The sequence below is a fragment of the Lotus japonicus genome, chromosome 4 (assembly GCF_012489685.1).
Source record: "Lotus japonicus ecotype B-129 chromosome 4, LjGifu_v1.2".
Lineage (NCBI taxonomy): Eukaryota > Viridiplantae > Streptophyta > Magnoliopsida > Fabales > Fabaceae > Lotus > Lotus japonicus.
This window is the reverse complement of record NC_080044.1, coordinates 68,832,899-68,902,161: the sequence shown is the minus strand read 5'-3', so window position 1 is coordinate 68,902,161 and position 69,263 is coordinate 68,832,899. Positions and strand designations below refer to the sequence as shown.

The following is a 69,263-nucleotide window of genomic DNA, read 5'->3' as shown; positions in this document are numbered from 1 at the left end:
TCTGGGGAACTGCCCTTCGGTCTCTGATTGATGCAGTTGAGCAGGATCTTGTGCCAGATTCTGAGTTTGGGGTGAAGATCCATCACCTTGTAACTCGTCTTGCCCGGTTTGAAGGTGGTGTACAGGGCCTTGTTGACTTTGTCTTTGGTGATGGGTTTCAGCTTGGATTCCGTCAGTTGGAACCGATACCCATAAGCAGTTTCTGCACCTAGCAGATTCACGAATGACTTCTCAGTGATAATGATCTTCCTGCCAAGAATGTGAGAGACCACCTGAGTGTCATCGCAGTCTGCGTGCTTCCAGAATTCCTTTACCAATTTCTCATACACCGGTCCTCGAAGTCGATTGAAATAGTTTCCCCAACCTTGAGCTTGAACTTCAGGACGAAGATCATACCCATTTGCAGCCAAGTTATCGAGGTTGAATCTCCATTCTGCCAGGACTTGGAGTTCCTCAGGAGCAAATACGCAGTGAACGGCACAGCCCCGTTCTGCAATTGGAACAATCTGCTCTTGAACTTGAACTTGTTCTTGTGCCGGGTTCTCAGAGCCCCTTTGACCCGTTGCCAAACCAACTTCCATGTGAGGGAACTGAGGTGCATCTGCAGTAGATCTTCTGGTTTGTCTCACCATTTTGAAGAGGTTGAAGGTTTGAGGTAGAAGATGAAGTTTGAAGGATGAAGAGAGATCGAGAGAGAAATCAAGAAAGAGGCGGTTTTGAAAAGCAGAGAGTGCGAGAGTGAAAACCGGAAGTGAACGAGAACGTGTGTGTATAGTGGGTTTTATCAAATAACCGTTGTTGATTCAAAAAGCACTTTAAGATCAACGGTTGAAAATTAAAGATTGATAGTAACAGTAAAATACACAATCACACACAGGAGATAAGCATATCTACACGCAATCATAACAGACTGTCACACGGGCACAAGGAATTATGCATCAGAAATTCTGACACACGTGTTGTTGTCTCAGCTTCAGAGTCAGTACCAGTGGGCACACACACTCTGATTGAGTTACCTTCTGGACTAGACATCTTCTGATCAAGAAGTATCATAGTCAGAGGTTCTGATCCATCTTCACTCTGGACAAAAGTCCATGTTTAGATTTTTCAGAATAAAATTAAATCTATCCTCTACTAAGGGCTTTGTAAAGATATCTGCCCATTGATGGTCAGTATCAACAAACTTCAGAAGAAGTACGCCCTTCTGCACATAATCTCTAATGAAGTGATACTTTACCTCAATGTGCTTTGCCCTTGAATGCAAGATAGGATTCTTGCTCAACGAGATTGCAGCAGTGTTATCACAATAAATTGGGATATTGCTCTCAAGGATCTGATAATCCTCCAGCTGATGTTTCATCCAGAGCATCTGAGTGCTGCATATTGCTGCTGAGATATATTCTGCCTCTGCAGTTGATAGTGCAATGGTTGATTGCCTCTTGCTTGCCCATGAGACTAGATTGCTTCCCAGAAATTGACAATTTCCAGAAGTACTTTTTCTCTCTGTTCTATCTCCAGCATAATCAGCATCACAATAACCTGAAAGCTTATACTCTGATGTTTTCTTATACATCAAGCCAAGGTTAGTGGTGCCTTTCAGATATCTTAGGATCCTCTTAACAGCAGTTAAGTGGGTTTCCCTTGGATCTGATTGGAAACGAGCACATAAGTGAACACTAAATAATATGTCTGGCCTAGATGCAGTTAAGTATAGAAGTGAACCTATCATTCCACGATAGAGCTTCTGACATACTTTACCATTTTTATCTTCTTTCTCCAAAATGCATGTAGGATGCATTGGAGTCTTGGCCACTGTAGATTCCAGCATATTGAACTTCTTCAGAAGTTCTTTAGTGTACTTGCTCTGATGGATATATGTTCCTTCTGGTGTTTGATCAACTTGTATTCCCAGAAAGTACTTTAATTCTCCCATCATACTCATCTCAAATTCAGCCTGCATCATCTCAGAAAATTCTTTGCATAGAGATTGATTAGCAGAACCAAATATAATATCATCAACATAAATTTGCACAATTAAGATATCATCTTTATAAGTCTTGCAAAAAAGAGTTGTATCTAATTTACCCCTTACAAACTCATTCTCCAGAAGGAATGAGCTAAGTCTCTCATACCATGCTCTGGGAGCTTGCTTCAGACCGTAGAGTGATTTCTTCAATTTGAACACATGGTCTGGTTTCTTTTCATCTTCAAAACCTGGGGGTTGATGAACATAGACTTTCTCTGAGATATAACCATTTAGGAAGGCACTCTTTACGTCCATCTGATGTAGAACTATGTTGTGATTTACTGAGAAGGAGATCAACAGTCTAATTGCCTCCAGTCTTGCTACCGGAGCAAATGTTTCAGTGTAGTCTATTCCTTCCTGCTGGCTGTAGCCTTGAGCAACTAGCCTTTCCTTGTTTCTGACTACTTCTCCTTTCTCATTTAGCTTGTTTCTGAATACCCATTTCGTTCCAATAACATGGACACTCTCAGGCTTCTTCACTAAGCTCCAAACATCGTTCTTGGAGAATTGATTCAGTTCTTCTTCCATGGCCAGAATCCAATCCTTGTCCTGAAGAGCTTCATCTATGGACTTGGGTTCAATTAAGGACACCAATCCTTTCAGACTCAGCAAGGTCTCTTCAGAGGGTCTGAAGGCAGATCTGGTTCTGACTGGTTCATCTTTGTTGCCCAGAATCAATTCCTTAGGGTGAGCTGCAGTGATTCTGCTCTTCTTCAGAATTTGTGAGTTAGAGGGACCAGCTTCTTCCTCTGGTTCATCTTCCTCTGGCTCAACTTCCTCTGGAGCTTTGCCTTTGTCAGAAACATTAATGCTTAAATCTGCAAACTTTTCAACTAGCTTTGACTGGTCAGAGTCAAGCTTATCATCAAATCTAACATGAATAGATTCTTCAATAGTCTTAGCATCAGTATTATAAAATCTAAAACCTTTAGATCTATCAGAATAACCAAGTAATAGACACTTAGAAGACTTAGCATCAAATTTATGCAATCTATCCTTAGTATTGAGAACATAACAAACACAGCCAAAAGGATGAAAATAAGAAATGTTGGGTTTTATGTTCTTCCACAATTCATAAGGAGTCTTATTCAGAATTGGTCTCACAGAGATTCTGTTCTGAATGTAACATGCTGTATTTACTGCCTCTGCCCAAAAGTGCTTAGCCATGCCAGTTTCTTGGAGCATGGTTCTAGCCATCTCCTGAAGAGTTCTGTTCTTCCTCTCAACAACACCATTTTGTTGAGGAGTTCTGGGACAAGAGAAATCATGTGCAATTCCATAGGAATCAAACAGACTCTCAAACTTGTCATTCTCAAACTCTCCACCATGGTCACTTCTGACACGCACAATCCTACAAGCCTTCTCGTTTTGCACTTGAGCAATGAAGGTAGAGAACACAGCATGAGACTCATCCTTGCGGGTTAGAAACTTTACCCATGTCCAGCGGCTATAGTCATCAACGATAACCATCCCATATCTCTTGCCACCTATAGACTCAGTTTTCACTGGTCCAAAAAGGTCGATATGCAGAAGTTCCAACGACCTTGAGGTTGAGACAACATTCTTTGCCTTGAAAGGGACTTTTGTGAATTTGCCTTTCTGACATGCTTCACAAAGAGCGTCTGAAGCGAACTTCAGATTGGGTAAGCCCCTGACAAGGTTTAGCTTGCTCAGCTAAGAAATCTTTCTCATACTGGCATGCCCTAACCGTCTATGCCATACCCACTGCTCTTCATTAACAGACAGAAGGCACTTCACATTCTGAGCCTCCAACTCAGATAATCTGATCTTATAAATGTTGTTCTTCCTCTTGCTGTTAAACAGAACAGAGCCATCGATCTGACTTACAGCCCGGCAGGACTTTTGATTGAATATAACATCATAACCCTTGTCAGCTAATTGACTTATAGACAATAAGTTATGTGTTAAGCCGTCTACCAATAAAACATTATCAATGCATGGACTACTATCTACACAAATAGTACCAGTACCAACAATTTTACCCTTTTCATTTCCTCCGAAGCCAACTTCGCCTCCAGGCTTAAGTTTCAGCTCTCGGAACATACGCTTTTCTCCCGTCATGTGACGCGAGCATCCACTGTCCAGATACCATGATTGGTGTTTCAGTGGAGCTATCAAGGATATCTGCAACATAGATGATCTTGTCCTTAGGTACCCACTTTCTGGGTCCTCTTTTGTTAGTTACCCCAGAGGTTCTGATCACCTTGGGTGTCTCAACATAATATTTTAAAGGAATATTTGCATGATATTTAGTCATAGAGAAAGATCCCTTTTTAAGAGGATGTTTAGCAACTTTAGCAGGTACAGGATCAGGCAATATGGTACCAGAGGGAACAAAGCATTCATACAAGGATTTAGCTTTAGACACAGAAGGCTCATTTCTAATTGGTTTAGAATAGCCAATTCCATGCATTCCATTTCTGCTTACGCCATAGATCATTGAAGCCATTAAGCTTCTATCCACGCTTTTAGCTAGGAATCTTTGAAAAGACTTTTCATACTTAGATTCATTTCTACAATCAGAGGCATCACAGGCAACAATTTCTTCTAACTTAGCAATCTGGTTCTTAAGCACAGAGTTAGAATTTACCAAAGCATGATTTTCATTTTTCAAATCAGAAATAATTTTCTCATGTTCAGAAGGAGTCTTAGAGACAGCAGATAAGTTCTTTTTCAACTTTTTATGCTTAGACAATAAAGAGTTATACTTATCCATGATATCAGACAAAGCATGTTTCAGTTCAGAGGTAGAGAAGGAAGCGAATACCTCATTTTCATCGTCTGAGTTAGGATCTCCTTCTGATTCTGAGTCAGAGTCAACAGCTTCCTTTGACTCTGCTCCTTTGTCTTTGACAATGGCCATGAGTCCTTGGACTTCACCATCAGAGTCAACATCCTCTGACTCTGATTCATCGAATGTCACCATCAGACTCTTCTTGGTCTTGAAGTGCTTCTTTGGCTTCTTGTCTTTCTTCAACTTTGGACAATCACTTTTGTAGTGCCCAGATTCTTTGCACTCAAAACATGTGACTTCCTTGATTGAAGACTTCTTCTGGCCTGAGGACTCATACTTGCCTTTTGCCTTTCCAGAGCCTTTGAACTTGCTCTGCCTGTGCTTCCAGATGCGGTTGAGTCTCTTGGAGATCAGAGTCAGCTCATCTTCATCAGAATCTTCTGATGCTTCTTCAGATTCTTCTTCTTCAGCTTGAAGAGCCTTTGACTTCTCAACCTTAGCCTTTTCAGATTTGGATTTCAAGGCTATGGACTTTTTCCTCAGATCTTGCATCTCTGAGCGTTTCAGCTCATGGCATTTCAAAATGCTGATGAGTTTAGAAGAACTCATATTCTCAACGTCTCTCGTGAGCTCTATTGAAGTCACCAAAGGCATCCAACTTTCAGGAAGACACCTGATGACCCTTATGACATGATCTTTTGTTGTGTAGCTCTTGTTGAGAGGTCGTATGCCAGCTACAAGCAATTGAAATCTGGAGAACATTTCTTCAATGGACTCATTTGGCTCCATGATGAAGGATTCATACTTTTGGATCAAAGACAATGCCTTTGATTCTTTGACTTTCTTGTTTCCTTCATGAGACATCTTCAGAGAATCAAAAATGCCTTTAGCAAACTCACGATCGGTAATCTTCTGGTACTCCTCATAGGAAATAGCACTTAGAAGAATTGCTCTTGCTTTGTGATGTTGTGAGTACAGCTTCTTTTGTTCTGCAGTCATCTCTGACCTTGGGATCTTCTTGCCATCTGCATCAACTGGACGCTCATAGCCATCCACAATAATATCCCAGAGATCTGCATCGAAACCCAGAAAGAAACTTTCCAGTCTATCTTTCCAATATTCGAACCTTTGACCATCGAACATAGGAGGCTTTGCGTTGTAACCATCTCTTTGAGTTTCACTGGTGGTGGCAGCCATTGTTTTTCACACCGGCCCGGATCACTGAACACTGTTAGGTGTGGTAATCAGAACTTGCGCTCTGATACCAATTGAAGGTATGAAAAACGGTAGAAAGGGGGGGTTTGAATAACGTTTTCAGAACAAAACTTCCACCTTAAAGATTTTGACAAATCTTTTGAGAACTTAAGTGCTAAAGATAAGAGATAGAAAAGCACACAAGGATTTTATCCTGGTTCACTTGATAAATCACTCAAGCTACTCCAGTCCACCCGTTAAGGTGATTTCTTCCTTCTTAGAATGAAGGCAATCCACTAATCAGGTAAGAGTTACAACTGCACTTGAAACCTACAAGTGACTAACAATTACACTGACTTAGCTCACACTAAGATTCACTCTCTTAGTCTTCTCTAGGATCCGATCAACCTTGATCTCCTAAAGGCAAACTATACAACTGTATATGAAGTTCTTGTTTACAAAGAAAGTGCTTCTAAAAAGCTTATAGTAAACACAATGAATTTCAAGATGAAAGAAAGCTTAGAATATTTTGAATATGTCTTGCGCGTGTATGTTGCTTCTACTTAGTTTCTTCGCCGCTTCTTTCAATCTTCAGCCTTTATATATACTCCAAGGATTAGGGTTGAGCGTTGCATGGGAAATGCTACCGTTGGAGGGCAGTTCTGGAAAATCCAGCTTCTGCTGTGGCTGAGAACGTTAGGTAGGTCGTCAGGAAGGTACACTTGCTTTTGTACTAGGATAGCGACTTGACCTTTTAACCTAGGAGACTTCTGATCAGGGGAATACTTCATATTGGAACTTGTGAAGCCGGTTGATCAGAGTCAGAGGGAAAGCACAGATCCTCTGACCATTGTATCTTCTGATTCTGAACTCAGAGGGAAGAACATGGCCTTCAGAGTTTCTTGCTTCTGGACTTCAGAGTTTCCACTATTCAGCTTCTGGATCTTCAGAGTCTTCTACACCATCAGAACATCTGAACCTTCAGTGTTTCTTGGTTATCAGAACTTCTGGATCTTCAGAGCTTCTAGCGACTGAGTCCACATCAGAGTTTGTATAGCTTCAGAACTTCTGAAGCTTTTCCACTGTTCATACTGAACATGGTGAATGCGAAAGCGTTGCTTGGGTCACTCTTTATACACAGTGCTTCTGATTTGTGTGAGATTGAGTTGAGGTCAGAGCCTGTAAATAGCACACTCAGAAAAACACGTTAGAGTACCACAATTGTTCATATCAAAAGGTTAACTTGTAATCATCAAAACATAGAGTTGTACTACTAGATCAAAATTTGATCTTACAACCACGCCTCAGTTGGTGAAGATGGAGAATTTGGATCATGTTGTGTTTGTAGCTTACCTTAACGTTGAATGTCTAGATGCAAAGTATTGTCCAAAATTTCAACGTGGCGGTGTGTACTTCACTTGCTACTCTAAAAACTACTTCACTACTAAAGTGAAAGTGCTTTCAATTTCAGATAGAAGTCATAGAACTATGCATAAGATTCCTCTCACAAATCCCTGATGCACTCTCCATCTTCAATTTGGATGATACCCAGGTTTTCATTTGATTGTGATCGATTTGGATGATACCCAGGTTTTCATTTGATTGTGATCGGGAAGTGTTCACATATGCATCATGGTTTAGGCCCAAAAAATTGAGGAAAAGATATATGCAGTATCAAACCTGTGTTGCATGAGTAGTGTTTGGATCTTTCGGAAGAATAAACTTGGCAAAGTAACAATACATTTTACTTGTATATTCTAATTTTCTAGCAGATAATCTTACAATGTGTTATTCATTTATGCATTAGTTTAGTTCATTACATGGTTAAAATTTTAAATATGAATTTGTGATGTTAGCGAAATATTCATATTTCAAGATGCCAATAAAAATTATATGATAAGTACAAATGCCAAATAGATCCATTAACTCAGAATTCATCCAATTAATGCACAACAAATTTCATCTAACTATAAAATAAAAATTAAATGGATAGATAATGACTCATCCACTTAATTTATTGGATCGATAATTACTCCTCCATAATTTTTTGAAATTTATTGGATTCATTTATGGAGGAGTAATTATCGATCCAATAAATTTCAAAAAATTATGGAGGAGTAATTAAATAGGTCACAGATAAATTACTCCTCCATAAATTTTTTGAAACAATGGATAAATATATCTTTTTTTTGGTACAGATAAATATATCTTTGATCATAAACAAATGGGTAAAGTAAATTAAATAGGTCACAAAAGTTTAAAATAATATTCAAGAGAATTTTAAAAATGAAAACTTTATAAAAATTCCCCCTCTCTCCTGTTTCCCTATCTTCTTCCACTCTCTTCCTCATTAGATCCAAGTAGCATCTAGCACAGTGTTTGCACGAAATATATTGTTAGTCAATTGAAGGAAAAGTATTATGATGATTGGTTGGGAAACAAAAAAAAAGTTTAAAATATATTCAATCATTAAATTGTATTGTATTTTATATTTTTAAATATATGCAATAAAAAAATTATTCTTTTATCCGAAATTTTTTTTTTTCTTTTCATTAATCTCCTTTCAAATAATCTTTAAATACTATTCTTCTTCCGATGTACCCAAAAAAATGTATTGGAATTGAAAAATCTTCACATTTTTTCATTACTTAAATGTATTCTATTTTTGTGCAGAAAATTTTACAGATTTTTTCTGAAAATAGCATGAAAGCCATTTTACTTAGATTTTATTACATCCATGGATGTCTGTTCGTGAGTAAATTATTCTATACATAAATCCAATAGTATATTTCCTATGGATTTTGCATAGATTTTTCATGCAACTAATTTTGTGATTTCTAAATAATGTACTTTGATGAAGGGAAACTGAAAAGCTTCTTATTGTGTGGGCTGGAGCACATACATTTTCTTGACGATTTGACCGGTCAAATTGAAGATTCATGTTTTGTGAATAAAACATCAATATTTTTGCTCGATCTGATAGTTAACAAATTCACACAGTACATTCTACAAAAAGAGGTCAAAGTTGTCAACATGAAATTTTGGAAAGCAAAAAGCCAATCAGACACCCAGCGTCTAAGCGCCAGCATTCCCAACGCTCAAACCCCAACAATCTGGAGTTCAACACCTAAGCGTCAACATTCCCAGTGCTCAAGCGCCAATAATCTGGAGGTTCGTGCCTAGGCGCTAGCTTCCCACTGCTTGAGCGCCAGCAACCCTTATAAATAAAACACACGTTTTTGTTATAATAAAAACTGGAGGAAGTGTATTTTCTATTTCTTGAAATTAGAGAATAAATTTCATACGTGCATACACCTTTACTTCCACTAATATTAACATTGTCTCTTTAAAAAAAACATGGCCCTTTTTATAGTGGGTGGACCCCCTTGTAGAAGGCTCAGAGGAATTGAGCCTTACAACCAAGGCCCAATTCCCAACATAAAAGAATACACTAGGCCCTAATCCAACTCATGGGACACGTCATATGTCTCTTAACTTGCTCGCCCAATCATGTGTGGCAGGTCCTGGGGCTTGTGAAGGACCCGCCCAGCCTAGGGAGGATGAAGCGGCGTCGCGCCAGAGGGGGTTGTTGGGGCGAGACAGGCTTACCCTGTTCAATGACGGAATTTCTGAATCGGTGGCTTATTCTCAAATCAGGGACCTCTTCATTCAAATTGGAAGGATCAATATGGTTTTTGTGCAGCGTTATCACAAGGTGAGTAGGAAGTTCAGGTTCGGGTTCGTTCAATTTCTGTCGAGGTCGCATGCTGAAGCGGCGATGGTGTGACTTAATGAAACCAAGGTCGACGGAGCCTTGTTATCAGTGACAGAGGCGAGGTTCCCTCGCAGAAGTGGGGCGCTACCCCTAAACCAAGGTTCGCCGGAGCTGTCATCTCCTAATAAATGTAAGACCCTAGTTTGACAGATTATGGCTGGCAGGGATGGTGGGTCTTTGCTCTCTCCTTTCTCGTGGCCTGATGTTGCTATGGGTAGGGTGGACAAGCGGCGTGAGCGGAGTCTTTTTCAGGCTGAGAGTCTATGTTTCCAAGGTCATACAGATGTTGTGAAGAGGCTTTGAGGCTACATGATATTGATATGTTCCCTGAACTGAGATGGTGGAGGGGTTATTGCCTAGGTATGCTCTTTGTGAGGAAAAGAGACACCCGATTGGTGCTCTGTTTCAAGAGTGTACGTTTGAAGAGCCTAGGCTGGAGGTCTTGTTGGGTTGGGTGCAGGTAGAGAGGAGCTCTGGTGCTCTTTCGTTGTTCTTGATGACTCTGTCGCTTCTTCGGGGCCTCTTGTTTTCTCCCCTCCCTCATTGTGGTGGATGATTCAAGAGAATAAGGTAACTTTTCTGGTGGGGCTTGGGCAACAATTTCTTATAAGGGTCCTTATTCTCCCCAATGGCTTAGTGGGGAGTTGTCTGATCTCGTTTCTTTGGGATAAATTCCAGGAGTGTTTTGGGTCCAAGGTGGTCGGGGCTAAGCCTTGCTCCTCTGCTTTTCCTGGTCTAGAACACCTTTTGGAGGGCGGTCGGTGGCACGATGTTGTTCTACCTGATGTGCATGGAGAGCAGGCACCTTATGTCGTTGTTGAAGTTTCTCCTAGGACTCTCTCGTCGGGGCCGTCCAAAAAAAAACTCCTTCACAACCCTGTTGCTTGTGCGGACGAACCAGGGGCAGGGGTTTCTAGCTGCATGGGCCATACAATGAAGGCTCCTCACCCCGTGGGTGACCCAGGAAAGTGAAATGTTTGGCGGCAGTGGTGGATTTTTACTCCACCTCTGTTTCAGGTTCAAGGGAGGATGTTTCTGATTCCATGAATAACCAATTGGTCCATGTGGAGAAGGAGAGGTCTAGGGGTCCTCCGGGTGTTTGACAAGGAAGAGAGCGGATTTGGTCCTTGGGAAACGACTAGGCTTGGTTTATGATTGCTCTAACAATGTTGCACTTCAAAGCATAGCATATAATATTAGGTCTCGCAGACTTTGGTGAAGAAGAAGAAGAAGGGGTTGGTGGTTATGATTAGGAAATTTTCTTCCCTTCCCCCATTTCAGAAAATTATGACATTTCCTACTATTTTCTCCTCTATCGTTGTTTTGGGTGGTTTTACCCAAATTGATTGGTGATCAGACGGTGAAGCTTGCATCCATAGTCAATGGAAGGAGAAAAGTTTATTTTTGGGGATGATGATGTGATTCATCGTAGGGTTCATTTTTTTTTCATTGCCTTGGTATAATGTGGCATCCCAACAACAATGATACGTTTACACCCCGATTTTTATACACTTTATTTCCACTTATTTTTATTTCTATTTCTCTCCTCTTATCTTCTATCACATCTCATATTTTTTCTCCCTTATCTTTTCTTTTCTTCCTATCTCTCTCCTCCTTCCACATTTTTCCACCCAAAAAGGGTTGTGAAAGCAACATTATTTGCTCACTAACGGACGAAGCTGATTTTCACAAATTGAAAGGTGTGGGAGTAAATGTGCTTCATTTAAACAACAGGGAGACAAATCATCCATAGGTAAAAGATGAGGGAGCAAAACTACAATTAAGCCAAATTTATATTCAGATTTTTTCAAATAAGTTTGAAATTTATGAAATATTTTAGAATAAATATAAAACTATAATATGTAGGTAAATTAAGCAATTCAAATTCAAAAATTAATTTTACATGAAATAATTTTTTAAATATATCAAATATTAAAGTTAAAATCAAATTCCTTTTTTTTTTTAAAGGGAAATGCATTGGAAAAAAAGAGTCTTGAGAACAAACTCTCTCAAGTGAGCAAAACAACAATAAGTCTAACAGAATTAGAAAAAAAAAACAGTAAACACTACAAGACAAAGGAAAAACAGAAAAGAGAGCATCAACACTAACATAAATAACAGCAAGGAACAGAGAAATCCAGATAAGCAACCGCAAAAGCCACGGAGCCAACATGACAGGGGCGAGATCACAACCAAAGCTGCCTCCAGAATATGAAAAACAGCCTCCCAGTAGCAAAGAGGACGAAAAAGTGGCAGAAACCATTAGAATTTACCCCAAACTGGATATGATATTTTTTTTCTAATTTACTGCTATAATTAAAATCTTCCGTTTATTTAGCTTTTAACAATTAATGGCTAGCCAAAAAAAGTGTTCTCAATTTTTCCTATTGATTAAAAAAGAATTATTAACAATAATAATCCCATATATAGGTCAGACCAAAATTAATATTATTTTCATAAATTCAAATTAAAAACAATTTTTAAATTCCAATATAAAATATTAATTTATTTAGACTAAATCATACAAAAAATTGAAATTTACGGAATAAAATAAATTCAATTTAAAAATAATTATAAGTAAAAAAAATTATGCATGAACATTATTTGACATAAAATATGAATTATTTAATGGAGAATTCATAATTTAATTTCTAAATTTAAAATTCAAACATTTATTTATTAATTTAATTAATAATTATAAATATAATGCTCAAAATAGGCAACTGTTATAGTGAGGCAACCAAATACAATCAGATTTCATCAAATATTTTTAATTAATATTTTTAACAAATTTCAAATTATTCCTTGGAAGATAAATACAACAGTATCATTATCAATATATATATGTTGTGTTTCTCTTCTATGACAACAACTACTTAAGCTGACACGCTTGGTGCATTTCTCTTTTTAGTTTTTTTTTTCATTTTCCCTTTTTCTTCATTCATTTCTCCATTTCTCGGTCTCTCTTATTACCGGATCAAGGTTTCCTCTCATTAATCTTAGGTTTGTATTCTAAGTTTATGATCCCCTTCAAACCTTCGAAGTTTTTATTGCGATTCATCTACTCACTACAATATATTATTAGTGTTGTGCAGACTTACATCTCACAGATTCTTCTTTTCAATGGATGCATATTGTCTTCACTAAGGTGACTCTTTAATTAAACTTTTTTTGGTGGTGGAATGTAATCTCTAATGTATTTGTGTTTTCCTTTGTCTATATAATATATATATATATATATATATATATATTATTTGATATCCTTAATTCATTTAATTGATTTATTAAAAATATAAATTGAAAAAAAAACTCTTTTGTGATCTAATTTGATGCTTTCATATTCTTCCATGCTATTTATCATGTAGTAAGATGATATATTATATTTGAGGATGCAAATTCAGGTGTTCCAAATTGGGTTGATGCATAGATGTTGTGTATAGTTCCTTAAAACATTGAAATGCAAACAAAGAGATTATCAAAAGCTACCGTTCGAGATGGACATTGTAGATGGGATAATCCAGTATCCGAAAGAGTCAGAAGCCTTAAACATGGAAAATCAGCGAAAAGGTTTATCATTTTTCTCTCAACTAGAAAAAATTATCTCTCTTGATCAGTAACCATTAGGTGTTTTGTTTTCATTAAGTGACTAAGCTACTTAGACAAGGTTTTGAAATGTAGACTATACCTTACATGCAAAGAGAAAGGTTTTAGTAATTTATTAGCATGATTGAATTTTGATATTAATTTTAAAAAATTAAGGTAATATAAAATTATAATTTAATTTTTTGTTTAAAATAAAATTTTCACTCTACCTTAATTTAAAACAATTAAGAAAAATTATCGCATTACCTATTTTTTGGAATTCCTATACCATGATTGATATAAAAAATTAAAAAAAAAGTATAGAATTTAAATAATTTATAATTTATATTAGTTTAATATTAAATATATTTTATTTGAGATAGAATATATGAAAATCTTCGGTAAATCACTTCCACTCGAATTCTCGAAACCACATTTCAAAAATTATATATTTCTTTTTAAATAATACATTCATATTCAGCTTTCAAGGGAGAGTCTTTTGCCTAGCTACTTCTAGTTTCTTGTTGTCTTGTTTTATGTCTCTGATTTGTATTGTCCTGCTTCTTTTATTATTCTGTACTGATATGAACTTTCTATAACTCACAAGGGAGAGTTTTGTTCCCTTGACCTTTATTTTATTCTATGAGTTTCTCTTTTCTAAAAAAAAATATTCAGCTTTCAAAAAAATCATATCATGCTATATATTCATAGTGAAGGTTTTATTCTTTATTTAATTCATCCTTTTCTTTTCATTGTGTTACCCCCCTCCCCTTTTCCGGTTTTATCTTTACTTTAAAACTTCTTATCTATTGTAGCTATTACAAAGGTAGACATCAAAAATATTTAGTGGTGTCTACACCTGAACTTGAAAGCGGAGAAATATCCTAAAAGGTGGTGATATATGTCATATATGATCAGATTTGATATAAAGACATGAAAAGAAGAAGAAAATGAGATCATTATAGGGTATATGAAGAGTTTAAAATATGAATTATATAAATACATAGACGCATAAGAAAATTTATACTTTCTTCCAGGATGAAAATGAAGAATCATAAGGAAGAAGTATTGCCACTACTACCAGACTGGTCGAAGATGCCAACAGAGATATTGGAGCAGGTTTGCAAGCTTCTAACGATTCCAAATCAGGCTCGATTCATTACCGTTTGCAAGAGCTGGCTTTTTTCTAACACATCCAAGAAATCCAACCATTGGATCCCAGACGCGCCATGGCTTGTTAGTAACGACTGCATTAACACGCAATTTCAGGTAATGAATCTTGATTTTGAAACATCGAAACTACACATACACCACATACATCACATTTTTTCTTTGTACCTCTTCTCACTATATCATATCATATATCAAAAATCAAAATAATATATTTCAACATGCGTCTCATTTCTTTGTTTTCCCAATGAAATAAAGTCATATTAATTTAGTATCCATGTATGTTTATAATTTTCTAATCCATGCTCATTATGTATATTATATTTATTAATTGACATACTATATTTAATTGGTTGACGAGTGAGACAATGTATGATTTATATCTATCACTTACCTCTCTTCTCTTACTTTCGCTATCATTTAATGTTTGTAAAATGGGTGTCTAATAAATATTTTTATTTAGGTCATAAGCACCACAGACGAGCAAGCATACAATATTTACAAACCCTTCAGCGCTTTGGAAAACACCTCAATTGTAGGATCCTCAAAAGGATGGTTGATCCTCAGATCCAATCAAAATCTCTTCACCCTCAACCTTTTCTCGAAGCTTCGCCTTAACCTCCCTCCTATTAGAAAGATGCCATGTTTGCTCTATTCCAATGGTGATGATTGCTTTGGCATTCACACACCCTTAGCTTTCACAATTTCCATGTGTCCCAACATGAACCCAACCTTAGTCGCAGTGGTCACTTACAAGGGCGACCTAGGATGGTGCAAGGTGGGAGACACTACATGGAAAGGCTATCACACAAGTGATAAGTTCTACTCCAACGTGGTTTTTCATGATAACAAGCTTTATGCTGTAGAAAGAGGTGGTTTAAAGGTGAACATGTTCAAGTATGATCAGGGAGTTCTTGTTCAGGTTTGTCAAGAATTTTGCATATTTCATTCAAATATAGTATTAAGTAATAATATATGTGTGTTGAAAATAAGTATGAGGCTGAAATTATTGTATTTAAGACTAGTATCTTTAGCAATACATTTCAACAAGATGAATGAAATGAAGAGAGAAAATGCGTTAAGAGTTTAGAGGACAAGTTGAAGACACATTTTGGAATGAGGTGTGAAGAGACCAATTTATAAGATTTTTTTACGCATATCTTTTCATTACATTAAAATATTTCTGGATTGAGAGATAATGAATATCACCCAATGAATAACTCATTTGATAGGATAATCATTTTGAAGGAATAACACTATAGGGGAAAATTGTTCATTGCAAGATTCTGCTTACTCAGCAATGGTGGATAAGAATTATCCCAATAATCCATGATTTATTAATATTTTTTTCATTTGGTTATTTTATTTATTTATTTAACTATTATGTAAAAAATAGTTTAATGGTATAATTAATTGTATGTGTAAAACTTATCCACAAGTTATTTACATGTATAAGATTATTAAACTTAAAAACTATTATAGGAAATAAATCAAAATAGATAATGATACATCTACGGTTAAAAAGATTATTAAATTAGTCTATAAACGAATTATATTTATACTATAATTTAAAAATGAATAAACCATATTTTTAAGATAATCAATATTTGAAATAAATTAGTCATGTGACATTTTAATTATCTTTCAATCACGACACATCATGATTAGATTTAAAGATAATGATTTATTCCTAATATTTTCATATAAAATAAAATTTCTCTTATGATAAATCCCAATTATGCATATTTTTCTTTTCTCAAGAAATTTTATTTATTGAAATCATAAAAAGTCATGAGAAAAATCCTCACACAAGAAAAGGGAATACTGAAAAACCCACTATAATGCAACACATATAAGTTATGACAATAAAACACTTAACCCACTCACATAAGATAGCTAGGGTTGCTATGGAACAACTCAGTAAAAGTCATAGATTCAAGAAAATGATACAACATCCAACAAGCCTCTAGGTTCAAGACAAGTTAAAATTTGAAAAAAGACAATGCATATATTCCCCATTAAAGCTTCATGTAAAATGTGGTTTAAATATTTTATTCAATTTATTAAATAAAACAACTAATAGTTTGATCATGCATATAATGATAATCAATTTGTATAATAAAGAAAACTATCTTGTGAATATTATATTTTATAAATATTATATACAATACAACTAATTAGCGCATTCGAATCTTGGGAATAAAAAAAACTAGGGAGAGCTATCCCCATAATGATGTGGAATTCAAGCTCGGACATGATTGCCTTGTGTTGATGATATTTGTCAAATTAATTTGATAATTATGATTTCACTCTAAAAAATGTTTATAATGTGTGTGTGTGTGTGTGTGAGAGAGAGAGAGAGAAATTTAAAATTTGATGTATAATATAAACAAAAAAAACCCGCTTCAATAAATTTCAGCATTCGCTTGAAAAACGTAAGTCAATAAAAATTATAAATAAATTTAAAGTGGCACTTATGAATAGTCATGACATGATTGCAAATTATCATCCTATATGCTTTAATATGATTTATTTCATAATTGAGGAAAATCTTCGAACAAAATATTCAATATTAATTTTAATTACGTACATGAAAGAGTTTTTGCACTTTACTTGACTCTTAAGCACAACATTGTTTGAAATATTCAACATAAACTATTTTACTATTTTTTCCGCTTGAGAGTGCTCTCTCCTTTTTGCTATATATATATATATCTTTAACTTTCTAAAAAAATTTATCTTTTAATCACGACCCTTCATGATTAGATTTAAAGATCATGATTTATTTCTAATATATTTATATAAAATAATATTTCTCATGTGATACATCCCCAATAATTTATATTTATATTTTCTAAAGCAAACATTTCATTGAAATTATAAAAAGCAATGAGAAAAATCTTCATTCAAGATAAGGGAATATCAGACAACCCACTATAATGTAACACATGTAACAATAAATCACTTAGCCCACTCACATAAGATAGCTAGGGCTGCTATGAAACAACTCAGTAAAAGTCATAGATACAACAAAATGATACAACATCCAACAAGCCTCTAGGTTCAAGACAAGTTCAAACATTTTTATTCAATTTATGAAATATAACGACTAATAGTTTGATCATACATATAATGATAATTAATTTTTATAATAAAGAAAACTATCGTATGAATATTATATATTATAAATTTTATATACAATACAATTAATTAGCGGGTTCGAATCTTGGGAATAAAACAAAACTAGGAGAGCTATCCCCATAACAATGTGAATTTCAAGCTCGGACATGATTTCCTTGTGTTGATGATATTTGTCAAATTAATTTAATAATTATTGTTTTACTCTAAAAAATGTTTACAAATTAAAATTATAATATATAGTTATTTAAAGAGATAGAAATATCATGATATATACATTATATTTAATTAAAAATATAAGTATTTGGATATTTTTATGGTGGACATTTGATATCTATTCTTATCTTCGTATCCATCTCCTCTACCTTGCGGATAACTCATTGGTATACGCGGTTCACATAGTTTTATAATGTGCTAAAACTAGAGAGAAAGAGAAATAAATTTTAAAAATTGATGTAAATTAAAAAAAAAAAAACGCTTCAATATTTCAGTGTTCAATTGAAAAACACAAATCAATAAAAATTGTAAATAAATTTAAAATGACACTTCTGAATAGGCATGACATGATTGCAAATTCATATTATACTAGAAATTAAACAACGCACGGGTTTGTATTAAGTTATGTGTCTATTATTTGTAACAATAATATATGTAATATAAAAACATTTATTCAATAGTAGATAATTAAGAATATGATAAATGTAATGAAATGTACACTAATTTTTTAGTATATTAAAGCACATGTTTTATGTTGTGCTTTAATAGAAATTATTTTCAGTTCATTTGGTGATAATATGTTTCAATAGTAATGCACTCTCAATAATAAGCAAAAGTATGAAAATATATAATTAGAGTTGGATAATTTAGTCTGTGTTTGTGTAAAATCTTTTATAAAAGAAAAAAGACTTTTATAAAGTGGTATTTATCTCTTTCTTTCATGTTTTGGCCTGGAAAGTAGTACTTTCAGTTGAGAATTTATGAAAAGTGTGCTAATGAAAGTTTAATGTTGAAATATTTTTGTCTCTTTCTTCCCAAAATTATTTGTTAATAAATATTATTTTCTTATTGAATTTATTTTTATTATTTTTGAAATACAAAACTCAAGCAAATTTTAAGTTTATGGATGTTGTTATTTATTGTAAGTAGTTGAATAGTTTTTTACAATATATATATTTTCAATTTTAAGTTTATTATTGTTTAACATATTTATTACAAAGTTTTTTGTTTGTTTTGATGCTTTTAATACAATGCAACACTTGAGTTTTGCTTTTGTATTTAATGAAAAAACTCAAGTGTGTTTTACATACATATATATATATATATATATAGAAGATTAGGTATTATTAATAAATTTATTTGATTAGAATTTAAATCTTTGATAAATAAGTTTATAGTCGGTATCTTATAGATTATCAAATTTTATTTCTTTTAACATTAAATAATTAAATAATACCTTCTATTACCCCTTTTTTCTTAAGTATATTTTATTATTGTATAATTAATTTAACTATTACACTATTTTTAATAATGTATTTCAAATTTTAAAAAATGTATGATCTTTAAATAGAAATTTCTTAGAATTCAAATTAAATCAAATAATCAATTAAGAATCATTGAGAAACATTTTTTTATGGAAAAGTTGATTCTTTCTAAAATTTCATATAAATAAGTCATTATATTTAAATGTTCTCTGAAGTAAAAAATGATACCTTGGTGGCCAGGGACATCACTACCATATCCCGAGGCAGATTAGTCACGTGGGGCCCCTTTCCCCCGTGGAGACTGGTGGCCAAAAGACAAAAAAAAATGTACTCACCCTCCTAATTTTTTCTTACTGGTATTGTTGGTTTCTTCTTTGCAGGTTGGTAGTGTGGAATCCACCAACCCGATTGAACATATCCCTGATTTCTCAAGACCCATTAGGTCCTATTGCTTGATTGTTTACTTGGTGGAGTGCGGAGGGAAGGTTTATGTTGTGAAGAGATTTTCCGATGACACCAAATTTCATACACCAACTATAAACTTTATTATTTTTGCGGTTGAAGAAATTTGCTCCATGCCTCGGTTGGTGAAGGTGGAGAATTTGAATGATCATGTTTTGTTTGTGGCTAACCTTAACATTGAATGTATTGATGTGAAGTATTGTTCAAAGTTTCAGCGCGACAGCATATACTTCACTTGCAACTCTGAAAGCTCGTTCACTACTGAAGTGGGAGTATTTTCAATTTCAGATAGAACTATATATAAGATCCCTCTCACTAATCCTCCGATGCATTCTCCATCTCCAATTTGGATGATGCCCAGGTTTTCATTTGAATGTGATTGTGAAGTGTGCGCCTTTGCACCATGGTTTAGGCCTAAGATGTTGAGGAAAAGACATGCTACATAAAATCATTGTTGCGTGAGTGGTGTTTGGATCTTCTGGAAGAGTGAACTTCACAAAGTAATAATAACTTTTTACTTGCATGTTCTAATTTATTAGCAAATAATCTTACAATATTTTGTTCACATATACATTAGCATAGTTCATTACATGATTGGGTGAATCTGTGATGAGAGCGAACATATAGTTCTTTAAGTTGCGAATAAAAATTACTATAAGGATAGTCTTAAATACATTGTAAGTAGTGATGTCAAATGAATTCAATAACTCAGCATCCATCCAATCTATCCACAATGAACTGCATTCAACTATAAAATGAAAATTCCTGTAAAAAAACTATAAAATTAAAATTAAATAGATAGATCATTGACCCATTTGATGGATAAATATTCGTCCATAATTTTTTGAAATTTATTTGACTATTTAACATAAACCAATGGACTAAAGGATGGTTTTTTTTGAACTAAGGATGGTTGATTATAAACAAATGGGTTAAATAAATTAATTAGGTAATAAAAGTTTAAAATAATATTCAGGTAATTTTCTACAAATTGTATTTTTAAAAAAATCTCCCTCTTCTCTTTCTCTCTCTTTCCCCTCTCTTATCTCTCTCCCACATTAGATACAAGTTATCTAGTACAGTGATTGCACGAAATATATTGTTAGTAAGTATATTTAAGACATATTCTACCATTAATGAAATTGAAGTGTATATTATATTTTTTACTATACGCAATGTAAAAAATTATTCTTTTATCCTAAAAATAATGTTTTTTTTTCTTTTTACTAATCTCCTTTCCAATGTAATGGACTTGAAAAATATGCACACTCCTCTCATTACTTAAATTTATGCTATTTTCTTTCAAATATTTCTATAGATTTTTTTCTAAAAGTATGCAGGAAAGTCATTTTTTATAGATATTCCTATGTCCATTGGATATCCTTCAAGAGTACATTATTCTACAGGAGAATGTCAGAAATAATTCAATGTTCCTTGTGATTCTTCCTACAGATTTTTAATTCACATGAAAAACACAAAATCTACAGGAGAATGTTAGAAAATTTTGCAAAAAACACTCGCAGGAAAAATTTGCAGAATGTCAGAAATAAGCATATTTTTAGTAGTGTTTGCATCCAACTCTTTACCTCACTTTCTTTTTTGGAGAACTTAGTTCTAGTTTTAATCTTGAGTAAAGCATTTTTTCAATACTTTATTGATGACCCGGGTTTATATGATGTTTTTAGGGTTTTTACTTGTAGGTTTTGAGTCTTTTTCTTGTGTCTCATGTAGTGTTTCATGCATTCTCATGCATTTTTATCTTTTCTTGAGTCTTTGTTTTGTTTTGGTAATTTTGTAGTTTTATAGGGAGCTTTCTTGCATTTTAAGTTAAGTTTAGGACTTGCATGATTTCCTTTTGTTTTATGAAGGACCTCTTGTGCTAATGAGCTCTTGGAGCTTCTAGAATCTTCCTTGACTTGTTGGTTAGGTTTGGAGAGCAGAAACTGAAGGAGAAAGAATGCCAAGAAGCATGGAATTGATGGAGAACTTAAAGAGGATTGAAAAGAGGAGTTTCAGAAGCCAAAAAGTCCTTTTCAAGCGAGCTGGAGCGCCTAGGCGTTGGCAGGCGCTGGGTAGGCGCCAATTAGCTCCAGAGAGCATGTTTTCAAGATGGAATTGGCGCTCAGGCGCTCTGAATTGGCGCCTAAGCGCCCAGAACAGCCCAGCCTCGCTTATTTTGCCTATAAATAGGATTTTAGTCATTTTCCTTTGCAATCTTGGATACTACTTTCATTTTTACATAAACTCAGAGGTAGAGGAGCATCTAAGAGAGTGTGGGAGGGCTTCTAAGCTTGTAATTCAGGTTTTTAGCCAAGCATGGTTCTTGCCATGCTTGGCTAATCTCTCTTCTTTTGCTTTGGATTTCTTTGTAAGACTTTTTATATTTGAGTTATAATCTTAAGTTCTTTCCCACATGTTCTTCTTCTTCCCTTGAATCCCATTTTCTGAATTTCAATCTAAGCTTGTATGCATGCTTGCTTTATACTATTCTATAATCAGAACGGAAGTTTGTTATAGATTAGGGAACTGATTTGGGATTACCCCTTCTATACTTGCTACTAGGAATAGAGGAAGGGTTGGGGTTTGATGGCCTGAAATTGCATGATCTAAAACCTCATATAAATGACTAAGTACACAAGGAATTGGGCTTAGCTTTTAGTATGAGAGAATTGCTTATGTGAGGAATCAATAAGTGAGTAACTAGGCTATATCACCAAGGAGAGATCCATGAGAACATGTGCATAGAATGATGTGCTTAGATTGACTAGTTGAACAAGAACCCAAAGCATGTTATTTTCTGAATTGTCTTTTTATTTTCCTTTTTCCTTATTACTACTTCAACATATCTCTTATTCAATAAAACCAACCTTCAATCTCAAAGCTTAAACTAAATTTAGTCACTCACAATCCCTGTGGTTCGATATTTAAAACCGGGTGGATTCCGTACACTTGCGGATTTACCAACATTTATGCTAGGAAGGCATCGAGGGAAGGAACTCAACACCAGATATGGGGGCAACCACCATCTGCTGTTTATGAATTCTTATAGTTAGACGCGTCTGTGTAGTTCTGTTTGCTGTTTATTTTTCCTCTATAACAAAAAAAAACAAACAAACAAACAAAAATACACGCCTAGCACATCGCTATAAAGCAATCAAAAGAGTTATCAAGGATGGTAAGTGGGCCTTGAAGACTAGCTCTCATTCTAGCAAAACAACCTACATGCTCATTAGCATCTCTCGGGATATAACAAAGACGAACATCCCAATCACGTGAAAAATGAGAACGAATATTCAACAACTTAATCAGATACACATGGTGTCTAAGTATGTCATCCTGGAGGGTTTTTGGTTCTGATTCCGCCATGAAAAGTTGGGATGATTCCTCCCACCAAGATTGTAAGTGTTGGAGTAAGAATTATTGTAGTTACCTCAAGCCTTCACCTCCTCATCGAAGTTGGGATGATTCCACAATGGCTTGATTTGTCCTCCTTTATTGTGCTCGCCTTCGCCAGTAAGTCCTATCGATCTCTGGATCAAAAAGAAATGATTTAGGATCAACTGAACCTCACATACAAGAACACACAGTCGAAAGCACATATTCCAACAACAAAACTCAGCAAGAACGTAAAAATGATCTAAAGAGCAAAAACAACCGAAAATTGGCAAATCAACACAATCTCCGACAACGACACCAAAAACTTGATACGCTATCCGCAAGTATACGGTATGCTCGAAGTAATGCAAAATATTGTCGAACCACATGGATTGTGGGAAATACCAATCACTATAAGAAAGAGTGGTTTATAGCACAAGAAATTAAAAAAGGAATATATATTTGGTTTGGAGATGAACTAGTTTCAGAAGCAAAGAAGAGATTATGTCTAAAGACTAGCACTTGGGTTTAGTTTCACCAAAACAAGTTATGTTTCAAGTAAAAGAGAGTATATGGAGATCATGAAATTCATTCTATAGTTTATCTAGCCATATTATCCACAACAAATTATAATTTTAATTGTAATTTTTCTTTAATGTTTTGAATTAATTTGAATAACTATATATACATCCCCAAGCATTGTGAGGATCCCGACAAAGGGCACCCATTACCCATTCTCATAAAAAGTGAAAAAACCCTCATCGAATCCACCCATGGCCGCTGCAGCACCGCCACCCGCACCAACTCCCGCGGCCACATCATTGCCGGAAACTACCACACACCGTCACCTTGTGTTCACCCGCATCTGCCTCGCCGCCCCTTCCGACGTCCCCTACATCCACAAGATGACATGCTGGTAGGCCGCAAGAGGATAAAATCGGGAGATCATCCACATTGGGCTAACATGAGTAAATCACAAGTGGATTAGACACCACATCTTTCACCCAAAACCTTAAGGCAATGGGTGTATGAGTCCTCTCACTTATAAAGTGCTTATCACTCCTCTAATCATCCAATGTGGGATTTCTTACTCACACTTTAATTCCCAACAATCTCCCCCTCAAGTGTGAGTCCATCTCAAGCGGAAGCTTCAATCTACTTGAACCGTCGTTGGATCTCCATCAACGGGACAGGCCGCCTAGCTACCATTGCCAGGAAGACTTTCGACACAAGGAGCCGTCACCATGGTCGGACTTACCAGGCTCTGATACCACTGATAGGCCGCAAGAGGATAAAACTAGGGGATCATCCACATTGGTATGAGCAAATCACAAGTGGATTAGACACCACATCTTTCACCTAAAACCTTAAGACAATGGGTGTATGAGTCATCTCAGTTATAAAGTGATTAACACTCCTCTAATCATCCAATGTGGGACTTCTTAGTGGTTTCTATTGGAAGTTTTAATTCTTCATGCATGCACCTGATTTTTCATCAAAATATGTACATGCATGTGTCACTGTCTATGATGTCATTTTCTTTCTCTTTGGCTTGCTTGTTTCAATCATGTTCGTACATATTATGGATTTAGGATGAATTAAACCCCTTTTATATATTTGAACTGATGATTGTGCCAAGTGAATCAGTGCATTGTCTGTGGAGTACCATATATTTTCATTAGTATTTAAATACAGTAATGTATTCCAGTTTGGTTTTGATTTGTTCTTATGTATAATATAACTCTTTTTGGATGATTCCTGGAATTTGGCAGAGCTTGAAGAGATACTACAAGAAGCAAAGCAGCGTTGGCTTCGATCAGCTGAGATATGCAAGATACTTTGCAATTATCAGAGGTTTGAATTAACATCTGCTCCACCTGTTAGGCCTCCAGGTATTGCTTTTTTTAACCTGAAGTTTATCCCTTAATTGACTATGGCTTTTGGGCTACACTCAAGGAAAGAGAATACCCTTTACTGGATTTGGGGCATAAAACATTGTCTTGGGAATTTCCACACTTTGGAGGCTTGGTGGATAAGGATTACAAATTGGTAAACAAGCTCACACACCCCACAGCCCTTTGATTCCTTTATCTGATTTAGTGAGGAATGATATAAAACATTGAACAAGTCACACTTCATAATCTGGAATTTGCGTGATCTGTTTTTAATTCATCTTAGATGGAGAAACTGGAAAAAGTCATGATAGAACTCAAGTAGTTCACCAAAACTCCAAGTGAAAGGCCTAATCTTTATAGCTATACACGCCTTTAAATAAAATACACATGCTTGATAGGAAGGTGGAGTGTTAATTTGACATAATCTGTTGTTATTTGTTTCCAGCTGGATCAGTATTCTTATTTGATCGAAAAGCACTTCGTTACTTTCGCAAGGATGGTCATCGGTGGAGGAAGAAAAAAGATGGGAAGACCATAAGAGAAGCTCATGAAAAGTTAAAGGTGTGCTTCTGTCCATTATATTAGTTGTAAGTTTCACTTTTTTAAAATCATTATTTTAATTGAACCTGTTACATGGATCAAATTGTTGTGCCTGTTAGTTTTCCACAAAAAGACGATGGTAATATGTTAAAAGTGTGACTAGTTGTGTAAGCATGTAGCTTTAGGGTGGTCCTGAGATTCATAGCTATTTAACTATTTTAAAAATGTTGGTCATTAAAATTTGACAATTCAGTAGTCTTGATATCTAAGAAAGATGAACCTCTTAAAGTGTTCAGTTATTCTTAAACCTTATTTGAACCTATGATTGTATGACTTTCATATGGTCAAGGTCTCGTGGTATTGTACTAAAGAAATGAGTTTTTTTCTTCCAATTTCTTAGCCAACAGGCACTTGATTCTTCCATTCCTTGACATTTAATATTTCATTCAAGTTCCATTTCATGTAACTCAATGCAATTGTATTTACTTTCTAGGTTTCTGGTTTTAATATGTATGTACAGTGCCATTTTCCCCTAGTTTTATAATTATTCTCATTGCCCTCTATTGTTGAGTGTAGGCTGGTAGTGTGGATGTCTTGCATTGTTACTATGCCCACGGTGAGGATAATGAAAACTTTCAACGAAGAAGTTATTGGATGCTTGATGAGTGAGTTTTTGTCTTCCTGTTGATTTAAGGATCTGTAGTTCCTATCTTTGATATTTTTAGAGAATATTCAGGATGGTGCTTACTTTTTATAATAAAAATAACAACCACTACAACCAAACCTTTTCACAATAGATGGGGTGGCTACATGAATCAAAAGGAACCATGATGTCTGATCATGTATAAAGTTTAAAGATAAACCATTAACCTCTTAAATTCTCTTAATATCATGGATCATTTTCTACATAGTTTTTAAGATAAGAAAATAGAATACTAATTTATGACCATTATTATGATTTAACTAACTAACAAAAATGTCATTTTATAAGTTGATGAAAACTTAACAGTTTTATTAATAAATTGATGAGAACCTTGGGAAACTAATACATTGCTTGCCTAAGTGGGGCTAGCCTGCATCCAAACCATTTTGATCCGCATGCTAAATGGACTACACCATGCAGGCCCTCATTTTAATGGGCTCATCATTTGAAGGATATGATTTTCATAGCCTCACAGTCTGTTCCACGACTCCAGGCCTGTGTTATAGTGTTAGATTGATAATTTGTCTTTCATTGTGATCATTGTTTTGATTGCAGGCAGCTAGAGCACATTGTCCTGGTGCATTATCGAAAAGTTAAAGAGGTCTGCAATTGTTCTTCTCTTTAACATTTTTTCTTATATACCATTTAAAATTATTTCGATATGATGCTGTTAATTGAACCGGAGTCCATGTTAATCTGATTAGTATTAAGCATGACTATACTGATTTTATTTCTGCTATCTTTCTTCCTAGTGTGTTTAATTTATAATAAACTGCTTTTATGGGTTGTGACCATTGTGAACACTGACTATGGATTGACCTGTCAATGGATCTTCTGATCTTATTGTTATCTATCAAATGTGCTTGTTTAAGAGGTTTGTTGCTATATTATTCCATGTTTCACACTTAACAGGGCTGCAAGTCTGGCATCACAAAATTGCCTGTAGTTCCAGTAACCTTGGTTGGTAGCTCTCGAAGTGGTTCAGCGCCTTTCTCTAACAAAATCAGCTCACCAACATGTGTTGTTCAAACATCTTTGACACCAACTGCAAATAAAGATGATCTGAATGGACAAGCTTCGGAGTATGAGGAAGACAACTCACTGAATGGTCCTCATGCTCAACCTATCAGCAATCCCATGCCACACAGTGCACCACAGCTTGCAGATGAAGCCACTGGTAAGTTGCCTGAATTATAGGCATAAAATTCATTCAAGTTGTGAGGAGTGATGAAATAGAATAGGAATATGTTTGCTGTCAATTCTCTTAAGTGTTAATTTCACGGCAAGTAGCTCCCGAGTGCCAGGACTGCTCTCATGACAAAGTAGCAATAATGCAGGTTTTCAAATTTATGGTTTTATCTTACTGACCTTTCATAATGCTCTTTTACAGAATAGCATGCATCATTATATTTGTGGAATTATTTCATTTTACTATTTCAAAACTATTGCCTGTCCCTAAACTTTGTGAAGTAAATTGAACCTATTGACATGTTGATCCATTTCAATTCATCTTGGGACACGATCATTTTTTTGTTTTGTCATTAGTCAAATGAAGATTTTAGTGACAAAGAGAATGGGCATTGCCTTGTTCCTCCCTCACTCTTATGCCTTTAACTTATTTGTTTATTTGGCCCATGGCTGTTTATAATGGCAGTGGATTTTTGAATATGTGATTTTTTTATTTAGGGTTACTGAGGAATCCCATTATGTCATCATGGACATCTTCTCTCCCTAACTTTTCTCATGGGAATGGCTTGTCTCCCTTGGGATTAATTCAGAATTCTGGCCTAAATACTGTTTGTATCCATGACAAACAACTTCATGTTGAAGGATCGATTGATGGCCCGGAAGTGGACTTCACTGTTCTTAAACTAGGCAATTCAAGGTTAGATGCAGTTTGCAAAATGCAAGATCACATGATTTCCAAAGATAGGCTCATCACCGACGTGTATATCCAGCCTGTTACAGGAGCTTCAAAAACTGTTAATCAGGTGTAGTAATTGCAATTTTCAACAAAATTTAAACCTTGACGCCCTGTCTTGACTTTCTTTTCAGTTTTACCCTTCCTCATTATCTTTATAGCCTCGAGTACAGGGAGAGCTATTCACCTGAGTATGAAGCAGAAAGCCTTAACAGTAGGAAAAAATCACTTGTTTAGTCAACACATCTCATGTTACACATGCATTTGGGTTAGGAGTCTAGTTAGCTATATAAGGTAGTATACACTATGTAATTGGTATGTTGTTAATGATAATGATACTCCTTTTCCCTTGTTTCCCTCTCTATTCTCTCTGTTCTTCCCTCTCCCTAATTCTATCCATAACATCTCAAGTGCATATAAACAAAATAATTATTATTGTATGATCTTGAGGTCTATATTGTGCATGATTTTCATGCTTGATAAGATGACTAACTTATATCGTGTGATCTTCTGGATTTTTCTTATGCAATCATGTTAGTTTGTTCTTTATATAGTGTACTGGTCATGATGCTTCCCCCATGTGAGTCCTTTTTACGTTGGATTCATTAGGCCCTTGCCTTTCCCAGGAACAACTATTTAGTATCCATGACTTTTCTCCAGATTGGGCATATGCTGGTGTTAGAACAAAGGTGTATGACTTAGGCTTGTTTCATTCCTGTATCATTACATTTCTATTTACTCTTCAGAGAAATGAAATTATATTGTATATGCAACACGTGAGTCTTGCTTTTCGATACTTCAAATTTCTTTTCCATCTATACTGTAAATGCATATGCCTTATGTCATGCCGTTGGGGATGATTCTCAGTGTAATTGTTCTCTGCACTTGAGTTTTATGTCTCCAAATTTTAAGTGTTGTGTATCTAATGGGCTAAATATATAAATTTTAAATGTGCATCCGTGCTCTGTTCTATGTTCCCTCCCTTTCAGAGAAGAAACTGTGATTGTGCTAGTCAAATTAGGTGCGGCCCCAGGTGCCGTTCAGGATCCAACATCAGCATTTCCTCGAGGACATACAGCAGCTGATTTAGCTTCAAGTAGAGGACATAAAGGCATTGCCGGGTATTTGGCTGAGGCAGATCTGAAAAGTCAATTATCTATATTAAGTACTGTCAATGAAAATGAAATGTACAACATCGTCACAACCACAGAAGCTGACAATGCTTTTGAGACTGCAGAAGGTGACTCGCCTAATATGACAATGGATGAGCAGCATTGTATGAAAGAGTCACTCGTTGCTTTACGAAAATCAGCTCATGCAGCTGCTTCAATCCAAGCAGCCTTTAGAGCAAGATCATTCTGTCAGAGACAATTAGCCAAAAGTAGCAGTGATAATTCTGAAGCAGTACTTGACCTGGTTGCTGATTCTTTGAACAAGGTTCAGAATATGGGTCACTTTGAGGATTATTTACATTTTGCAGCTTTAAGGATTCAAAAGAGATATCATGGGTGGAAAGGAAGAAAAGATTTCTTGAAAATACGCAACCGCATCATAAAAATTCAGGTATTTGTGCACCACATATGGTGTATTCTGCTATCATCATGGCCATGCATTCATGCTAGCCTTCTACATTCTTTTCATGATTATTATCACAATGTGCTTCTGTCCTTTCTTTCTTTTGGATTGTTATACGGTGAAGGGAAATTTTCTGTCAGGGGTAACATATAATGCTCATTCAATATACTTTTAGCTACTGTCTGTGTGTTATTCGTTCTAGTTTCTTAGTTTTCACGTGACATATGCTATTTGCCGAATGGGGGTTATATCACATCCTCTTTTAACTTGTTCATAGGCTCATATTAGAGGACACCAAGTCCGCAAGCAGTACAAAAAAGTTGTTTGGTCTGTTAGCATTGTGGAAAAGGCAATACTGCGCTGGAGACGGAAAGGAGCTGGTCTACGAGGATTCCGGATTGGGCAGCCATTTGGCATCGTGGGAAAAGATGCTGAGAAAAGTGATGAGTATGATTTTCTTAGCATTGGGCGGAGACAGAAATCAGATGATGTAAAGAAAGCTCTGGATAGAGTGAAGTCCATGGTCCGAAGCCCGGAGGCACGCGATCAATATATGAGGCTTATCATGAAATATCAGAATTCTAAGGTAGTTACTACTTAAATTTCTTTTGCGGGGCCATATTTTTTCCCCTTCGATATACAGGTGCGAAAGTTTTGCTGGCTTTTGCTCAGCGAAAGCAAATCTGATGGTCTTGTACTGTTTTGTTACTTCTTTTGGCATACCATTGAACAGGTTGATGATGGTGGAAGCAGCCCATCACAACATGTTGATAGAGTCTAAGAAGAGAACAGGAACTTGAGTGGTGGCACTTTTTTTAGGCTTAATCCAGTTTTTGGTCCCTAACCTTTGGCATAAATATGGCTTTAGTCCCTCGCCGGAGCAAAGGTGGGGATTGGTCCCCAATTTTTTGCAAAATAGTTGGCTTTGATCCTTCCGGCCGGTTGGGTCAACGCCGGAGCTCCGGCAGCCCATGTGGCATGGCCACGTCAATTAATGAGCTGATGTGGATTTTTTTCTTTTTCTTTTAAAATATTAAAAAAATATAATTAAATAAAAATTAAACACAATTTTTTTAATGATGATCTTCCTCATAAAGGTTATGAACTACTAAACTCTTAAGTTCTTTAACAATTATGCAACAACAACTTCATCTCTACCTCTGTTCATCTTTATCAACATCAACATCTTCTTTACAACCCAGAATACAACAGAGAGGGAATTACAAGAAGAAAACAGAGACAGAAGTAACAGATAATAGGCTAGAAAAAATGATTAGAACGAAGCCACAAAATTTGAGCATCCAATTGCCCCAAATTACCAACACATATACATCAGGTCCACCAACACTAAATCAACCCCACGAAACAACTCCCACCCAACCAAATACTTGACAACCTTAATATGCTGATAATTCATTGCCACAAATAATCAACCGCAACACCTCAGCTTCATCAACAACGTGAACACCTTCAAGGCCTAGGATCCAAATTAGCAATTTTGTACAACAAACGCCATGAACCACACCTGTAAGAGCCATACGAAATAACCTGCACTTGCTTCCAGTGATTGCAAGTGTACCAGCGGCTGGGAAACCCACTCAAATAAAGAGTACCTGAATTCTCCACATCAACATCTTCTTCTTCACCCCCACCTCCCACGCTCTCTCTCACCCTCACCCCCAACCCCAACCCCAATCTCTTCTCCCTTTCAGAAATTAAAATCCTTCAACCCAAAATCTCAAAACCCAGAAAACAGCCTTAACCTAGAAAACCTGAAGTTGCTGCACCTTCCACATCCCAACCCAGAAAACCACTATTTTCTCTGCCATAGACCAACCCAGATCCAGATCCAGAAACACTTCCCTCACCCAGCTCTCTTCCTTGTCCTCTCACTTTGAACCTAAATCTGATATCAACCCAAAAGCTTAACCTTAGAGCCATATTTGCCTCCAAGCTTTAGAGCTTCCATCTATCTGCCTCTGAATCGTGATCACACACGGTGAAGGCCCAGCTGCTCACCAACCACGTGACCAACACCCCTGTGAAACGAAGACCGACCCAGAAATCGCACCCCAACCCAAAAATCCTCACCCAAAACAAAACCGAGAAGGAAATAGGGAGAGAAAATGATAGGAAGATTGATACATCACGCATGAAGAAGAAAGGATCTAGGGATTTGAAGGTGGTGGTGTGGTTGGGGAGTTCTAGGGTTTAGTTTGGTGAGGGAGAGATTAATTAGTGAGGTTAATTATGTGTTTTTTTAATATTTTAAATGAAAAAGAAAAAAATCCACGTCAGCTCATTAATTGACGTGGCATGGCCACATGGGTCGCCGGAGCTCCGGCGTTGACCCAAACGGCCGGAGGGACCAAAGCCAATCATTTAGCCAAAAACTGGGGACCAACCCCCACCTTTGCTCCGGCGAGGGACTAAAGCCATATTTATGCCAAAGGTTGGGGACCAAAAACTGGATTAAGCCCTTTTTTTAATACTCAAGTCTAACATGATTCTATCTTCTATTCAAGTTCTCTCAATTTTAAAGGTAGAAGAAAAAAAAAATCTGGAAGGGGCAAATGTATATTCCCTACCCCCTACTTTATCTGTGAATAGAAGCCAGTTTTAGTTGGAAAAAGAGTGGAGATAATGTATAAGATATGGGTGTTGAATCAGCAAAGAGTAGAGATAAAGATTATGAATTTGCAAATATATATTCTTTACTGGCAATTTTTTCTTTTCATTTTCTATTGGATTTTCTTTCTTCATCCACGCATAATGAATTTCCATACGTGAAAGAACGTCAGTTTATATGTTGCAAAAACATTCAAACAGTGAAAAACAAAAATAGGGTTGAACGTCAGTTTATATTAAACTAAACAATTTCTCAACACAATAAACTGAAAACTTGAAGAAATACAAGGCACATCCCAACTGAAAACTTGAAGAAATACAAGGCACATCCCAACTGAAAACTTGAAGAAATACAAGGCAAAGGGCAAATTGGATATCATAAAATAACAACAAATAGGCATATGCCAACATTTTTTTGAGAAATTTATGCCTACATCTTCTTTTAATACAACACGTGGAATCAATTATACAATTGTACAGGGTGCGATCATACCAACACTAGTGCACATATCTCATCATAACTCTCCAATGAAGTGTGTTTGGACTAGTGCGAGGATAGGTGATCTCCTCGTAAGCCTTCAGATTGCACCTTTTTTGCTCATTTTCAGTTGTAAAAAATAAATACAATTGAAGAGTATCTGTACAGTTTACATTAAATCCCACACTAAACCAGACACCAAAAAACTTGGTTGTTAGCAGTGTGAATTATTTCCAGCAGCTTTGCGATACTGAGCAAGCTCGTTATTGACACGAGAAAGCCTTTCAGCTTGTGACAACCTCTTACTGAGTCCAACGTTGCCCAAATTTCCAGCGCCATTATCCTGTAATTGACAAAAACATAATGGTATTACGTGAGAAGGAAAAGAGCATGGCTTAGTCTTTTTTTTTCTCTTTCTTCTCAATTCTATCTTCTTTTTTCATCAGATATTTCTAACTTCTCTCTCTTTAATTTCTTTCTCACTCTAGTGTTGGTGGAAATAGGAAGGTAGCAAACATGCCTTGGCCTTTGATGACTGCCGGACGTGTTGAGTATGTCGTGTCCCTAGTACTGTTTTCACCATGTCATCCAATTCTGCAACTTTTTTCATGAGATTGGTCTTATCCATCTACAAGAGACAGCACAAACCATTAACAGCAAATTTTGAATGCTGATGTGGAAACACGGATCACAATTATGTGTTAATGCCCTACCTTCAACATTTCATTTTGTGCAGAAAGCAATTGATCTCGCTCTTGGAGTTGCTGTACTGCTATCTGAGTAGCTAGCACGTCTGCCTCTTTTGTTTTCAGTTCTAACATGCAGCTAAATCAAATTAAATGTAGTAAGAATAACATAGTTAACATGTCAGATATCTCTATTATGTTCAAGTATATATTTGCAATTTAGAATCTTCTCTTAATTGATAATAACTCAAAGCTATATTCATGGTTGAGAAAAAAAAAGAGCTACACTTGAATCCAATGTGAAATATCTTGGTGCTCAACATTTTGCTGACAGTTGTGAAACCATTTTATTGAAAGAAGCAAAACCAGCATAATAGCTGTTTATGCAAGTCTCTAATCTTTGTCAATATGCCCCAACACACGGTTAGTGGAAGAAGTGAACTACCAATTCACGAGCAAGGAAAACAGACTAAATCAAAAGTAGGCTAACCTTTCACTTTCTTCAATGAGATTACTAAGCTGCTGTCTCAGGTCGAGGTTCTCTTTTTCCTAATGAGAAAGAAATGTTAAATAAGATAAGCACATTATAAAATAAACAGTACACTGTAATTTTGGCTCCGAGTACCTTTTCAAAGAACTCTTCTCTTTGTTGATTAGCTTCCTCCACTAACTTCACAATTTGGTTTTGGTCTATCAAATTCTAAAACATATCAAAGCATGCATGCCAATGAGAAAATCGCGAGAAAACCGCAACCATGAAATTTCACTAGTTGAAAATGAATCTGAAACTTACTGCATAACTTGTAATGTCCAATTTGACACCGAGAAGGTCCCGAATGACATCATGGGTCATGCTTTCAGTAGCAGCCAGCCTTGTTTGTAGCATGCATACCTGGTCCAATATATAAATTTTAAGTTTATTATGTATTAACTCATTTTTGTGCTAAGTTCATTGTGAAAAGTGGTTGTTATTCCTACACCTAAACTTCTAAACGTAGCTAACACCTTAATTATTGGCTAAATCCTCTCTTTGAATATAAGCCTCATCCACTGATTGCACAACAATAATTTTCAATATAAAGCAAATTGAGATATACCACTAAAAGCAAATGGAGATTAGTTTTGGTTTGGATGAACAACAACAACATGCAACATGTCAAGACTTGAAGCTATCATTTTCAATTTTTCTTTTTCTTTCAATGCATCATCTAAAACCCATATGAACATCACATGAAAATGATACCAATGTTAACTCTCCAAGCATCTTCAGTTCTACACCTAGGACAGAGATCATAAAAGATTAAAACCTCCTTTTGCCGGCTAGCCGCAAGTGCTTCTAGTTCTTCCACACGGAGCCTTGCTACTGACAATTCTTGATCTTTCTCATGATTCATCTGCTGAACAATATTTGAAATGCATCTGAATGGTGAGCTCGAACCTCTATTCCTTGTTGAGTTTTTCTCTGATGTTGGAACCGCTGATGTTGAATATGACATTTCTGTTTTCACTTCGCGGAACATGGACTCCAGACACTTGTACTAACAAAGTATAGGGAAGCAATGTAAGAAAAACAGATCATACAGTTTGTGTTTTCAAATGAAAATGTTGTTTATCACACCTGAACTTAAACACAAGGCAACCCAAAAAGCTAGTTGATAGAATAAAACTTATATTAAGGTACCTTCTGTTGGTACTGCAATGCTTGGGCTTCAGCATGCAATACAATTTCAGAGATGTACTCTCTGCACCTTTTAATCTTCCAAAATAAATACAAAATGTCAGACTTCAAGACTGAAAGAATGAGTGTCATGCGACTTGATTTTAAATATCTTGGAAGTTGAGAACAATACCTCGTTATCCTGTTCTGCATTTTCCTTTTCAAGAAGCTTTATACGATTCAATGCCTCGTGAAGTTCCTGTATTTTACTGGATTGTTGCCTGCATCAGGGTTTTTAATATGATGGCAAATGGAGAAAATTAATCAGAAACCAATTAGAATAACAACAGTAGAGAGCCTTTTCCCCAATAAATATGTATGCATGTGGATAAATCAGAAATCAATAATACATGGAAAATAATTTTGAGTTTTTTACCAACTAAAAATGTACAAATTATTTTTACACTTAATTTAAGACATCAGTAATTCAGTATTCAGTAGACTAATCAGATTGTTATCAGAGTTAAACTCTTTCAATGTTTACACATACAGTTGATCAAGAATAAATACTCATACAAATCAAGGAAAGGATAGCATCCCCAACCTAGATATCTGCTTGTCAGTTTGATCACTTGAACTTTCTGAATCTGCATTTTTCGGGAGATTCTCAACTAACAATAACCTCCCTTTGAAAGCTTGGAGTTCCAGTTTTAGTGAATCATTAATGGAAAGATGTCTTCCCACCTCCTCATCCATTTCATACACCTAAGAACAATGCAGTCTAGTCAGTAAAAAGTAAAAGACCAATGCAATTATCTAACTGAGCCATCTTAACAAGCAAGCATGCTGGTAGTGGTACAGAGCATTGATAACATTCCCTAGTCTGTACATCACCACACCTTCAATAACCTCCCTAAGCTTTCTGATACAGCAAATAAATCATGCGAGCAACTAACCTTTTTCTCTAAAACATTTATGGTAGATTCAAGCTCTTCAATAGAATGTTCCAGAATCTTAACTTCCTCCTCCTTTTGCTCAGCATAGAGCTTACTAGACTCTGACTCCTGCAAATGAATTTCAGTTCCATAAAAGGTGGTTACTGTAATAATAATTATTTGAAAGTAGAAAGAACGACAATTGTCAGCATATAGATACCTGGCGAGCTTCCATGGCAACAGCTTCCTTTTCATCAACCAAGGAATAAGCCATCTCAAGCTTATCATTCAAGATACGAACATCTTCAAGAAGTTGGTCTCTTTCTACGATCATCTGATTTAGTTCATCCTCAATGCTCTCAAACAAGGAAAGTGATTGGTTTTCCAGTGAAGCTGTCAGATTAGCGATTTCTTTTTCCAAGCCTTTTATCACCTCTTTATGCTCATCCAATTTCCCTTCAGCTTCAGTGTTGTTTGCATATAATTCATTCAGAAGCTCCCTTAAGTCTACATTTTGTTCAGAAAGATTCTCGATGGATTCTTTAGCAAGCATAAGCTCATAGTTTGATGCAGCTAAGGCCTTTTCAGTATCAGCAAGAGAACCTTCAAGTTTTCTATTTTGAACCAGTACATTATCAAGCTGACTTGACTTAATCTCTAGCTCATATCGAACTTGCCTGAGAGAAAATATTAACTTCTCAGTCTGATCCTTAAAGTCCTTACTGTTAGAAGCTGATTCCTGCAGCAGCCTAAAGTCAAAAAGTAAACCCTCTAACAACTCATGTTTCCGCTCTAACTCTTTTCTAAGAGCCATATTTTCATATAACACATTATCATCAGGAAAGTCTGGATCCTCTTCCACATTTTGGATTAACATACATTGATCTCTTTTCCCCGTACTTTCTTTACTGGTACTCATGACAGGCTCTGCAATACTTGAGCAAATTTTTGGCAAATTATGCAGTTCCTCTTGTCTGACTGATTGGCATTGCAATTCATGGTTTACCCTAAAGTGAGAAAACTTACTGACAAGCTCTGTTAAAAAGCAATTATGCAGAACAAAAGATATAAACCCTTCATTCACAACCAGAGAGCATGTATCTTCTACTGATGACCTCAGGTTGTTCGTAAAGTATAATATCTCCTTCCACATGAGAAGAACATCAGAATATATTATCGTGAATTTCTTCTCCACATCGGTTTGCATTTGCGAGAAACAGTCTTGGAGGATAGAAATTGAATTTGTCATCTCTTTCAAGCTGAAATGGATGTAGTCCTTCAGTAATCCATTCTCTTCTTCTTTATGACGTATTACAGATTTTAGCTTTAGAATCTTTTCTTCCAAACCTGCTTTCTCAACCCTTGACTTTTCACCGGCCTGCTTCCACATAGCACTCAGCTGTTTTGACTCTTCAAATGCTTTGGTCAAAGCATGTAGAGTAAGATCTGCTTCCTTCACAACTGCATGAGCTTCCATAAATTTGGTTAAGAAGCTATCATCAGCCTTAACATCGCCATAACCGAATACCTGAATCGTAGGTACAAAATTAAAATATAAGAGACTTGATTTTATTCCTGACCAGAAAAACTTTGATGACTTAAACAAGCAGTAAATATAATAATCAGAGCCTTCATTTCATAAAATTTGGACACAAAATGTAAATTTAGTACCTCATTGTCACTCTCACGGCCTGTTTCATCTTTCTGCATCCTCAACTGGAAAATTGGAGCCTCATTTTTCAGTTCTGTCATTCATCATTACATGCTTTAGACTTTTGCAGTATTTGTCAAATGACTAAATAGAAATAGATGTGGCATTTCAAAAAACAATTATGGATAAAAACATGTAACAGTAATGAAATCATACCTTTCAGGTTAGAACAGGATCCATCATCCAACTCTTTGAGAAGTGCAGAAAAACAAACATACACTCTTTGGAAACCATCATACGTCACATTTAATTCTTTTCTCAAATAGGACATTGCTGCTTCATTATTGATCGGTCTTTCAATGAGTGTTCCTTTATTTGATGAATTGCAATCATCATCTGGTTGAACTACAACACCGTTTTTACATTTTAGGTGTAACAATTGTTCATTTATTTTTTCAGGAGAATTAAAATTGCAAGTATATGAGAATCCATGTGACTTGCTTTCAGAAGTAACGCTCTCAGTCTCAGTTGATAAATCAGAACTATCAGTGCTCAATTCATCAGAATCATCTGCATCCACCAGTTGCAATCTAGACATATCTACTTTTGTACTAATACAATTTTCTATGATATTCAATCTTTTATTCATTTCAACAAGTTGCTCTTTTATCTGATGCAGGGTGTGATCCTGATCTGTGAACACCTGACATTTGTTTGTAATTGATGTCAGGGAGTCAACTGTGACACCGTCACAACTTCTATGATGCATCTTTAAATCCCTTATTTCACTCCTCATGTCTTTTGTTTCTTTGACTAGGCCCTGAATGAATTCCCTGTAAGCAGAAGAAAGACCCAATACACCAGTTTGGAAAGTTGCTACCTGTGTTTCTGTATCAACCAAAAAGGCTTTTACAGAACTTTCCATCTCCCCTACTTCTAGTTTTGTTAACTCAACTTGACCCAATAGATTATTTAGTATCAAAATATTCCCCACATCTTGATTCTCAGAAATAGTACAACTTCCAACTCGAGCTTGCATATCTAGTTCAGGAATGGAAATATCTTCAACATCATAATTCATGTGAGCTACATTATGACTATCAGAAAGCCATTTTGCAACAGGGAATGCAGCATCAGCTTGTTTAGCTGCTATACAAAGTTGATTATCTTTAAATTTTATTTCACTTTCCAGCCTCATTATCATATTTGACTTCTCATTTAACAACACTCTTAACCGAGTTACCTCTTCAGTGCCTTTATGGTTGTCTAGCTGTTGAAATGCACTTAAGGTTACAGTTGCTTCCTTTAAGGAAATTATTTTCATCTCCATATCCAATATCATCTTTTGTGCATCCTCCAAACTACTTTGTAGCTGCTGAATTGTTTCCTCCTTCTGAATATAATTTCTGACAGCCATGCCAACATGTTCACTAATCCAAGCATTGACCTGGGGAAATGAACAAGAAATGCTTTTCACTTGGCCACAGGCATCATTGAGAGATCTGGATCCTTCTAGAAGGAAGGTTGTCAGTTCTAAGATTGCCTTTTCCCAGTCCAAACAGAGTGACTTAATCTCCTTTTCTTTTGCTGAAACCATATTTCTCAGCTCAGTATTTTCTTGAGAAATGGAGGATAACTTCCCATCTAACTCTGACTGAAGACTAGCAACCTCTTCCTGCAAATGAAGAATTGTGCTGGTTGTCTCCATATCAACTTCTTGACAGACTGTTTCAATCTGCTGTTTCTGAGATAACTGTAATGCCCATTTTTCTTTATATCCATCACTAAGCAACCTCACTTCTTCAAGATTCTTGCTCATTTTTTCCAATCTAGCCTCTAACTCCTTGTTGTTGATATATTCATTACCTTTAGCAAACTTAACTGAGTCACCCGAAGCATTTCCTTCAATTATATTTGCTAAAGCATAGTCGGTTTCCCACGCAGAGGATGGCATATTATCTCCAGAATCACTTCTTACAGACATAACCTCAACCTGTAAAATTTAACTGATTGTGATGAACTTGATTATAAAACAATGAAGCGTACACATGTAATTTGCACGAGTGCATGCTAATATATCAAACAATTTTCTTATACAGATTCAGAAATCTCACTTCAGATTTCAGGATATTTGCTCAACAGACTATATAAATTGTGCAGGAGGTGAATACTTCTAATTATATTTGCATATACTTTGAGCAAACATTTTTGTCTTTGCTTTGCAACTTTCATTTCAACTGACGAACCATGAATTATGCTATACTTTAGTCATATAAAAAACCCAGTCCATAAAATAACTTACAAAAACAAATACGATATGCAGACAAATTTCTGTTAAAGGCAGACCAAGTGCATGATGAGCTAAAAATTAATTGGTATCTTTACCCACCAAGGAAAATTTATCTTTTTGCCGGAATTCATCAAGATGCTCAAATGAAGAACTTAAAACCTGAAGAGATGAAAAGTGATTAAAAATGACGGAAAAAAGGTTCACTTGGCATTCACAAGGACTCTCAGTATTTCATAGGAAATCCTTACAGAATTGTAGTTCAAATACTTTCCAAGTTCTGTTTGTAATTTATCTACTTCTCTGCAACACAAACAAACAAGAAGAAAGGAAGAAATTTGTCAATAGTCCACTGCATAATAGTTTTTGGGATAGCCATACAATAGTATAAACAGTCATGTTTCTACAATATATGCATTGTTCTACAACACAAATATCTAACAATAAAATAAATGGGCATCCAAGTTGTAGCTTAGCATACCATAACCCGGGCTTAGAACTTTGTGTTTATTTAACACTGAGTGAACTATTAAGAAGATTTTCTGAGATAGAAGCTCGTATGGGAATGGAATATCAGGCTTAACATGAATTGTAACATTATTAATAATAATAATAATAATAATAATAATAACAATAATTTAAGAAACTGTCTACCTAAGCAAATTAGAATTCATATTCTGGCAATCTTTTAACTCTTGTGCTGCTCCAGTGTCCTGAAATATCAAAAACTTACAAAGTGACGACAGGAAATCTGAGTTAGCATAACTAATATTGCAGAAGTGATAAAAGAAGTTGACCTGATTTTCATTTTTCATGGAGATTGTGTATTTTTCTTGTAGATGGACGAGGAGCTGCACATGAAAAAACAAATTAGCAAATATCCTTAACCTGGACTACATGAAAGTTGAGTTTAATCTTTTGATGGAGGGTAGGATAAATTCTGGGATGTAGCCAACCTGATCACGCAATTCAGAATTTTCAGCCAGCAATCTTTCCCTCTCTCCATGCTCATAGAAGTTTTTACATCTGCAGGTAAGCACTGATGGAAAATGAGTCATTGGCATTCACGAATATATTAGGATTAAAGCATATTAACTGTCCACTCAACGTACTGTTGCAATTGTTGCAAAAGCCTATCATTCTCCAAAGCAAGTCTGGATGATTCTGAATTTTTGTCAATATTTGCTTTAAGCAATTGAATTTCATCCTGTAAAGCCCTGTTTTCCTCCATGAGATACTTCTCAGCTGACAGTTGACCTTCTACCAATAATTCAAGTTGTTTAATTTTCTCCTCACAATGCCTCAGCATATTTGAAGTATTTTGAGCATCCTCTTCCCTTTGTCGAGCCTGCAGAGAATGCCATATTAGCATTTTGAGATCATGATATTGAAAATATCATCGCTTACATAACAAACCAGAAAATATTGAGTATAGATGTCTGGTATAACAAATTTATTGCAGGGCTTAAAACGGTGGAATCCTGAAAGATAACTTTTTTTTGTCAAAACCAAACATACCAAGCAGTTCATGCAATCAATTTCAGCCTTTAAATTCTGGATTGTAGTCTCCGCTATTTTTTCTCTCCTCAAGGCACCAACCAAAGCAGTTTTCATGCATTTGACCTGCCCAGATATAACAACTCCAACTTTCAGAGACATGTGATGATTATTATTATTATTATTGGAAAAAAAAACTGACAATCTCACACAACCCATAATACAAGAACCCCACCGTAATTGCCCAAAAACTTACCTCTTTGTTTGGAATGAGTTGCTTGTAGCCTGGTGTTACTCTTTCTTCCAGAGAGCTATAGACTTCTGACACTTCACTCAACCTCCAGCTTTCAGAATTTGGCTCCAGGTTTGATACCGGGGTTGGAGAAATATTATTTTTCATCAGGAAGGAGAGTTGACCCTGTGTATCGGTATATGCCTCAGGTATGTCAGCCTAAGATGCAGTAACAATGCCATAGAAAACATCCCATAATTTTAAAAATCTTAACCAGATACCTTCAACTGTTGAATTTGCCACTGCAGTGCACTTATGTCCCCAGAAGCATCTTCATTCACTTTCGCCTTTTTGGAGTAAGAAAAAGAAAATCGATTAATTCATATCTTATCTCAATAAAAAAATTATGCAGCATGCCTAGGATACGTAATTCATCCACAAGCCAAAAAAAAATATATTAATAAAATAAAATTGAATGCATCATATAAATTGGCGAGTAGTACATTGTTTTGAATGAGCTTGGCTCGCTGGGCAAACTTCAGAGAACTTAACGTTTCATTAGCAGAGCTACATGGAACAAAAAATCAATATTAACGACATCAGAAAACAAGGAAATGGAAAAGACTATTATTTAATACCAATCAACAAATTTACACAAACCAAATGGATGGGCTGACATTTGCAATGATCATTGTTTTTGAGTTTCCACCTAAAGAGTCCTGCATATAAAGTTTTGGGAGTATAGTAATTTTACCGCAGAGAACAATGCACTAGACTGTAAAATTACCAATAGAAAATTATCCCTATTTTAGACCCCTGTCTTGTGTATCTAACCTGAAGAAGAAATGTTAGTCTTGAATCTCTGTAGGGAACATGCCTTGGCTTCCCATGGGCTAAGTCCACCAATGTCATTATGACCAAGCTATTCACACAGAAGAACATAAAAATAAAGGTCAGCCATCCAAACATAATCACCTGTACTTAGTGTTAAATATTCAACCATAGCAGCAAATAAATCGATAACCAGATCCTTGATAGTTAGCCTACCCAAGAGTTGACAAGGACTTATTTATATTTGCTGCTTCTTTCAAACGCTCACTATCTGCTCCAGAGCTTTTCTGCCTAGATTAATGTGCAGGTTGAGAAAACGAAATAGCCATAGTATATGAAGAAGGTTCTGATCAATGATCAATAGATTTGTAGTTACCTTTCAGAACCAGCCAAATCTACTAAATTTAGCCTTGCAAACCTAAAGTGAGTCATAGAATCTTTCTCCCATTGGCTTTCAATAATACAAGTGAAAACACTGTGAGATCGGCTGCTCTCACAGTTCATATGAGTTGCAGCCACCTTTCTGTTGGCAGTGCCCTGTGTAATGTAGGAGAATAAGATCAACATGATCAAGCACCAATATAAAATATTAACATAAATTGTAATCGCAAACATACGAAACTGCATAATCCCACCTGTAACAAAAGCCTGAGAACATCATTAACTGTGTCCACACTATGTTCAGTAAGGTTTTCAACGTATACCCCCTTCTTCATATCTTCCCTAAGCTACAGTCAGAGAGAAGTTTGAACATTAAACTCCGTTACACAGAGCATTACCAGCTACTTAAATCAAATTATATACTATGAATTGCGGATTACTTGTAGATTAGTTGATGAAGGTTCTAGAAGATCAGTTATCTGCTCATTGTATATCTCCAAAAACGAACACTTGCAACTGTATTTCAGCTTGTCATCCTTCCTGCTCTCTTCTTCCTACACATTAGACAATCAATAATAATATGGATGATGGGAAACCCCATTAAACTGGTGAAAAAGAAAAAAGGGAAGTCTATTTGAGTATTCACATGGAAACATGGGCATTCTAAATATCTCACCTCTCTAATCCTCATAAATAAATAATCAAAAACTCTTGGTGTTATCCCGCTATCTTCGGAAGGATATTCTTCTGTTTCTTTAATCTCACCCATCATGGTATATGTTTTGCCACTGCCAGTCTGCAGAAAACCAGCCAGAACTTCAGCAACAATCACAGAAAACAAAGACTAGTAGTCCCCGCCAACGATATACCTGACCGTAAGCAAACATGCAACTATTGTAACCAGACAAGCAATTCTCCACCATGGGCACTCCTGCAACTCTGAACAGATTTTCCTACACCAATTCACCGCAATAATAAGCATTTGAACTAAAACCCTTTTCAACAATCCACCTTCACAGCTTCAAAATTTTTCATTATAAAATTAACAAACAAAAAACAAGCTCAATGTTAAGGTTAAGGTTAATCTTCAACCTGTGATAAGCTCTCACACCCTATATGATCAAAGGTGAATCTAGTTTCAGGATGACCAAGCCAAACCAAAGTTTGCGCACTTTCCTGCCTCAAACACCTGCCATTTCCTTGTGCAAGCTTCTCCTTAGTACTCAGAGGTCGAATCCTAATTAGCACCTGAACACAACAAGTCAACAACACAACCCTATTAAGTGCATGTTTGTTTATGAATTAATGCAAACGCAAACGTGATTTCACATATCCCAAATTAGCAACCTAGAAATCAGAATTCGACACACAGTGGAACCGCGACGCAAGATTTTGCCATATTAAGCTTAATTTTATCAGATATCCAAACACAACCCTATTAATTGCATGTTTGTTTACGAATTAATGCAAACGCAAAAGTGATTTCACATATCCCAAATTAGCAACTGAGAAATCAGAATTTGACACACAGTGCAACCGCGACGCGAGATTTTGCCATATTAATCTTAATTTCAACAGATATCCAAACACAAACTAGAAGAAGATGAACTGATTCACAAAACCTAACCTGCACATTGTGATCCATCCAGAACGAGGGATCGTCTTTGAGCTCGAAATGCGGAATTTCCGCCGAAAACGACGAGTCGTCTTTGAGCAAATCGGAGGAACTGAGTCTTCTTCCTCTGCCGAGTGAAACCCTGGGGAGTGTTCTAGCTGGCGTGCTCTGAGCTGAGTTCGGTTCGGAGTGAGGTTTTGAGCTCCGAGGCGGGAACCTGGGAGTGTCATTGCCGAACCTGTGTGGAAGAGGATCAGGTTCGTGGTACTGAGAAGGATCTGGAATGGAGTTCAAAGGGGTTCGTGGAAGTGGGTGGTTGATTGGAGGGTTGGATTCGAATTCGTTCTCGTTTGATTCGGTTTGGAATTGAGGGTTTCTTCGAGTTCGAGAAGTGGAAGATTCTTTCAGCGCCATGGTTTTACTTTGGATGGAGCTCTGGTTCTGGTTCAGATTTGAAGAAGCTGAAGCTGAAGCAGAAGAAGAAGAAGGTGAGAAGGACCCGCTTCATTTCAAATTCAACTTTCGTTAATTGTAGTTGTGCCCTTTAATTATTCGCTAATGTTAATATCACCCCAACCCGTTTGAATTTCAAACGTTTTGGATAATCATTTCATTGTCACCTTGTGATTTGTTGTATTTTACAAGTAATTGTATTGTGGTTAAAGTAATTGTGTCCTAAATAAGTTTTTATGATATTATTAGGGGCAAAAGCATAACTATTATATTTGCAGAGGAATAATTGTTTGTTAACAATTCAAATCCACCTCCACCTTAATGATATATGAAGGGAGAAGAGATGAATGAGTGATATGATATGTGATGTAATAAGAAATGTAGATAAATAGAAAGAGAAAAGAGTGAAAATGAGAGATGTAAGAAAAACTGGAGTATGAAAGATCATTTCTGATTTTAGCGATTAAAGCAAATAAAATAAGTTTTTGTAAAAGAAAATGAAACTCTAAATCATATGGAAATTAAAATATGCAATGGGTGGGAATTTCATTCGAATTATGTTATTATTTGTGTATGTTATTTTTACCGAAAGAAGTGGCCTACCAAACCAAAAAACAATTATAGGTTATGAGCGTCAATTTGAATTTGTAACATGACATGCTAGCCTTTGGTGCTTTTCTAAAGATAGACTTTGATTAGTTTGCAAGAAAATTATTATCTTTAAAACGTAAATAAAAGAGAAATGTAAATAGTGGTTTACTTTGCCAAGAAAATTATAACCTTTTAGTAAGGCAATCACCACTTTATTCACTTATGTGTCACTTTAAGTGTATGTTTGATTCTATGTTTGAATTTATACTAAACCTTAAAATCAGGTAAGATTAAAAGCTAAGCTTCACTGTTAGCATGTTTTGGAGTGTACCCAACATACATTTAAACATGCATTATCAAACATTTGAATAATCATTTTTTTATTTTGGAGTACAACAAATAATCACCATTTTTATCAAACATTTAAATCATTATTTCCTTTAATTAAAAGTTCGTAAGATTAAGACATAAGTCAAGTTAATTTTCCGATGTATCGAAAAAAACGAAACAAGTCCAGTCAAACAACACTTTTAAATTACGAGAATCAAACCCTAGATAAAGCACTAAAACACAATATTACAGAGATACATTAATGCAAAATATAGTATGATCCACTCATACCAAACTCAAACAGAAAAGTAAGAAAAACAAAACATGATCATCAATGGTGCGACATTGAAATTTAATTGATGAATCTTCTTTTTCAACTGCACTCTGCTACAACTAATTCCTTTGATGGGTCATATTGTAAATGACGTAATTTTGGTTGTCATCACACTAAATCGAGGGTCCAAACACAAAGTTTTCCCATCATCCACATCCAATCGGAAGTCAGCGATCCATTAACCAAGGAATGAGTGTGACTCTCGAAGCCTCTACTACAGTACACAAATGTACCCTCGCCAATTTGATCAAGCGACATGCTAGGAAATCCAACTGCTCCCATTGTGAACCATACTTAGTATTCATCACAACCCATCAGACCTCAAAGTCCTCAAAAATAGCTTTTATAGAAGACGGGACTCATAAATGCACACACTATTTGCCCTATCTTATTCCACTTACCAACTCCTTAGTTCTTAGATGGATGTTGGAAGTATTTCACGTGTATCCCCTTTGACGCGACTCTTCAACAAAGCAATGGACATACTAGAGACATACCAAACATTTTAAAGCATGTCGTTCTCCCCTCTCAATCAACACTCGTTAAGTGATTTGATCAGATTTATCAAATTATTATTGACACCCAAATTCTAGCTTTTACGATGAGAAAAATTGGAATATAAGAGAGGAGGGGGAATGACAAAAATATGAAGATAAAGTGGAAGAAATTTGAATATAAAAGAACGTGGTGTGAATTCTACAAAAGTTGACGACAATATAAACTTGTTTTATAGAAAATTGATTTTACATATCTCAAAATTACATTTCACTTAGTCATGCTATATATTTTTTAGAGTTTTGATTCATAGATCACTAAACAATATTGATACTCTCAAACACCTATATTTTTCTCTTTATCTCTATTTTCATCTGGGGTGGGCTTCGTTGAGCTAAGGGTAGAATTATGTGTTGGAGATGAAGGTTCAGGGTTCGAACCTTGAAGATGAGCTTATTTGTAATTACTAACAACTAACCACTAACATTTCTCTATAAAAAAAATATATATCACATCTCACTTTAGATATTTAGACCCAAAAAGTGTTCACCTCATTTTCTTTCTTTTTTATTCTTCCTTTCATTTCTTTTGGCCTCTATTAAAGCCATATAATCATTTAGGACTCTCCAAACTCAATGCTGGGATGATTGTTCTTCCGACTCAATATGAGGACTGAGGATAAGGATTATTCAAACCTCAATATAAACAAGGGTTTAAAAGGGCACATTGCTGTTTTGAAAGGGAAAAAAAATCGATGGATAATTAAAGGGTTGCTATGTACATTGTACACATTCACTTTCTATTCATATATTTTTCTTCCAATTATAACACTCTATTTCCATTTTATTGCAGTGTCAACAAAACTTGTTTCATTAGGGTTATATCATGTTCTACTAATATGCAAAACTAATATTATTTTTTTGTCAAAGCTAACATGCAGTTGAAGTGGAGCACCATAAAAGACATGGAGCACAAAAAAATGTAGTTGAAGCAGTAAGAAGTAAGAAGATTTGCCCATTTGTCATGCCCATTGTGAGTATGTAAAATAATGATCACAAAGTGTCTTTTCTCCTTTGGCAAGCCATTTTTGCATTACTAGAGTAGACAAGAACTTCTAACTCCTAAATCTCAAAGAAGCATATCACAAATGTCAAATACACAACTACACAAACCCTCTCTACCCACTACCAGAAAGAGTGGAACTCAATTAAACTTGAAAACTCTCAAAGGAGAGCCTCATTATAGTGTGAAGAAAAACCGCTAGATGCAGAACAAATAGGTAATTTCTCCAAGGAGCATTGCTCAGCTCTCCTGATATTCCACTTCCAATACCTGAGCCACAAAACACAAACACCCAAGTTCAAAAACTAGCACACCAACCATTTAATTAAAATCACAAGAGGAGATTAAAACATGAGACAGAGTTTCTCACCACATTCCCTTGTTGCATTGCTGAAACCTGAGCAAAGGCATAGCAACCCTTCTGTATCAGTATCAAACCCACAAGTCCCACCAGATTTCCTGCAATTCCCACACCCAGTTTCCGGCACACTGAAAGAAAGCTTAATCCCATAAACCCAATCCAAAGGCCCAACACCCTTCAAACCATCACTGTTAAACACACTGGTATAGTGTGTACAGTCCAAAATGTTCATGCTCATGAACTTCACCGTGTTGTAGCTCGTGAAACAGCACGGTGGTGAACTATTTGTCAGCAAATGGAAGACTCTGAAAGCGTTGCATGACCCGTAAAGCTCGTCGCAGGTGTGGCCGGCGAAGTCGAAGCAGAGGTACTTGTAATGGTTGAGAACAGGGGAGTCTATGGAACAATTTAGCAGGACGAAGACTGTGTCCTGTGATGGAGGGATGATGGCGGATTGGATGTCAGTCATGAGGAAATCATGGTGGGGTTGGAGAATGGAGCAGGTGGACATTGATGGGTCGTAGATTACCATGGAGGATTTTTCGTAGTTGATGGATTGAACTTTGTAGGATCCTGAAGGTGTTTCGAAAAATAGCTCAGTGGTGTTACAGTTTAGCATGTGTCTGAACTGGGGTGCTCCACACCCATCTTCTAGGCCAAATGGGTAGTTTATGGGAATGGTTCCACATGAGTTTTTGCATGGGGAGAGTGTGAGAGTGGGAATGGCTTGTAGAAGTAATGTTAGTGTAATGACAAGTTTGAAAATGGTGAATGGTGGTAGCAGGGGAAGCTGCATCTGCAACATGCTCACAAACTAGAACTAGCAGGGAAAGCAAACTACAGAGTGGAATTTTGGAGCAAGGTAAAAAGGGAGTGTCATTTTCTTAATACAGGTGTTCTGCAATTCGAGTACGAAACATTCACGTCATGGTAGAGTTAACTCGTTTAGTAAGATTTTTTTTCTATCTATAAAACTCAAACTCATAAATTGTTTTAACAGAATCAAACATGTATCACTTAATTCAACAAGTGTTAACTGGAGTGACTTGGAGATGCTGATTTTACTAGAAAGAGGATTGGAATGCCCGTGATTTGCTCGCATGGTTTGAAAAGCTTTTTGAACGTTGAGCACAGGCTGGTGATGGGATCCACCACATGTTGAAAAATTGAACAAAAGTGAACTGGTTTTGCTTGCCAGTCTCTTTTTTGTGAACAGATATCTATGGCTCCCTTGGAATGCGTTTCCGCTCAATTAATATATGTGCACTGCAAAAGCATGTGCCATTTCAACCTTTCAGAGGTTTTGATGGACTCTATGATACTGAAACAAACAGAGCTATACCGGACATTGACATCGACCTCAGTGCTTGCTACTCGTTTTGACATTTTTTCTCATTTGGCTTCAACAGAGGGCGAGAGAGTGCAAAATTAGTCTGACAGAAACATTTATATTTGTTTAATGTTCACATTTACCCCTAGAACTAGAATGAAACTTTACTCATGAGTGGTCGAGTGAGGGTTATTTACAATAGATGGTTTTTCTTTCATAGTAGGAAATATGTAGCCCTAACCCTACATTTGCCTAAGGCTTGGACCTTAAACAAAAGTAGCCTAAATGTGCATGGAATCATTACAAAGTAAGATATCGCTCGCCAAATAAGTAATTGGTAAATCGCTAGTTAGGTGAGAGTACCGCTCGTTGCACGAAGGGCTCCCCATATAAGGAAGGTATTCGCTAAATAAGGAGGTCGCTCGATATCTCCCAACCTTTGCAAAACCGCCTAAAGGTCCTCTGTGGATAATTCATTCACTAAGGCCCAATAAAGGTAACCAGGAGAATAAGTTGTCCCAATTTATACATAACTTAGACGACCCTTTGATCGGGTCATCCTCGATAAATCCACAAGACACCTTGCCTGAACCACGAAGGAAAATTGTGTCTCCATGAAGCGCTCACCACAAAATTGTCATGCCTTAACTAGTTCGCAAGTCATATTACTCGAAGCATGAAGTCAAAAATGCGTCTTCCTTAAGTGCTCGCTGTGTAACCATCTTGCGTTGGGCAGTCCAAGATCAAAATTCAAAATAAGAATCAACTTGCATTTCAAGTAAAAAAAAATTAAAATAAAGTAATAAGACATTTATACAAATATAAATGTTTAAATTAAAAAAATGCCAAATAATTATGGGAGTATGGAAAGAAGACCAATCTTAGTGTAATACTTCCTTTACAGCAAAAATATAATCTGTCTGAATTCTTGTAGTAAATTAGTAATAATTTCTCAAGATATGGACACGATGTAAAAATATACAGTCAGGATTTAAGTAACCAGCATTTGCTTCTCTCAACAACTTGGGGATGTAGCTCAAATGGTAGAGCGCTCGCTTTGCATGCGAGAGGCACGGGGTTCGATCCCCCGCATCTCCATTTTTTTCCACATTTCAACGCCAATTTTCTTATTTTTTTTTGCTTCCCCCTACTCTCTCTCTCGCAAAAATCACAGACTGTCACCCATATAAAACCAGCAATGTAAATGTTCCCGCCAAGACTCACCGAAGCTAGGGTTTGCGGCACCACTGGTTCGCCATGGCGGAGCTTGCTCACATCGCCCACCTACTCAACCAAACCCTCAGCCCCGACGCCACCACCGTCCGTGCCGCCACCGCCGCGCTCGATCACCTCTCCCTCACTCCCCACTTCCCCTTCCACCTCCTCTCCATTTCCGCCGGTAATTCCCAAATCCAAATCCTACAGCATCTTCATTTCATTTCATCACTCTGGTAATTCATAGTCCTCATCTTTTGTGAGCAGGAGGAGAAAATCAAGGTCAGAAAATCGCCGCTGCTACCTACCTGAAGAACCTCACGCGCCGCAGCATCGACACCAGCGGTGCTACACCGTCGAACGTGAGCAACGAGCTCAAGGAGCAGCTGTTGCAAGCTCTGCTTCAAGTGGAGTTTCCCGTTCTCAAGATTTTGGTTGAAGTGGTGTGTGTCTTTTTTCAGTTTCTGATTTTCGAGCTTTGTTTTGTTGCGTCTTTGAACTGTGATTTGCTTATGTGTTTGAGATTTTCCGTGGTGGCAGTTCCGTGCGGTTGCTGTTGCTGATTTTGTTAAGCAGAGTTTGTGGCCGGAACTTGTGCCGAATCTGCAGTCTGCTATTCAGAATAGCCATCTTATCAGCGGCTCGAACTCGAAATGGAACACCATCAATGCACTTATTGTTCTTCATGCTCTTCTCAGACCCTTTCAGGTATTCCAATTTCGCAATTGTGGTTATGATTTTTTAAATTTCCGATGCGATTTTCTCTAATAGCTGTATTTAGATGTGCATTTCTCTATTTATAAATCAAGGACTTATGTGTTATTAGGATAGATGAGAAATGGTGTGCTTTACTTGCTTTGCCTTATATCTGAAATCCACTACTTCATTCTGCAGTATTTTTTGAATCCCAAAGTTCCCAAGGAGCCAGTACCACCACAGTTGGAGCTCATGGCCAAAGAAATTCTTGTGCCGTTGCTTGGTGTGTTTCATCAATTTGTTGAAAAGGTGTTGTGTTTTCTGTCATTGCTTTGCTTGCTGTTTCTTATGGGCTTCATTCTGATTGATTTTACTATGCATGGATCAGGCTTTAGCAAACCATGACAGAGCAGAAATAGAAACTGAAAAAGTCCTTCTAACTACATGCAAATGCCTACATTTTGCGGTAAGTGATGGTTTGACAGATGTATAAACTTATTGATTTGTAAATGTGCAATTATGGTAGAGCTTAAGCCTTGAAGGTAAATAATCTTGTCTAATTGGCATTCTTTAGTTTTGTTAGAATATAATATAAAACCATTCATATGGCCCTTACCCAACAGCTTAAGCTTTTGGGTTAAGTGGTTGCTTGACATGGTATCAGAGCCTCTATGACCGAGGGGTCTAGAGTTCGATCCTTGCTCCCCTCACTTTCTAATTAAAAGTGGAATTTAATTAAGCACATGGTAGGTGAGCCTGTGCATTTATCCACGCTTCAAGCCCAAAGGGCTCTTGCGTGAGGGGGCGTGTTAGAATATAATATAAAACCATTCATATGGCCCTTACCCAACAGCTTAAGCTTTTGGGTTAAGTGGTTGTTTGACATGGTATCAGAGCTGGTCTGATCCAAGCCATGACTTCCGCTTCCAAAAAAAAAGTAAAAAAAAAAAAATGAAAAAAAAAGCAAAAATGGCAGTCCCATTTGCGCAAGCCAAGACCTCAGACTCAGATGAAGGAGCACAAGTCCAAGGAACTCCGATGTTCCCGCTAGAGTACTAGCCCAGACAAAGAAAGTCGAAAGGCAGACTCAGACGAAGGAGCACAAGTCCGACGACCACTGATATTCCCGCTGGAGTGCAAGGCACAGGCAAAAAAAAATGGAGTCCCAATTGAAGGGGAGTAATAGAGATAATAAAGTGGTGACTTAAAGAAGTCTCACATTGCCAAGATTAGCAAGTGCACAAGTGCATATATAATAAAGAACACACACACACTCATTGCCTTAAGCCTAAGGTTTTGTGGTGTTGTGTGGTTCTAACTTAGGATTTCTAACATGGTTTTCTTCTGGTTGCATTGTTTATGATGCCTATACTCTTTTGTTGTAGTTTTGGTTATTAATTTCTAATAAGCCTATGCCACATCTAAATGTTTTGATTGAGCTTTGCCGTTATTAGTTTTTGGCTCATAAGCTTCAAACGGCATTTGTGGAGTCTTGATGCAAGTATATGCAATGTGCTTGCTCACAAACTGTTTTCAGTTTTCACCGCTGTAAGCTAGAGTAGCTTGTTTAAAGCAGATAATTTTTTTTCTTATATGAAAACATAAGCGCCCCTCGTACATTTTTTGGTGATCTTCTCCCACATGATAGTATTATTATTAGAGTAAATCAAGTGTGGGAATGAATTTTCTCAGTGATGTCACTATCCTTGTCTGTGAAGCATATAGGAGAGGTAGGCTCAGCAAGATAACACGTAATAAACCAATTACCATTTATAAGCATATAAGAGAGGTAGGCTCAGCAAGATAACTGCTACATTTTTATATTATTTTTGGATGGGTATATTCATTTTCATATAACACTCCTTTATAGGTAAGGTCCTACATGCCATCAACTTTAGCTCCTTTACTACCTTCATTCTGTCGGGACCTCGTGAGAATTTTGGGATCTTTGAGCTTTGATTATGCTGTCACTGAAGAAGATGGAATTTGGACACGGTTGAAGACTGGAAAAAGAAGTCTGCTTATTTTCTCTGCCCTTGTCATCCGGCACAGGAAACATTCTGATAAGTAATATAATGCCTAATTATTTTATTGACTAGATGTAAGCATTTTTTATATTATACTGAAATATATTCCCTACATTTTCAGGTTGATGCCAGAAATTATAAATTGTGCACGAAACATAGTCAAGTTTAGCAAAAATATCAGTGTAAGATAATATTCTTCATTCTTCTTCTTCTTCTTAATAACTGGTCTGATTTGTAGCTATGGGCTTGAACAATGGTTATTCACTCTTGCTATTTCAAGCACGCTGACTACCAAAATCCTAATCCACTGATAAAATATACTTCCTTAAACTTGTTGTCAAGTCAGATTTTTGCTTAGTAACAACCTATATTCATTTTCCACACTGCTCCCAAATCCCACTCTTGCCTATAGCTTGATTCTTTAATTATGGTGCCTTGATATTTATATTATTTCCTCATTTTGGGGCATTCCAAAATTTGAACGGTCATGTTCCTTTTGCAGAAACTTCCTTTCCTATCAGAGAGGATTCTATCCCTAGGTTTTGATCTTATTTCTAATGTGCTGGAGACCGGGCCGGTAGGTTTAATCCAGATTTTTTGTCGTTGCAATTTATTTTGTAAATGTAATTTCAATTGCTAGGATCCACATCTTCAAAATATTAATCTTTAATAAGGTTTAATTTTAATTAATACAGGGATGGCGATTAGTTTCTCCACATTTTACAACTCTATTGGAATCTGCAATCTTTCCAGCATTGGTAATGAATGAGAAGGTCAGAATTAATTAAAGAAGTACAGGAAAACCTTTTTGCTTAAGTCTACTAAATAAGGAAACTTGTGTTGCTTAACATCCACTTTTTTCCACATTAATTTTTTATTGGATTTTAACATATAGGATGTGTCAGAGTGGGAAGAAGACGCAGATGAGTACATACGGAAGAATCTCCCTTCAGATATAGTATGAAAATTTGCCTTTTTGTTACATTTTGACATTATTTCGAATTATTTCTGACCAGAATTTTATATTCAGGATGAAATTAGTGGATGGAGAGAGGATTTATTCACTGCTAGAAAAAGTGCAGGAAACTTACTTGGTGTTATTTCAATGTCAAAGGTTACTAGTTAATAAAAATTCATTGATGTATATACCTTAGTTATCACCATATCACCACAGTTCATTTTATTGATAATTTCTGCAGGGGCCACCAATGGAGAGTGCCACTGACAGTTCTTCAGCTTCAACCAAGCGTAAAAAAGGACAAAAGAACAAAAGAAGCAATCAGCCGCGCTCCATGGGGGAGCTATTGGTGCTTCCATTTTTGTCCAAGTTTCCCATTCCTTCTGATTCCAATGTGTCTCAACCGAACATCTTAAATGAGTGAGTTATTATGTATGCTTCACAAGTGCCTGCCTGATTGATTGATTGCAACTATTATTTTTGTTTAATTTCTCAATCTATAACGACAAGTGTTTTGTTTTGTTGTATCTATTTTTACAGCCTATTTTCAAAGCAGTAATATAGGTGTAAAATGCTTAAAAGTATGACTTACTTTTTTCAATCAGCTCTGAAGGGATTTATTTGGCCGAATTTAATAAGTTGGGTTCATAGCCATGGTGAATTTATACCCATTTGTTTGATAACTAGTACATATTGCGTAGATTATACCCTTCATTTTTTTTTTTCTATTGTTAAAAGAAGTTGTCCCTGATTGAAGGCGAGAAGGTTGTTTGTTGTGTAGGTTATCATTTAATCTGTATTTATCTGAACTCCCTTTCATTTTTTGCTTCCCTTTAATGTTTCCTTTAAAGTATAACTGTATAAGTATTGCCTTTTCTTGTGTATTATTAAATTTTAGTTATTTTTGAAATACTTTTGTTCCCTTATTTACATTTTTTTATCAACTTATTCTTGTAACATAATCTACTATGGCAGTTACTTTGGCGTGCTGATGGCATATGGGGGCCTTCAAGATGTGAGAGCATGCAACCTTTTATTGAAAAAGCAATCAGTCTTTCAATGTTACTTTACAAATGGAGATTTTAAATTCTGTTTTTTCTTATACAGTTTTTGAGGGAGCAAGAATCTGCATATGTGACAACTCTGGTTAGCACGCGGATTATGCCACTGTATGCAGTAGCTGCGTCCCTACCGCACCTAACTGCAAGTGCAAACTGGGTACTTGGAGAACTAGGTTCTTGTCTACCTGAAGTAAGAAAATCTCAATCTTGCTGTCAGAAGTCAAGCAAATTCTGTTTCAAATAGATTTTCAATATGCTCTCATGTAACTCTTGATACAATATATTTTAAACTTCGTTTCTCACCGAGTGTCATTTCAGGAGATGAGTGCTGATGTATATTCTAAATTGCTCATGGCATTGGTCATGCCAGATCAGCAAGAAACTTCTTGCTATCCTGTACGAGTTTCTGCTGCTGGGGCAATTACTACACTACTTGAGGTGAGCTTTCAGTTCTCTGATTTATTTTGGACTGGATTTTTTTGTTCTTTTTTCTCTTTTACTAAGCCAGTCTCATTTAATGAGATAAGGCTTTTGTTGTTTGTTGTTTTCTCTTTCACTACCCATCTTCTGCGTTGCTTTTCAGAATGACTACATGCCTCCTGATTTTCTACCTCTTCTCCAAGTCATAGTTAGCAGCATTGGAATTGATGAGAGCGAGAACTCCATCTTATTTCAGCTTCTCAGTTCTATCATGGAAGCTGCGGATGACAAAGTTGCAGTCCATATCCCACACATTGTCTCACCGTTAGTGGGTTCAGTCTCAAAATGGTTTACTGCCAGTCTAGGGCCTTGGCCTCAGGTACGTACTGATCCTGGTTAGTGATAATAATTTTATTGTCTGTTTCTCATCAACAATTCTGAACACCCAATAACATGAAATTTGGGATTGCTAAATGTATTTAAGTGTAACTTTGTATCAATGTTTTGTTGAATATTCTTGATCTGAATCTAAATAGTTTTCAGATTGAAAATTTTAATCATCTGTGTTTGATGGAAATTGAAGCCCCATTCCCCTCATGGTTTGCAAAATTGAATGCTTTGTTTTACCTGTTATCTCTTTGACTCCTATTTGTTTGATGTATAGACTATAGAGTTATATATGGTTGATGTGTATAAGTGGTTCTTTAAATTGAATATTCTGCAATAGGTGGTTGAACATGCAATTGCTGCTCTGGCAGTCATGAGTCAGACATGGGAAAACTCTAGGCCTGAAGAATCTGAATCAAGCGAGTCTCATGAAAAATGGACTGCAGATCAAGTGGCAATTAGCAGAGCTTTTACTGCACTCCTGCAGCAGGCTTGGCTTACACCTCTATGCACACCAGTTAGTTTTCGTTCCTTTCTAAATTGAAAGTTGTTTGTCTTTGCTTCATTTTCTGAGGGGAAAGCAGAAAAGAAAATTGGAATTGGTTTGTTGAAACTCAAATTTGTTATTATTTCACTTGTCAGGAGGCATTCTTCTTCCTTTATTTTTGAATTCCGCACATGTTTTGCAGTTGCCACAATGATAATATATCTTGATTTCATATGTTTTTTCTAATTTAGATCCTATTTGTCATACATTCGTACTATTTGTGCTGCTGAGTCTCATTGCTTGATATGGCTTGGCAATCAGATGTTCTTTGCCTTCCTTTTGCTTAATATTTGACATCATATTAAAATATTTTCTATGTTGATTTTTTTAAACTGTTCTTCCTCAATTTTATAAGGACCAACAAGACCAGAATTCTCTGCCTTCATCATGCATAGAAGATCTGTCAACTTTGCTACAGTCTGTCATACTATCTATTGATGGAAATCACATGATTCAAGAGCTTAAAGTATCCGAGTTACTGTCAGTCTGGGCTGAAATGATTGCAGAGTGGCACGCATGGGAAGAATCAGAGGATTTGTCAATTTTTGATGTGATTAAGGAAACTGTGAGCTTAAATAGCAGATATGGATTGAAAAACTTTCTTGTAAAAGATATGCCACCCCCTCCAGCTCCACCTGTGCCTGAACGTTCAATTGTTGAGGGCATTGGCACTTTTGTTAGTGAGGCCATTAAGCAATATCCTTCTGCCACATTGAGAGCTTGCTCATGTGTCCATTTATTACTACATTGCCCAACATACTCACTTGAAACTGAAGGTGTAAAGCAGTCATTGGCTATTGCTTTTACTAGTGCAGCCTTCTCTCGCTTTATAGAAGTTCAAAGCACGCCTGATTCACTTTGGAAGCCTATATTGCTTGCTATATCTTCATGCTATTTGTGTTATCCTGATATAATAGAAGGTATTCTGGAAAAAGCGGAAAAGGGAGGCGTCACTATTTGGGCATCTGCTTTATGTCATGTATCCAATAGCTCTTTTGAGGCTGGTCTGACGGCAACATCTGAGATGAAGTTAATGGGCAAGTGTTTCCATTCAGCTATTACTAAATTTACAGGATATTTAATTTATCTTTTGCTGAAAAATTACCTTACTACTGTTGATTATCTTCAAAATATGCTTTCTTTGTATCATCCTTTTCCTGCCCAATTTAGCTTTTTGTTATCCTTGCTGTAGTTGTTGCTTGTGCTGAAACCAAATGTTGAAGTAATCGTACAAGCAAGGCTTGTGCGGACCTTCTAGATTTTATCCTATATAGTTCATTAGCCATTAAGCTCTTATTCCTTGCCCATAATTAATTCTTTATTATAAACTGTTTGAACGGTGGTGTTCATCCAACAGTTTGGTGGTATTGTCTTGTTTCTTTAATCTGTATGAATAAACATAGTCAAACAGTTGAGGCTGTTTCTTTTTTCCACAAATCATTTTCTTCTATTTATTTCGTCTTGGATGAATTTCAGTGATGACACTGGCTCGATTGATTGAGCAACTTCTGAAACAAGGGAAGTCAGGTAGTGATTCAATTCGAAACTGCTTTATTTCACTGTTGGAGGTGTCTATACGTCTGAAAGAAGCACAGGATGGGGAAGAAGATGAAGATGAAGAAGCTGAAGAGGCTGAAAATGATGACGATGGTGATGAGGACAGTGATGATGGTGACTCTGAAGATTATGATGAGGTTGATCTTTGTAGTTTCTTCATGTATATAAATTTTTAAGTGTAGTATCTTATATCTTGTTTTACCTACAGTGCGCTGCAACTAACAAGCTATCTTGCTTTCTCAATTTATTCTTAACTTTTTATTTTGTTGATTTGTTTGTTTAAATTAGGACTCTGACGTTGAGGAATATGAAGAAACAGAAGAAGAATTTCTCAATAGGTACGCCAAAGCTGCGGAGGCATTGGAAAATGGTTCATTTATTGAAGAGGGGGATGCTGAAGATGAAGAAGTGGAGGTAGAATTAGGTAAGCCTTTCCTGTATATGCATATAGGAATATGTGCGTATCTGATATTTCTAATGTGCTTTGTAAATACTCCAAAATTGCTAAATATTAGTGGTATTCTATACTGATATATGCGGAAGATACTTCTAGCCAAGTGTCCTCTTTTTTCAAAATAAAATTATTATATGATATGTAAGGGATGCAGCTCCTAGAACTTGCTCAAAATGGCTGGTACTAGATCATCATGTTTTGAGAGGAACTGGAGGGCATACTCCTTTATTCATTATTTGAAGAGAAACAAAATGGATCTTAAAAGGGCAGTAGATTTGGCTTATGTGCATTCCAGTCTCTAACTTCTGTCTAGAAAACATAAAATGTTAGTAGGTTGTTGGATATTAGTGAAGATCATGTACCTGACCTACTCGATGATCATAATGGGCTTCTTGAATCAGCAGAACTACCTCTAATGAACTAGACTTATTGCATCGCAGCAGTCAGAATATTTCACACATGAATGTCATTTTCAGGAATTAATGAAACTGAGAAAATTATTTAGTATATTTGGATTTTAAGATCTACTATTACTTACTGTCCATTTCTCCCAGTTTTAGTTTATGGTTTCCTATTGAAAATTTCTTCCTAGATGGAGAATGTACAGTTTTAATCCATCTGCTGTTTTCATGATGCACATCCAGGTCAATTACTTGATGTTGATGAGCAAAAACAAGTGTTGAACTTGATATACAAATATCACCAAGGGCTCATACAAGGACAAGGTTTGCCCTCGCAGCTCATCATGAATTTCCTGAATGCCTTTCCCGGGTATGGTTTGTATTTCCAGCAATACAGCTAAGCCTGTTTGGTTTTGATGGAAAGCACATTCATTTTGCTTTGAAAAGTGGGATCCCACTTTCCTGAGCGCAAAATGTGAAAACAAGAATTTTGAAGGGTTGGAGTTGAGCGTGGTTAGATGTTAAAGCAAACATCGTATGGTTTGTGATGTGTTGTCTATGTTTGTTTGTAAATGAGGCTTTTCACATTGAAAGTCCAGGGCTTCTAATGTGTATAAAAGGAAAGTAGAACAGCTATGGTTGTTATTATTTGTTTTTTTCTTGGTGGGGTGGGTTAGTGAGTTGGAATTGGGTAGTTGCAATTCTCATTGATTTGTACAATAATTCTCTTAATTGGGGAGGAGAGCAGTCGAGATTTCGATTTGAGAGTTGAGGCATCATATAAGGAGCTGCAAAAATGTATCATTGTACAATTTTTCAGATTTGAGTTATTAATGGTTATTTGCGCTCTGATGTTGTATGAAATTATGGTTCCCACTAGGGTGGGCTAATTTCATTTTGGTCCACCGGTGGACCAGAGGATAATTTTGACATTTCCTCTTCCCTTTTACCCTTTTCCTCTTCCTGCTCTCTTTCCCTTTCCCTTTTCGGTTTTTCCTCTTCCCCCACCTCTTCCTAACCAGCCACCGGTCCACCGCCAACCCCAGCCATCTCTGTCCACTTCTTCCTAATCGTTCCTTTCTTCATTCAGATAGGAAATGGACTGAAGTGGATGACCAAAACACACCCCTCCAAATCTTCATCCAATCGTTGCACCTCCAACAACTCCGTCACGAATCCGTCACCGGCGATCAAACCCTCGCCGACCTGAAACGCTCTGTTTCTAGAATCACACCACCTATCCTCCTTCTACTTAACCCTCCATGGCAAACCCCTCCTTTAACCCTCCAAATTGCTCCTCTTTCCAACCTCGTCCTCTGACCCCGCCTCCGCGGCGGTGTCGCAAACGACGCCGCAATGGGCGCCGAGTCCCGCGACGGCTACCTGAACATATATGCGGAGAGGGTAGGTTTTGATGGGGTTCTGGGGATAGCCGGTGGGGGTGGTTTTATGGGTTTTGGGGGTGGGGGTTTGTTGCTTCCTCTTCTGAGTTGCCATTTTCGGACATGCATCTGTGTTGATTCACTTCTGGTTAATAGTTTGTTATGTAGAACATTTTTCCTACTGGATTTTCTTTGACTGATTCAATGATTTCCTACTGGTGAGGGCTTGTCGTTGAGGTAAGGAAAGGCTGAGGGTTCGTTGTTGTAGTGGTTTATTGGTGGGATTGTGGGAAGAGGGGTGGGAGACGGATCTGGGGAAGAAAGAAGAAAAAGATGAAGTTCTGGGGGTTGATTATGGAAGCCACCGTCATTTTCCAAGGGAGAAGACTTACAGTGTTTGTGTTGTTGGGGCTGGATTCTTGACTTCTGGGGTTGGCTGGGGTTCCTAACTTCTGCTGCTCTGCATCTGGTTCTTAACTTCTGCATCAGGCTCGGGGCTCGCGAGGGAGGGGGCTGTAAGACCTGAATTTTCAGAACAAGCTAATTTCCGACTCACGCGTAGAATCAGTGTAAGCGTGACAGGAGTTTGATATTTGAGAAAGATTAATGAAGAAGAAAGTTCAGGAATTGCTTGAGGAATGTTGCGTAGTCATTTTAGGAATTAGAGCGAGTCGTCTGCACACCCGCCTTATGGCAAGCGTGTCCAGAATAGGCTAATTTCGCTTTAGAGCAACGTTTTAAGTGAGATTTCGAATCCTTGGAAAATTTAAAGATTTTCTTTATTTTTCCTTCGACCAGCGTTTCATTTCGGAACTCTGGACTGTACGCACGATAGGTTTCACTTTTCGGATGTCCGCCGACGCTAATTTCTTTGCTTCGAAACCCTATTTTCGAGCAATGGATGAAGACTTTTTCTATTCGGGACTTCTAACGAAGATTCCGTCCATGTTGCCAGACTTGTTTCGACGTTTCCAATCTTTCTTCAGTTGGAAGTTTTGTCGTTTGAGCATCACAGCAAAAAGTAGTTTTTCGGGGCAGATTAACCGACACCGCTTTTGAGTTTTTCGATATCGTTTTTCCCAAATCCTAGATATTTGTTTTGAGTTCTGGAATTCTGACGCCAGAATCTCTCTTAGAATTTCTCGGTGATCGTGCTGCAAAAATCGGAATCGCGAAATTTTCATTTTCCCGCGATTTCACCCGCCTATAAATAGCGCGAAAAAGCAAAATCCTCTCATTTTCTTTCCATTTGTGGCTGATTTCGTGGGGAGCAAGGGGGGAGGAGATTTCCGCGAAAACTTGACCAATCTTCGTGCAGTTCGTCCCTACTTCTAGGTATCGAGGTAACTATCATGAATCCTGCCTCTGATTTCTGTTTCTGCTGAGTTTCTGAAGTCGTTTCTGTGCTCTAAGTTTTGAGCTTTTTCTAAAATTGTCCGATTTCTCTGATTTCTCGCTTGGGTTATGTTCCTTATGTTCCCCTGAGTCTAAAACCTCTGTCAGTAAACTCTGATTGCGATTCAGTTGTCCAGGATCTGAAAAATTGACTCAAAACTCTTTTTGTCTCACATTTCGAAACTTTATTGTCGAAAAGACTTAATCTGACTTCGTGCCTTTAGGATTTGTTGTCACGGATATCATGAGGATCGTTGCTGTCAAATTTGTTTTCCGAACTGATAACTTTGAAGTTTTGAGCCTTTATTTTGGACCAAAATGCCCCTGGATAGTCGTATTTCGACCCGATTGTCCGAAAATTGTTCCGACAATTTCTTTGCCTTAGTTTTACCCTAAAACTACCTTGTGAATTGATTTAGATCGAAGAAAAAGTTCGAAAACCCTATTTTCCATAGTGGCCGAAACCTAATTGCTTGGGTACCGTGTCCAAAAATAATTTTTGGGTCTCTATGACTTGAGCCATTGCGTAGCTCTTTCAATTGTCGAAATTTTGGCGCCGGTTTCGTGTCATTCTGAGTTCTGTAGCTCGAGTTATGCTCGTTTTAGCGAACGAAGTCTCCGTTGTCAATTTGTGCCTAAATAGGAACTCTGAAGCTTTAGAGGCTTTCTTTACGATTTCGATTAGTATTAGTAGATCGTGTTGCTCCTAGTGAAGCTTGTGTTGATGATTGTGTTTTCTTTGTTCTAGGTTCGCAATTTCCATGCCCAACTTCTACTCACGAAGGTAAGGGTAACTCGGTTTTAGAGCGTCTTTGAGTCTTGCATGCTTTTATCGCACTGCCTGTGTTTGAGATGAAGATGTTTATATTGATTGGCAGATGATTATGATTATTATGCTGAATTTGGAAAATGTTTTCTGAGAGGCTTCGGCCGTTTACTGGTTTCTGTCGTTACTGCTTCCTAGTGGATGGAACATGTGGTTACTTTGGATTGGTCCTTGGGTGGGCTTTGTTATTGTCTGACTTGGCATATAGGGCTTGAGTCAAGTGGCGATGAGGAGGTGTGTCCTATCATTGTCCCATCTTGCGAGATGCTAAGTGGCGATCAGGAGGTGTGTCCTATGATTGTCCCGTCTTGTGTGACGTTAAGTGGCGATGAGGAGGTGTGTCCTATCATTGTCCCATCTTGCGAGATGCTAAGTGGCGATCAGGAGGTGTGTCCTATGATTGTCCCGTCTTGTGTGACGTTAAGTGGCGATTAGGAGGTGTGTCCTATGATTGTCCCGTCATGTATGACGTTATAAGTGGCGATGAGGAGGTGTGTCCTATCATTGTCCCGTCTTGAGAGACGATATTGATCGATCCATTTTGTTAGCAGCATATAGTTGCATTATAGGGAACTAACACCTGACCCTATGTTGTTGGATTTTCGTATTGGTTTATTGATATCTGATTTGATGTTACATTGTTGAGGTTATTATTATCTGAGTCCGATTTATGTTTAAGTTGTTGATATATGAGTTGAGTTATGTTGCTAGTTATTTACCATGCCAGGTAATTAAATTCGAACAGCATGATTTTTCTCTTTTATACATGGTAATTGCATGGAGTTAACCCTTTCTATTTGCTACTTGTTGTTTGGGCGCTTAACGCTATTAGGCGATGGAGATCCTTCCGCCGAGGCATAGCTACTCGAGTTGGAGATCGAGTTGTAAGCGGTGGAGTAGAGGTATGAGAAGCAGCTTTGCTTCTCTTCTTGTGGATTATGTTGGAGTCTCTTTTACTTTATGAGAACTCTGTTATTAAAGTCTTGCTTCCGCCACTGTTAAAGTGCGCATGTTTATTCCGAACCTTACTTATGGTATTGTAAACTATTATTACTGTATATCGGGAAACAAGTTATCTAAATAAAGTTATGGTATGTTTCCAACCTTTTAGCCGAAGTGTTTAGTTGTTTTACAGAAAAAAAATTCCCTTGGTTTTTAGGGATTGCAGATTGGTCCTTAGACTTTGTTAGGTTACTAATGTGACTCCTCAGTTGAGAAATTGGGGTGTTACAATTGTGGTATCAGAGCTTTGGTCTAGAAAACCAGAGCTTTTGGGTAGAGTGCCTGCTTAAGATGTTTGAACTCTGAGACCGATTGATGGGGTGTCAATCGGAGGAAGAGTGTGCTTGATTACTGTTTATATAGATTATTTTTGAAGGTTATTCGTAAGTGAATAACCTTATGCTAGTTATTGTTAATTATACATCTGATATAAGTATATACATAGTTAGTTATTATCGAACAACATGTATTAGGTAGAGAACGTTGTAGCTAACTTGACCTGCTTACCCCTTTAGGGATTGGATGTGATCATAGGCATGTATTGGTTGTCCCACCATCATGTTCTTCTTGATTGCGCCAATAAGGTAGTTATCTTTCCCGATGCTGGACTCGCTGAGTTCCTGAACTCGTACTTTTCAAAGCTTTCTTTGAGGAAAGGAGCTTTGAGTTCTCTCATGTCTACAACCGTGGTGGAAGCTAAGGAGAATGGAGTACACGGAATTGCTGTTGTGCAAGATTTCGAGGATGTGTTCCCCGAAGACGTACCTGGAATACCTCCGGTCAGAGATATGGAGTTCACAATTGATATAGTCCCAGGCACTGGACCTATATCAATCGCACCGTATCGTATGGCACCGGCAGAACTGACTGAGCTGAAGAGTCAACTCGAAGATTTAACCAAGAAGGGGTTTATCCGACCTAGCGTTTCTCCGTGGGGAGCGCCAGTGCTGCTTGTGAAGAAGAAAGACGGAAGATCGCGACTTTGTGTGGATTATCGACAGTTGAACAAAGTCACGATAAAGAACCGTTATCCGTTGCCAAGGATTGACGATTTGATGGATCAGTTGAAGGGTGCTGCTATTTTCTCGAAGATTGACCTGAGATCGGGATATCACCAGATTAGAGTCAAGGATGAGGATATTCAAAAGACGGCGTTTAGGACACGCTATGGGCACTATGAGTACTTGGTGATGCCGTTTGGAGTTACGAATGCACCAGCTGTATTCATGGACTACATGAATAGGATCTTTCATCCATTCTTGGATCGCTTCGTTGTGGTGTTCATCGACGACATCTTGATCTACTCGAGGAATCGTGAAGAACACGAGGAACATCTACGTCAAGTATTACAAGTTCTTCGGGATAAGGTACTGTATGCTAACGCGACAAAGTGTGAATTTTGGCTCGAAGAAGTAAAGTTTTTAGGACATGTCATCTCATAGGAGGGTATTGCTGTGGATCCCAGTAAAGTGGAAGCGGTACTTGCATGGGAGCGTCCTAAGACTGTGACAGATATAAGGAGTTTCATCGGTTTAGCTGGATATTACCGACGATTCATCGAAGGTTTTGCTAAGATTGCAGGACCATTGACGAAACTCACCCGGAAGAACCAACCTTTTGCTTGGACAGAGGATTGTGAACAGAGTTTCCAAGATATGAAGAAGCGTTTGACGACCGCGCCAGTTCTGACATTACCACAAGAGAAGGAACCCTACGAGGTTTACTGCGATGCTTCGTACCAAGGTTTGGGTTGTGTGTTGATGCAACACCGAAAGGCTGTGGCTTATTCTTCAAGGCAATTGAAGATACATGAACGGAACTATCCTACGCACGATTTGGAGTTAGCGGCTGTGGTATTTGCGCTCAAGATTTGGAGGCACTATCTTTATGGGAGCACTTTCACTGTTTTTAGTGATCATAAGAGCTTGAAGTACCTGTTCGATCAGAAGGATCTGAATATGAGACAAAGGCGTTGGGTGGAATTCATCAAGGACTATGATTTCACTTTGTTGTACCACCCAGGAAAAGCAAATGTTGTAGCAGACGCACTGAGTCGCCAGACAATTCATGTTTCATCGTTGATGATTAAGGAATTGGAACTTATCGAGACTTTTCGCGACCTCAGTTTGGGTATGCAAGTGACACCTGGAAAATTGAGCTTTGGGATGGTGACGATCACTAGTGATTTTCTGAACGAGATCAAGGTGAAACAACTGTTAGATGAGGAGCTGATCGAGAAACGGAACTTGATCATTTTGGGAAAAGCGCCGGATTTTGAGGTAGGAACCGACAACATTCTGCGTTGCAAAGGACGTGTCTGCGTACCATTGGACATGGAGTTGAGAAGGATGATTCTTGACGAAGGTCACAAGAGCAGATTGAGTATTCATCCGGGATCGACAAAGATGTATCAAGATCTAAAGTTGAATTTTTGGTGGCCAGGAATGAAGAAGAATGTAGCAGAGTTTGTGGCGGCATGTCTGACATGTCAGAAGGCGAAGATAGAACATAAAAAGCCTGCGGGTATGTTACAGTCACTTGATGTGCCGGAGTGGAAGTGGGACAGTATCTCTATGGATTTCGTGGTAGCTTTGCCAGCTACGAGGAAGAGATTTGATTCCATTTGGGTCATTGTGGACCGTCTGACGAAGTCAGCACATTTCATACCGGTGAAGACCACGTTCAATGTGGAGGCACTTGCAAAAGTGTATGTCGCTGAGATTGTACGACTTCATGGAGTACCATCGAGTATTGTTTCTGACAGAGATCCGAAGTTTACTTCGCATTTCTGGAAGGCGTTGCACGAGGCGCTTGGGACGAAGTTGAGGTTGAGCTCTGCCTATCACCCTCAGACGGATGGACAGACAGAGAGGACAATACAGTCATTGGAAGACTTGCTGCGAGCCTGTGTTTTGGATAGTCAAGAAAGCTGGGATGAGCTGTTGCCGTTGATCGAGTTTACTTATAACAACAGTTTTCATGCTAGTATTGGAATGGCACCTTATGAGGCTTTGTATGGGAGGAGATGTAGAACTCCTTTATGTTGGTTTCAAGATGGCGAACATCTTCTCGTTGGACCTGAATTAGTACAACAAACTACTGAGAAAGTGAAGCAAATACAAGAGAAGATGAGGACGTCACAGAGTCGACAGAAGAGTTATGCTGACACACGACGGAGAGAGTTAGAGTTTGAGGCGGGAGACCATGTGTTTCTTCGCGTGACACCAACTACCGGAGTGGGAAGAGCGATAAAGTCGAGGAAGCTGACACCGAAGTTCATTGGACCGTATCAGATTATCGAGCGAGTCGGTAAAGTAGCTTATCGGATTGCGTTGCCACCTTTTCTTTCCAAGATTCATGATGTGCTACACGTATCACAATTGAGGAAGTATATTCCTGATCCCTCTCACATCATCAAGGAAGATGATATTCAGCTTAGAGACAACTTGTCTTTTGAAGTGGCACCAATGAGGATTGAGGAACGTAGGATCAAGCAGTTGAGGAACAAGCAGGTTCCTCTGGTAAAAGTGATTTGGAACCAAGTCACGGGCGATGCTACTTGGGAACTAGAAGAGAGGATGAAGGAACAGTATCCGGAACTCTTCACTGAGCCTTAAGTTTCGAGGACGAAACTTTCTTTTTGGGGGGTAGTATTGTAAGACCTGAATTTTCAGAACAAGCTAATTTCCGACTCACGCGTAGAATCAGTGTAAGCGTGACAGGAGTTTGATATTTGAGAAAGATTAATGAAGAAGAAAGTTCAGGAATTGCTTGAGGAATGTTGCGTAGTCATTTTAGGAATTAGAGCGAGTCGTCTGCACACCCGCCTTATGGCAAGCGTGTCCAGAATAGGCTAATTTCGCTTTAGAGCAACGTTTTAAGTGAGATTTCGAATCCTTGGAAAATTTAAAGATTTTCTTTATTTTTCCTTCGACCAGCGTTTCATTTCGGAACTCTGGACTGTACGCACGATAGGTTTCACTTTTCGGATGTCCGCCGACGCTAATTTCTTTGCTTCGAAACCCTATTTTCGAGCAATGGATGAAGACTTTTTCTATTCGGGACTTCTAACGAAGATTCCGTCCATGTTGCCAGACTTGTTTCGACGTTTCCAATCTTTCTTCAGTTGGAAGTTTTGTCGTTTGAGCATCACAGCAAAAAGTAGTTTTTCGGGGCAGATTAACCGACACCGCTTTTGAGTTTTTCGATATCGTTTTTCCCAAATCCTAGATATTTGTTTTGAGTTCTGGAATTCTGACGCCAGAATCTCTCTTAGAATTTCTCGGTGATCGTGCTGCAAAAATCGGAATCGCGAAATTTTCATTTTCCCGCGATTTCACCCGCCTATAAATAGCGCGAAAAAGCAAAATCCTCTCATTTTCTTTCCATTTGTGGCTGATTTCGTGGGGAGCAAGGGGGGAGGAGATTTCCGCGAAAACTTGACCAATCTTCGTGCAGTTCGTCCCTACTTCTAGGTATCGAGGTAACTATCATGAATCCTGCCTCTGATTTCTGTTTCTGCTGAGTTTCTGAAGTCGTTTCTGTGCTCTAAGTTTTGAGCTTTTTCTAAAATTGTCCGATTTCTCTGATTTCTCGCTTGGGTTATGTTCCTTATGTTCCCCTGAGTCTAAAACCTCTGTCAGTAAACTCTGATTGCGATTCAGTTGTCCAGGATCTGAAAAATTGACTCAAAACTCTTTTTGTCTCACATTTCGAAACTTTATTGTCGAAAAGACTTAATCTGACTTCGTGCCTTTAGGATTTGTTGTCACGGATATCATGAGGATCGTTGCTGTCAAATTTGTTTTCCGAACTGATAACTTTGAAGTTTTGAGCCTTTATTTTGGACCAAAATGCCCCTGGATAGTCGTATTTCGACCCGATTGTCCGAAAATTGTTCCGACAATTTCTTTGCCTTAGTTTTACCCTAAAACTACCTTGTGAATTGATTTAGATCGAAGAAAAAGTTCGAAAACCCTATTTTCCATAGTGGCCGAAACCTAATTGCTTGGGGTACCGTGTCCAAAAATAATTTTTGGGTCTCTATGACTTGAGCCATTGCGTAGCTCTTTCAATTGTCGAAATTTTGGCGCCGGTTTCGTGTCATTCTGAGTTCTGTAGCTCGAGTTATGCTCGTTTTAGCGAACGAAGTCTCCGTTGTCAATTTGTGCCTAAATAGGAACTCTGAAGCTTTAGAGGCTTTCTTTACGATTTCGATTAGTATTAGTAGATCGTGTTGCTCCTAGTGAAGCTTGTGTTGATGATTGTGTTTTCTTTGTTCTAGGTTCGCAATTTCCATGCCCAACTTCTACTCACGAAGGTAAGGGTAACTCGGTTTTTAGAGCGTCTTTGAGTCTTGCATGCTTTTATCGCACTGCCTGTGTTTGAGATGAAGATGTTTATATTGATTGCAGATGATTATGATTATTATGCTGAATTTGGAAAATGTTTTCTGAGAGGCTTCGGCCGTTTACTGGTTTCTGTCGTTACTGCTTCCTAGTGGATGGAA

The 69,263-nt window shown here is 37.1% G+C and overlaps 4 protein-coding genes and 1 non-coding gene across 6 annotated transcripts; 3 read left to right on the top strand and 2 right to left on the bottom strand.

Moving 5' to 3' along the window:
- Nucleotides 1-15,223: 15,223 nt before the first annotated feature.
- Nucleotides 15,224-31,825, top strand: LOC130713241 (uncharacterized). Its single transcript, XM_057563027.1, has 13 exons — nt 15,224-15,424; nt 19,502-19,855; nt 24,700-24,850; nt 25,299-25,414; nt 25,970-26,058; nt 26,652-26,697; nt 27,009-27,273; nt 27,783-28,092; nt 28,179-28,231; nt 28,603-28,871; nt 28,966-29,580; nt 29,870-30,178; nt 30,326-31,825. Exons 1-13 carry the CDS (start codon nt 15,224-15,226, stop codon nt 30,371-30,373), a joined length of 2,826 nt encoding a protein of 941 aa, XP_057419010.1. The 3' UTR covers nt 30,374-31,825.
- A 746-nt stretch (nt 31,826-32,571) lies between these two features.
- LOC130710210 (kinesin-like protein KIN-12C) lies at nt 32,572-44,954 on the bottom strand. The gene is made up of 34 exons (XM_057559391.1): nt 44,483-44,954; nt 43,948-44,103; nt 43,725-43,808; nt 43,532-43,651; nt 43,296-43,409; nt 43,110-43,202; nt 42,851-43,011; nt 42,691-42,765; nt 42,478-42,565; nt 42,304-42,362; nt 42,147-42,210; nt 41,925-41,990; nt 41,668-41,829; nt 41,433-41,537; nt 41,027-41,262; nt 40,871-40,940; nt 40,712-40,765; nt 40,569-40,627; nt 40,166-40,217; nt 40,017-40,076; nt 37,844-39,620; nt 37,648-37,721; nt 36,197-37,504; nt 35,998-36,105; nt 35,646-35,806; nt 35,235-35,322; nt 35,066-35,140; nt 34,692-34,922; nt 34,178-34,276; nt 34,010-34,084; nt 33,875-33,933; nt 33,412-33,523; nt 33,219-33,326; nt 32,572-33,041 (listed from the first exon to the last, which is right to left on the bottom strand). Exons 1-34 carry the CDS (start codon nt 44,882-44,884, stop codon nt 32,913-32,915), a joined length of 6,684 nt encoding a protein of 2,227 aa, XP_057415374.1. The 5' UTR covers nt 44,885-44,954; the 3' UTR covers nt 32,572-32,912.
- A 2,720-nt stretch (nt 44,955-47,674) lies between these two features.
- Nucleotides 47,675-49,076, bottom strand: LOC130715945 (uncharacterized). Its single transcript, XM_057566107.1, is given in 3 exon segments — nt 47,675-48,005; nt 48,106-48,270; nt 48,272-49,076. Coding segments are annotated over 3 exon segments (825 nt in total). The 5' UTR covers nt 48,902-49,076; the 3' UTR covers nt 47,675-47,975.
- Nucleotides 49,077-50,451: 1,375 nt separating this feature from the next.
- TRNAA-UGC (transfer RNA alanine (anticodon UGC)) lies at nt 50,452-50,524 on the top strand. The gene has a single exon. It is a non-coding gene; the product is annotated as a tRNA-Ala (tRNA).
- A 69-nt stretch (nt 50,525-50,593) lies between these two features.
- On the top strand, nt 50,594-63,857 carry LOC130711348 (importin beta-like SAD2 homolog). 2 transcript variants are annotated; one of them, XM_057560923.1, is made up of 22 exons: nt 50,594-50,825; nt 50,909-51,084; nt 51,182-51,349; nt 51,536-51,646; nt 51,726-51,803; nt 53,208-53,404; nt 53,486-53,546; nt 53,867-53,941; nt 54,060-54,137; nt 54,260-54,322; nt 54,395-54,478; nt 54,564-54,742; nt 55,298-55,337; nt 55,430-55,573; nt 55,702-55,821; nt 55,967-56,182; nt 56,531-56,707; nt 57,093-57,774; nt 58,214-58,431; nt 58,583-58,718; nt 59,393-59,519; nt 63,585-63,857. In XM_057560923.1, the coding sequence occupies exons 1-22, from the start codon at nt 50,684-50,686 to the stop codon at nt 63,658-63,660; spliced, it is 3,348 nt and encodes a 1,115-aa protein (XP_057416906.1). In that variant the 5' UTR covers nt 50,594-50,683; the 3' UTR covers nt 63,661-63,857. The 2 variants fall into 2 exon arrangements, with proteins under 2 accessions (XP_057416906.1, XP_057416907.1); XM_057560924.1 differs by lacking the exon at nt 63,585-63,857 and having other exon boundaries at nt 59,393-60,013.
- Nucleotides 63,858-69,263: the final 5,406 nt, after the last annotated feature.

What these genes read in the sequence shown, in the direction of transcription:
- LOC130713241 (XM_057563027.1), top strand. Translation starts at nt 15,224, where the DNA reads ATGAACCCAACCTTAGTCGCAGTGGTCACTTACAAGGGCGACCTAGGA. An exon ending in AGTTATTGGATGCTTGATGA is followed by an intron (nt 26,059 to 26,651) that starts GTGAGTTTTTGT and finishes TTTTGATTGCAG; the next exon opens with GCAGCTAGAGCACATTGTCC. An exon ending in TGAAATATCAGAATTCTAAG is followed by an intron (nt 30,179 to 30,325) that starts GTAGTTACTACT and finishes ACCATTGAACAG; the next exon opens with GTTGATGATGGTGGAAGCAG.
- LOC130710210 (XM_057559391.1), bottom strand. Translation starts at nt 44,884, where the DNA reads ATGGCGCTGAAAGAATCTTCCACTTCTCGAACTCGAAGAAACCCTCAA. An exon ending in CCATGAAAAATGAAAATCAG is followed by an intron (nt 40,628 to 40,711) that starts GTCAACTTCTTT and finishes TTGATATTTCAG; the next exon opens with GACACTGGAGCAGCACAAGA. An exon ending in TGGACATTACAAGTTATGCA is followed by an intron (nt 34,085 to 34,177) that starts GTAAGTTTCAGA and finishes GATATGTTTTAG; the next exon opens with AATTTGATAGACCAAAACCA.
- LOC130711348 (XM_057560923.1), top strand. Translation starts at nt 50,684, where the DNA reads ATGGCGGAGCTTGCTCACATCGCCCACCTACTCAACCAAACCCTCAGC. An exon ending in CCTCCTCTCCATTTCCGCCG is followed by an intron (nt 50,826 to 50,908) that starts GTAATTCCCAAA and finishes TTTTGTGAGCAG; the next exon opens with GAGGAGAAAATCAAGGTCAG. An exon ending in CAATTACTACACTACTTGAG is followed by an intron (nt 55,822 to 55,966) that starts GTGAGCTTTCAG and finishes GTTGCTTTTCAG; the next exon opens with AATGACTACATGCCTCCTGA.